Raw genomic sequence first — 72,089 nt, forward strand, 5'->3', positions numbered from 1 at the left:
TTAGCAGTGTACCAACACACCTGTGCCAAAATAACAGACATTTTGCACCGGTGCAATTCAATTTTGAAAGCTATTTGCACTGGGGCATGTTTTGCTCTGTGGGAAAAAATGCATTCTCGTGATGCATATTTGCACCGAGGTTATGTTTGTAATAATAACAGCGACTGGTAAAGCACACAAAAGCGGACGAAAGAAATCCAGCATGCGGCGCTGTATGAAAAAAGTCATGATATTAAAGGCAGAGGGGCAAGCACACTGGTGATCTGGTTGGTGTCATATGTGATCAACTCTTTATGGCGAGGGGGTGGGGCGTGGCTGAGTGACAGGCAACATCAGGCAGAGGGGGTGGGCAGTGGGCACCTTCCGGGGTTTAGGCAGTGCCTGCTTTTCAGAAACACCGTTAAGTACTTGTAGTTAGTATCTTTTACTTGCTGGATGCTAAATTGGTAAGCTGCCTTTTGCATGGAGGCGTGTGTGCGATTTATACTGCGCAAACCTAGCCGGCAAGGTCAGGAGGTCAGTGGCAGTATGCGGTGGAGGTAGAGTAGGGGGTTGGTTTGGATAGGGGCTGCGGGGACACTGTGGAAGGGGAGCTATCTATGTATGCATTTATTTATTTATTTATGCATTTATATAACGCACACAAGCCCGCAGGCCTCAGGGCGCTGCAATCCAGTTACATGTGTCCTGTTAGCTAGGGAAGTTGTTAGTACAAGATTAGACAGTGGTACATAAGTATTTCAACATTTAAAACGAGTGGAGAAATGAGCGGTTGGGAGAGATACTCTTGTGGTCTCAGCACCCTAATGCACCCGTGTCAGGAATCTGTGATCGACGTCATGGCCACAGATTCGAATCTTGGCAGATTCATTCAGAGTTGCAATCCTTGTAAGGACAATAAAGTCAGTACCATTGAGTTGGGTAACATTAAACACCTTTATTTTTCAGCGCAAGATGACCCCATCAGATGCGCGTTACAGATGCAGGGTAGGGCCTAGAGGGCCATCCTTAAGGGTAATACAGAACTCAGCAGCAAGGCTGGCTCACTCTTAGGATCTGCTTCGCCAGCTGCACTGGATTCCTATTGGGAGCCGGATCCAGTTTAAAGTCATTGGGAGTCATTACGAGTTTGGAGGTAGCCATGGCTGCCTCCAAACCCAGATCCGGGTCCGGTGTCATTGAATGGGGACTTACTGGGACATTCCGACCTATGCGGACCCGGTAAGTCCCCATTCAGTAAACCATTCCCCATTCCCAGTTGAGCACCCATATGGCTCAATGGGAATGTGGAAGGCACTAATAACGGCCCGCAAATTGCAGGCCCGTTATTAACACTAAGGTCCCTTAACGGGTCCCGCAAAGAACGGCTGGTCAGACCAGCCGTTCCTGCTGGGACCTGCTAAGGGACCTCAGAATGACCTCAGAATATGGCGGTAGGGCTTAACGGCACCGCCATCCTTAACGGTGCCGTTAAGCCCCTACCGCCATACTCGTAATGACCCCCATTGTGTCGGGTGCCTATCGCCATCCATAATACTGGTGCCGAAAATCTGTGCTCGAAGCGCACCCTTTACAAGCCCACCAGAACCCTTCGCTCCTTCTCACAAGTTTGGCTTAAAATTCCGAATCATAGGGCAAGAGTGGGGGGGGCATCCTTCTCAGTTCCAGCTCCCACTTTATTGAACTCTTCCGGTGGACCTTCGAGACACTATTGATCACCTTCAGTTTCGTAGGAACCTGAAAACACAGATTTTCTGTGCTTCAGGGTCCCTGGCCAGCTCTCTTCACCCTATCTATATATTTATTTATTTATGCATTTAAAGCAGCGCACGAAGCCCTGGGACATCTAGGTGCTAGTTACAGACAAGAGAAGAGAAAAAAGAAAGACAGGTGAACAGGGTTGATGGTAACGATAAGGTTAGGTGAAGAGGTGGCTTTTCAGTTTTTTTCTGAAGGATTGGTAGAAGGGTTCGGCCCGCATATGGGGGGTGGGGGTTACTTCAGAGGGTAGCAGCCCGGACTGGGAAGCTGGTCCCCCCAGCTTTTTTTCGGTGGAATCTGGGAATCTCCAGGCAGTGTCTGTAGGATGATCACTGTGGTCTTGAAGGGGCCTGTCTTTTGAGCTTCTTGACGCGATGTGATGGGGCACGGCTGGCTAAACATTTGGTACGTGTAGGAAAGAGTTTTGAATGTTATTCTTTCCCTGATGGAGAGCCAGCAGGGGGCTTTTCTTGTTTTGGTGATGTGATCATGCAGGGACGGCATTGTTTTGCACCCCTTGCAGCTTATTCAAGTTTTTCTCTGAGGTGCCACACAGTAGAGAGTTGCAATAGTCCAATTTGGACCCAATGAGTGCTTGGGTGATGTTGGTTTGGTGTTCGGATGAGAGGAAGGGTTTACTGGCATTGATCAGCTTGGTGGCGTAGGCAAATGTCAATGCAATGTGGTTCACTTGCCTGGACATGTTGAGGGGGGTATCAAGGTAATCCCCATGAGTTCTAACTGTTCATGTGACGGGGATGTTACGGCCATCAATCGTGCAAAACACTGAAGGATTTGTCGAGTTTGGCGATGGAGGCTGGGGCGCCAATGATTCTGTCTTTTCATCGTTCAGGCAAAGGCAATGCTGTTATCACCCTGATGCTTTCGGGCCCCAGTTTGTGCTCTACAAGTCATTTTACGATACAATGCAATGTAGACAACCAATCTAATCTGCGTGTTGCTCTGTAGTGTTGGTTCCATAGCTGTTGCAGAGTTTTTTGTGTCGCACATCTTCAGGTAGATGGTCAATCTTTCAGTGTTCGCTGGCAAAAAAGTTTTGGCTCTGGGCACACAGGTCTTGGGAGGAAAGAGGATAGGAATTTCTCAACCCACCAATTCAGGACGCAGATCGGTGACAGCTTCTCCTTACTTCTCGTAAAGCTGGTTAAAAGTGGATTTTCCATATGCTTATAACTTTCACGTTGTTTGATCAAATTGCACACAAAAACTCCAAGAAAAAGACATCAGCCAGCCGTGAATTCTTTTAGAATAAAACACTTAGCACTTTCTTGAGCACTATTCACTTTGTTAGTTTGTATATGTCAGTTTTTATGTATTTGTTTTTAAACATTACATTTTCTATTAAATATTACCCATTTTAACAGCATTATTTATGAAGTCAGGTTGTATTTTCCGTGAACTTCAACTTGCTACTGTTTGAACTGTTCTTGCAACTGTGATAACCTTAACACTATCCAAAGAATTACTTGCATAAACCGATCATAGGTGTGGGAGCCTTGTTGTTTTTGTTCTTATTCAAGATATGTCAGGTTTGCTCTCTTGGAACCTTTAGCTTCACCTGACTTCCCTCTAATTATTGCTGAATTGCCATGGCCACACCAGATGGATGCTCCAAGTGGACAACTGGGCCCTCCACTAACTCTGCTCTATCTCAACAAATTCACTCAAATACAGCCTAGGCTTATGATCTAAGCCATGAAACCATCACTAGACCTGGAGACTCCTGAAGTGTAGCCAAAACTACTGCATATTATCACACATGCGTGTTGATTAAATATTCAGATAAATATGTAATACACAATAATCACGGTCCACAAGGTTGCACTCTTCTTTTTTTAATTTTCAATTTTCAAAGTCAGTGTGCAGAGACCCTTGCCACCGATGCATTTCGGACCTGTGTCCTTCTGCAGGGCGGGGTCTGTGGATACATGACTTCATACACATTCATGGGTCTTCTTCCCCAGGTACATAATTATGATAACAGTCTGGATCTCAGATTATAATCTAACCCACTCACACACGTCAACTGAAAAGCCAATCGAAATAGGTGTGTGAAAAATGTGGCAATCTCTCACAGCACGCTGTCCTGAAACCCTGCATTACATTTCGACAATTTCACCAAATTGACAAAATAAAACAAATCGAATCCGTGCATTTGCAGGAAATGAATTTCTCAAAAATTGTTTTTGAAGCTTTAAAACCCACAAAACAGTAAGTAAAAAGTCAGTAAATTGACTGTTTTTGGAGACTTTAAAAGCAAAGTAAGTGAGATGTTTTCACTTAGATTAGCTTTCGTCTTTTTCTAGCAAAATAAGTGGACCACTCAAGTAAATACATTTAAACTAGAGGTTTCCACTTATTTTTCTCAAGAAGAATATGCAAACATTCATTTTTCTGGATTTGTTTCAGCAGTTTCATCAGAGGTGTGTTCATAAAACAATTCATAATTTGTAATTTCATGGAGTGAAAACTATGCATTTTAGACAATTAAGCCAGCAGAATGTCCATGTTCGGACATGCCTTCTTCCAAAATACAGCAAACAACAGGACATTCCACCTGTACAATCAGCTTACAATGCATCCCAGCACTAGAAGTGCACAGGGCTCTCCTTTGGACTCAAATGCCTCTATACGCTTGACACAGAATTCCTAGAAACAGACCCATATGCAGCGCTCAGAGTCCTCCACTGCTATCTTGCATGTTCGCTCTCTCCCCACTAACCTAACCCACCCACTCGTTGTCCGGTCCATCAGGGTGCACTGATGTGCCAAAGATATCCCAACATCTTGACATATTAGTGAGGCTCGTGCTTGTGCGGAGCTAGTTGTGGACGGATTGGAACTGCTTTACGGGGACCTGATTAGCCTTTTCTGGTTCATAATTTAGTAAATAGCTAGTTGAAATAAATGCATTTGAGTTCCCCACGAACCACCAGTTAATGGGGCTCATTACAAGTTGGGCTGTGCGGGTTACCGTATACCGCCACATTACTGCACCGCCCAACTATAACTTCAGAAGAAAGTTGGAGGATTTACCTCCAGCTATGAGCTGGAGGTAAATCCGCTAGCTTTCTGCCACATTTTGGCAGAATTACCACAGCAGAATTACTGCTGTGGTAATTCTGCCAAAAATCCTGCATGGACACCAATGAAATCCAATTAATGGGGATGAACACCATCTCCTGCCACTTGTAATCCTGCTGTAACCGCCGGACCAAGTGGCAGTGACCGTAATACTGTTTTGGTGGTATCTCAGCAGATTTGCCTCCAAAATACCACCAAACCTTTAATGAACCCCAATGCCCCAAAGCAAGTACTTCCTTACTCATGCATTCTACAAAGAAATATGTTGTTGGCACTTTGTATCTCGCATCTCTACAGAACCTTAGTCTGCGTGTCCAATTTATGTAAAAGAAGACATCCCTCATTAAATAATAATTTTATGCACAGAGATACAATACACATAATATGTGTCTACCCAATAGTCCTACTTCTATGAACTAGATTATACAACTTCATCTGTGCCTGTTCTAACCCTAATCTCTCTATGTATGACTAAATCCATGCATCCAACAAAAATGCTGTTAAAACACATTTCAATCCATTATATCAATGGGCCCTCGAACCATTAATACATTTTCGTGTTTGAAGTGTTTATGTCTGATTCTACAGATGTCCTTGTACAGTAGCTTCTCACTTAGGCCTCTTCATACCAGGGTTTCATTAACCTGACCCAACATGTGTCTATCAATAACATGAAATGAGAGCAGAGACATTCTTCAGGGGTTTGTGTTCTATGCCAGGAACCTTTGGGACAGATTCTGAAAAATGTTGGCACAAGTGATGAGATTCCCTAACGCATCCCATCACTTGTGCCAAAAAAGTTGCAGCCCAATTCACAAAGGTTATCTGAATGTGTTAATATTACATGTGCAAATTCAGATGCCACTTTTCTCTCCATCTGCACGTTGCCAAAATAAGGGGACATTTCTGTGCATTTCAATGCACATCCCAAATCCACATATTGAATGCACTTCAAATTGTGACATTCTCCTTCGCTTGCTCATTACAGTGCTGGAAGCCAGTGATACATCGGAGTTAGGAGCGTGCTCTGACACTAATGCATGCAAGGGGGCTGGCTAGTGCATCATTTTCTCTACAGCTCGGCCCCTCGGAAATGTGCATTTTCAGCGCTTTTTTCATTCGCGTTTATTTTTAAGAATCTGCCTCCTGATGTTTTCAGGGTTTCTAAAGTGCAAATACAATATGAACTGATCATCTCTCTTTTGTTGATACTATGGAGACAGCGAAAAAAAACATGCAATACCCTCTAATAAGTAAGTTTACGCTGGATTCCCTTCTTTCCCGTATTTTCGCTCAACATTATGGTGGACATTTGTAATGAAATCGTGCCATGGACTGCAAAATACTTCTTGGTTGGTTGATTTTCCTAGTTGAAAGTTGGCCATTCTGACTGATCAGGGACACCTGAAAAATGTTCAAATGGTGCCATTGTGATCCATGGATTTTCGTCAGGTTCTGGGGATCCCAGGCTAACATACTCTGAAACAAGGGCTCATTTCAGGCACAAGAGGCGCCTCCTTCACCTAAGCAAGGTAAACTGGCAAAGTGGAGGGGTGGGGAAAGACCCCCAAATTACAGGCAAGAGGAACTGGTTTAGAGGGAAATCCCTGCGCCCAAGAAACAGAAAAGTCAATAAAGTGAAAAAAACACTGTTTATTAGTAGATTTCCCAAACAGGGATAAACATGGACATCCCAGGATTTCCAGTGCTCTCTCGCTGGTTACAGGCTTGTCAAAATCTTTTAATGGGTTGTGGCGTCAGAAATGACACATTGTACTACAAAACCCTAAAGCAGGCTGGGGCTGGTTAGTGGGGTAAACTACATAACGTATCTAAATGGGGTTAGTGCTGTGATTGGCTATACTTTATCTGGCGGCTCCGTCTGCGACCACCGCCTTAATGTTGCAAGTAATGGCATGTCAGGTTAGTGAATTGTAAGTGGTTAGTGCAACAAAGGGTGAACTGGCACAAATGGTCAGTAGAGATTGGTCAGTGAGGGTCTTCTCAGCCTTGATACCTATGACTGTTACCAGCCCATGAGCAACAATTCAAGGTGGTTAGTACAGCCTCAAAGGCTTTGTCTGTACCAATGAGGACGCCATCTCCCATCCTTCAGGCCTTGAGCTTAGTGCATTTGGCTTCCAACCTAATATTATTTTGTATCATCTGTCCTGAGCTCGCGGGGAACTAAGGTATCTGGCTTGAATGAATAGGCTTTGTCTCTCAGTCTCAGGTCACATGTCCAGAGACCACTGGCTTGATTTTCCTGCTGCACATTTGCAAGTATTTCTAGCATTTATATATGCAGTTGTCTAATCTAACCAGACTGTTTCTAATGTCTGCCTGTGTCTGTATCCTTGAGTGCCAATGTGAAAATCCACCTCCCTTGATAGCCTTGGCTAAATAATGTACACTGGTTGCATGAACAGTCTGGTCTGCGCTTTCTTGCTAAATCAGCGAGTCAGGCCACTCTCTGTGTGTTCGGACCATCTCATCGCCATCGATTTACTTCAACGTGGCTGCATCTTCCATTTTGATTTTTATGGCTACTTATTTTAACTACATTCAGCATCAAGCAAGCTTCATGTCTTATTCTTGTGTATCTTGTATTTCGGCCTAGCAAGAGAGTATATTTCCTCTATCTAAGTGGGTCAAAAGCATGTTCTTTGTGTCTAAGAAAAGTCTTAATCTAGGTGTCTGTTGTGGCGTGGCTTTGTGCAGGGATGCATGTAAGCTCTTCATGTCTAAAGAATCTATGTCTTGGTCGTGACGTCATCTGCTCTCTGCACAGTCTCAGTCAGTTCACTTGCTCATTCTTCATCAAGTTTATCTCCTCCACAACGTCATCAGGATAGGGTTTGAATGGTTGTCTGAGTGAATAGCGTTTCTCGCATCTTAGATATGGTAGTGAAGGGGAGCAGGGGGCCGGGAATGATACACACCTTTTATTTCTGTAATGACAGGATGAGGGAGGGACCAGAGCAAGGAGGGCCACATTCATATGTCCCTCTTCAATCCTCCCTCTGGTCAAGCAATCAACCACACTTTCACAAAGGTCCTCCGTTCTGATATATTTCTGTGGAGTCCAAACCTGTGTCACCCCCGTCAGACCGCCATGGTACTTCACATGTTCGTCCACACTCCAGGTCATAAATAAGCACTCTCCATCTGGTTTGCACCACACCCATTATCCCACATAGTTTCAGGGATCTGGGGGATAACAAAATGTGTTGCCTGGAGGAAAACGGGAATCCTGCTTCAGGTGTGACAGCAGCACTTCAAGAGTTTGCATTTGTTCGTGTGTTTTTGCCTCTACATTTAATAATATGTTCATCCCTATTGTCTTCTTGGTAGTAGTCTTGTATTGTGCTATAGCTACTCTGATGACACAGAATGCAGACACAGAATGCAAATAGTACTAATACTAGGGCTGCTATCAGTACTTTTAGTGCGTTGGCCATCCATGACAGAATCCAAGAAAAGATATACGGCAGCCAATCATCATTGTCCCCTGCTGTGTTTGTTATTTCTTCCATCTTGGCTTGCAGGTCTGACAACTGAATTATGGCCTCTATGTCCCATTATCGTCATTGTGGGCAGGTGGGAATGTGCAGCAGGACGGTCCAACCTTTGTGCAAATGCTGCCCTCCTTAGCTGTGAGGAGATCTAAGACATATCTGTTTTGAAGGGTCATGTGTCTGACAGCTCTGAGCTCTTCCTTTACAGCATTGAACCTTAAAACTGTCGAATTGATTGTTTGCAACATCTACCCCCTAGTACAACCAACCAATGGAAAGGACATCTCAGTCCTGCTGAACAGTCTATGTTCCTGTGTATTGCATCAAAGGCTTCTTCCATTCTGGTCAAAATATAATCTCCTCTCTTCACTGATCTTCTCTTCCTCTGAAGTGCATCCATCCTGGGGAATCCTTCTTTTTTGATGTCCTTCTGAGGCACTACCAATGCTGGTGTATTCAACTGCACTAGTGAGCATATCCCTCCCCAGATTGGTGGTAGTTGCATGTACACCTTGGAACAACATGCCCAATAGTGTTCCATTAGTACTGTCGTGCCAACCTTCATAGCAGGTATCTTCGAAGTACATTTGCATCCTCTGTTCACTTACTGGACCATCATTCTGAAAACACAGTGAAGCATTCATGAGTGGTATTATTGGCAAAGAGCCTGCTTCGTTTTCGACCCACGCGCGCAGTTTAGCACTCAGCGCCCATTCCTTTAGTCATTCGTCTTTCACCTTCTGTACCACTTCTACTGGAACTGTCAGTATGTGTGTGCTTTGCACCCCATAATACCCTTTACCCATTCATTTCCTGTGAATGATTGTCCATACACCAACAGTTACGTTTTTTCCAGCATCCTCTCATTCCCACTACTTCCTTCTTTCCTTTTTTCAGGCCCTGTAAATCATTTTGTGTTACTACCCTAGCTTCCCCTCTGTTTGGGCCATCCAATATATATTGTATCACTTTATGTGAGCTCCAATATTCTTCTATCATAGTTTGAGTCTTTATATAACTGTCCTCATAGGGAAACATCTTTTATGACATCCAACGCAGTGTGGCCCATTTTCCTTGAAACTGTACCCTTGTGTTGCAGAGCAGTAAGTGCATGAGGCATTGTGCTCTGGTTGCTGTAATTTCTGTTGCTACACATGTTCTGGAGGTGCTCATGGCATAGGAGATGAGAGAGCACACATAACAGCTCTCACTTGTGGTCTCTCTCCCCACTTCTGTGATTTTCTGGTACCACATGTTATTCGTTACATGAGCCAAATTTGCCCTGTAAGCATTTGCATGTTCACAATTGATATCAGTGCTTAAGACTCTCAGGCTTAAGACTTTTTACTTCTTGGGCAGTGCCAAGAGGTTAATGAGATAGAGACAGTAGAATGCAAAGAAAATCAATACCAATACAATAGCTCTTGCAGCTGTGTCCATGTGTTGCATATATGCACGCCCTTGGCATTGTCCATAATCCACACCCTTTCGTATCATCATTGTTGTAAATGATCAGCCTCTAATGTGGAAAAATGTTCCTAATATTGCAGTAAACAGTCAATCAAAATTGAATTGAACTTTAGGTTTACTAAGCAAGGCAATGTTAGGGACTTCTCTTCTTTTAAGTATCGGACAGCTTCTTTGCAATGTAAATTAGGAAAACATAAATAAAGAGTTTTTCTGTCACCTTTGGGTCTGTGTCCCTGTAAATTCCAAGAGTGCATTTCTATGGCATTGTACTAGAATAAATGGTAGAAAGTAAGTTCATGCAGATCCATTGGTTGCCTATGGTATAGAAAAGAGTGCCTTACCTAGTTTTCTGTGCTCCTGTCCGGTTCTACTTCTGGAACGTGTCTGAATTTGTCGTTCCTCTTCTTCTTCCTGTGCTGCACCATCTACATCTTGGGCAAGGGGGTTCTCACCTCTGCAGGGCTTGACATCTCCCAGGTAATTCCGAGCTTTCTTCCCTAACAATATTACATCTTTATCAATGTCTTTCTCTGCAGTAAATGGGCCATCAAACCGTGGCTTGTGCCAGTTCCTATTAAAGTTCCGAATGAAGACCAGATCCCCCAGGTATAGGGTGGGTTTTTTAGCAGTTCTTGTGGGTTTACTGATGTGTCGTCTTCACCATTCTTCTTTGAGCCCTGCTGCCATGTCTTTAGCTCCTGAGAGAAAAAAAGAAGCACTAGCCCTCAACAAAGCAAGAGCCTCATACATTTCATAGACCCAAAATAGTGGCAGCATGCTGGGTATCTGCCAGCGCTCTAGTGGGAGGAGCAAGTGGAGGCACATGCATTGTCTTGTCACCACCACAGGGCAAGATAAATGGTACTCACAAGCAGGCTGATTGTGCAATGTGAACAGGCCTATGGATAGGCAGTGAAGCCATCTCCTTTTCAGAGCCATTTTTACTTACGCATTTTTTTCTTTGTGCAGGTCGTTGAGGCGTTCACATATCCCATTCACCTGTGGTTGATACATGCAGGAAAACCTGTGCTTAATCGCCAATAAGATCATGATATGCTCAAACACTTTGTTAATGAAGTGCAGTCCATTATCGGACTGAAGGACTTACACCCTTCATCGTGGCAATATCTTTCTGACAAGGAATTTCGCTACACAGGCATCATCGGGATGGGTGCATGGACCAGCTTCGATCCATCAAGAAAATTGGCATATGACCTCAGGCATGTACCTCTAGCCGTTGCAATTTTGAACCATGTCCCCGTAATCTATATGTAAATGTAGGAAGGGCCCATTGGGCCAGAGTACTGGTGCTTTCACTATTTGCAAAGTGCGTCCTGCTGTGAAATGTTGTCAAATGATGCAATCATACATGGTGGCTGCAACATGCTCTGCCAAGTTGGACCCAAACCGGTTTTCTGCTATGTGTGCTGCAAGACTCTCTTTACTTGTGTGGGATGGGTAATGCAGCTGTGTTAAAGATGTCTGCAGTAATGTGAGGGACATGACCGGCTCTCCGGTGCGCTCTTGTCACCACATTGCATTGGTCAGGGATGCTGAACACCCCATCCTTATCCACAATTCTTTCTCTTCTAGTGGTGCTTGTCCCTGTAATTCCATTATTTGGGTAATTGGCAATGAGTTAAACTCTTCTTGCATTACCATGGTATACGCTCGTGTGTGTCTATTGGGAGGAGTTTCAAACTTACAAACTGAGTTTATCTTTGGAAAATATGCTGCTCTTCTTGCATCCACATTTGCGGCTTTGTTGCCATGGGAAACCATGTCCCTCCCCCTCAAGTGGGCTTGGCTTTTCGCTACTGCGATGGTTGATGGGAGTTGTAGTGCATCTATGAGTCTGTCCAAAAGGGACGTGTGCTGCACTGGAATGCCGTCAGCGTGTAGGAAGCCCCTCCTCTTCTATCATGACAGTTCTCCATTTACAGTTTACATCACATAAGTGGAGTCAGAGTACATTGTACTCTCCTCATCCTCATGTATTTCTAGTACTATTATGAGTGCTACCAAATTCTGATGCTTGCACTGAGATATGTGTTGGTAACTTAGTGCTTGCCACTACGTCACATGTCCTGTTCTGTCTCAGTTTTAACACTACTGTGCCAGTATGTAATTCCTCTGAGGTCTGGTCAATCATTGAGTACCCGTAAATTAAGAGCACTTCCCTTCCCCTGTTGGCATTTCCCTGACTCTTGGGATGTCATAATAGTATTCTGTGTATGAAGTGCAGCTATGTACGTAGTCCCCCTCCTCTACTAGTTCTGCTATGAATGTCGCTGGGTTCACAACTCTGCATTTTACTACTTTTATTGCTGGGTTTGAGATAATCACCTCATATCCAGATGCTCTCTGTGTGGTCAGTGTGCTATGGGGTTTCTGCAGAATGGCAAATAGGGCATGCTCCACGTAAAGCATGGTACTATAGCTTATGGTAATACTTGCCTATCTATCGATTTCAAAGGTAGCTGCAGCCAATGCTTGTTCGCAAGGATAATAACCTCCCATTACTGGGTCCAGAAGCCCACTGTAGTAGGCTATCGGTTTGTGCCCCAAATAGGTTTTCTGTGTGAGTACTGCTCTCACCACTACTCCATTTGAGTGTGAGAATAATGTACAATTCTACACTGTAATCAGGAATTCCAAAAACTGGGGCTGTGCATATTGCTTTTTTCAATTCATGAAATGCTTATGTCATTTTACCTGTCCATATTAGCTTGCCATCCCCCCTCTGTAAGTCTGTTTAAAAGGTGTCTGGTGAATGTGCTATAGTTAAACACCCATGCCCTGCAAAAGTTTAAAAGAAGAATTGATGCATGTCCCTGACAGTCTTTGGCTGTGGCGTTTTCATGATCGCATCTGCCTTTTCAGGTGTTACCTTCCTTCCTGTGGGATTAACTGCCCAATGTATAAAACCTCTTCCTGCCAGTATTGTATTTTTGACTTGCCACCTATTATCCCTTTTCTGCCAAGAATGTCATCAACTGTATTGAGTCTTTTCAACACTGCTCCTCAGTTCCTGCTACATACCAGAATATGGTCCATGTATTTAATCACTGTCCTCTATACATGTACATTCCCCAAATCCATTTGAAGGACCCTATTGAATATGGAAGGAGATTCAAAGTACCCCTGTAGTAGCCTTGTATGTTTACACTTTTTATTTTGATATAAAAACAAGGTCAAGTTTTGTGATTCCTCATGAAGGGGAATCGAGAAGAATGCATTCTTCAAGTCTATTACCGTGAAATGGGTGGCTTCTGGTGGGACTAAGGGACCAAGAGACACTCTGCTTTGACAATATTGTTCAGAGGGTGCAAATCCTGTATAAAATGCCACAACGCTCAGGTCCCCTTCTTCACTGGGTACACAGCCTTGTTACATTGAGACTCTGATGGTACTATGCAAGGATATAAGGTAAACCAGTGATCTGCACTCACCATAAATTTAGATTGTCCAAACTAACCCCCTGATTAGGTTAATACAATAACAGCCAACATTAAGTGTGCCTTTACATAGGTAATATATTCCTCTTTCTTCACAGATCTAGCAATCTGACAGTAATCAAACAAAATTAGTAAATCTCAAAAAGTTGGATTTTATTTTCACAGCCATAGCCAACAGTTGATTTGACCCATGGTCTTTTTCAAGACTGACATGTGAACTATATTTTCTCATACAGTATCAAGTCCAACTTAATACATATTATATACAAACAAAACAATATTTGTGCCAAAATGTATCTATACATACCAAGGTCAAGATTGGGAGACTGCCAAAAGAAAACAAACAAAAGACATGAGGAAGATTAAAATATAAGATATTATTGTTTGTATGTTTAATTGATTTATATAGCGTACCTAACCGTAAGGTATCTGGGCACATTACATTTTACATGGTTGCTTAACAACATTTGCATAATATTAGAGGATGATACTTTACAAGCAGTTAGTAACAGTTATTTACAACATAGACTCACTGAAGTGATGCAGGTTTACAATGCATTACAAAGAGTGGTATTACAGACTGATACAATTAGTGATTTACAAGAATATTAACCACCCGTAGACAGGGTATTTCGAGTTGCAGTACAGTTGGTAGCAAGAGGCTGTGTTATACGTGAGTGAGAATAGCCATGTTTTAATTTCTTTTCTGAACGTATAGAGAGAGTGGACTGCTCTTAAGGTTTCAAGCATTGATTTCCATTGCTGGGCTCCCCCAGCGCTCTTAAGTTTGAATTTGGGTAAGTTGAGGCATTTGGCATGCACGGTTCTGATAGGTCGTTCCGAAGTGTGTCTAGTGAATTTGCCCACTAGATATTTGGGGGCCATGTTAGCGAGACATTCATTGCATTCTTGGGATACTGAGCGCCATTCTTAAGGCGTTGCTTTGAAGTGTTTGTAGTTTGCAAGTATTGTCTGTGCTCGTTCCTAAATAAAGCTCATTACAGTAGTCTAATTTAGACAGAATAAGAGCTCTTGCTAGTGTAATGCAGCTATCCGAGGAGAGAAACGGTTTACAGACATTGATAAGTTTACATGAATAACTTGTGGCTGAGGCGGTGGCATTGACTTGTTCACTCAAGTTTAATGCAAATTCCAGATAAAAGCCTAGGGTCTTAACGTCTTTGGAGACTTTGATATTAATACCAGCAATGTCAAATGATTTGAAGTGGTGGCTAAGTTTGTTGAATTTGCCCCATGAACCGATGAGCAAAAGCTCTGTTTTATCGTCATTAAGACAGAGCTCATATGTAGCCATCCAAGTGTAGAGGAGGTCCCAAATATGGCCTGCACTCCAGCCACCCATGTCGAGATGCCAGAAGCATACTCGCCAAGAAATGTGACGTATAAGGAGCAAATGAACCAACAGGGAGCCACGGTGGGGCCCTGTCCAGTACCCATCACAAGGACATGTATACCTATTGAAGCGCCAATAACCAGACAACCGTGGGCTGCAAGGTATCCACTGAGACAACCATACCAGCAGCTGACACGAAACGAAGATTACTTACAGACTGTCCCCGAAGAGACCCACAGAGCCTTAATGGAAGACAATTGGTGACGATATAAGATCCCAGACGTTGCATACAGATAACCATAAAATGACAAGCAAAAGAAGGTACGCAAGGACGAACTGTAAAGAATAATGATGTGAAAGACGTATAAGAAGATACCATGTTGCAGCACAAAGAACGTATCCAGGATCGAATTGTGCAACTGACTGAATGCATGTAAATAGGCTCGGAATTCAAGAAGCTCAGTAAACAGTACTGCTTGCAATGCTTAGTAGAAGCTTAGAGCGGCATGCGCCAATTATATATCTACCTCAATGAAGCACGCTATACAAGTGCGACTCCATTTTGTGAAGCAGAACTAAGCCCAGGCTGCAAGGGGTTATCAAGGCCGAGATTCATATTCCAGCTAAAACCAGAAGGGAAAAGCGGAATCGAAACTCAGCAAGAAGTAGCTCATGGTTGGGAATTCGAGGTCAACTCCAGGGAGGGAGGATAGCAGCAACTCTGAAGAACCGAAACTTCAGAGTATGACTGCCAGCCAGTGAAGCTCGAGATAAGGAGGCCCCAGGCAGGTGGCTAGGCTGAACAAAGAATCAAATATACAAAAAGATGGAAAATGAAGCAGATTCACAGTGAACAGACGCGTGACTAGCCAAGGGCAAAGAGGTACCAATGTCTGATGTCACCTAGAACCCGAGGATGCCATAACTTTCCTGATAAGAAGCTACAGTTTCGATGCCATCCTCAGCCAACTAATTGACACATAGCCCTAAAGCACCGATTGATGGAAGGGAGGCAGGGTGAATCTTGGGGCACTCCGCATATGGGTGTCAATTCTGCATGCTGCTAATTAAAGTGGAGATTTATGCCTAGGGGTGTAACCCACCCAATCACAATGGACCAAATAATCTAGGATCCTATAGTTGGTAGTGCCAATTGGATGTCGTAGTCGTAGTGACGTCTATCATGAGTGATGTAGAGGGATGGGCAGAGACGCCCGCCCGATAAGAGTTATCCAAACCGCACACACTGTTACCATATATAGATATAGCACCTATACTTAAGTTACCTTTTCCAACCAATAGAATTGCATGTCAAATTTATGAGTTTTACACGTCAATGATGACACGAATTTGCTATAAAATTTACTGTCAGCATGAAGAAGTTGGGAGTTGAAGCGAGACAGGCGATCGCATCATTGATGATTACCATTTGTTTCCCCGTTTTTGTACTAGCTATCAGGCCCTCAGTACAATACAGCGAATACCAGCCCTTTTCATGGTGTGCATTGAGTGGGGCTATACATCGGAATATTCGCTCTTTTTATACAGTTTTGTAACATGATGTTCAGCCCCTCTGTACGTTAATAATTCCCAATCTTGGGTTTGTGCCGAGTTAACCTCTGACTCGCCCAGCTATATGCATATGGATCACCTTCAGTTTACATGTTCAACAAGTCACAAAAGCAACAGTATATTCTTGGATCTAACATAAGCCTTAGTACATATTTTAATACAATGCAGTCCAGCAAGTGTTCACGTATAGTATTTACACAACATTGTGTTTAATATATGTTCACGGATTAGTATCGTTGGTACAGGTAATCCTCTATCCACAGGTCAACGAAGGACAAGGTCTCATTACATGACCCTAACATTTGGCCTTCGGGCAGCTTAAGCATGAACTCATATGTGGAGGTCAAGACGACCATGCTACAAGCAGAACAACACTGTCCACCATCTTAGAACACAGGGTGACTTTGGAGTGAGAATCAAAATGGCGGATGAACCTAACATGGCGACTAAAACTGATCTAAGATCAGGACCTTGCAACGTGGATTTCCTCACAGAGCGACTGGGCTTAGGCCAATATATATGATCAAGAGCATATAATATGATTTCTCGTTCTACAAACCCTCCTTTTGGCCTAAGCCAAGCGCTAAACTACTTCTAGTCACTTTACGAACAACTCCACGTCTCAAAGTCCATACACCCTGAATCACTATCGGAGATATCAATTGCCATTAGGTCAGTTACTAGGATTTCTTTCAGCACATATTCATTGGAGCTTTTATCTGGGGCGTATACCTTGCGTCCTAATGTACCTATCGCCTGTGCGCAACATCCTCCTAAGATCGAACATATACCAGGAAGACATTGTATACAACAGCAAAGAAACAGCAGAATTCCTAAAATGATCAGCAAGACCGAAAGTAGCTTTCAGCCCCAAGACCGCAAGAAGTCCCAGAACCAGGCACTAAGATCCCAGTTTCCCTCGGGAACATGCACTTCTGAACTTAAGACATGCAGATTCTGTATTGCCTTGAAGATATTTGGGGAGGAAGTTGGCACGAAAACACAGCAAGCGGACCCCACTAATTTACATACCACTCCACGTTCAGCCAGGATGACATCCAATGCCATCCGGTTCTGAAGTGCTACTAACCTCATTGCTTTTCTGTTCTAAAATCATATCATAGAGTATGTCAGTGGTCCGGTTGATGGTTCTCTCCAGTACTCTCGCTAGTCTCCTGATATCCTCAGAGTTCATTATTTGTCCTCAAAATGGCACAAAGGATTTCGTTACATCTCCCATAACAACTGTGCTAAAGTGTCACCATCCTCGTCCGACCATGGACGAGCCTTTGAAACTTCTACGGTACTGGCTATGAACACCCCGGGTAACAGGATCCCTAAATAACAAGTTCCCTTCCAATCCCTGGGTAACCATGGAAATGCTACATTACCGCAAACAAAGTAGACAGGTTCGCCTACATACAAAGGTCTGTCCTCCCCAGTCAAATTTACAACGTTGGCGCAACCTTTAAAATCACCCATTGACTGAGTACCTTTCCTCTGTATGCAGAAAGAAACTGAATCAGGGCTATGGTTAACAGTGTAAGAAGGAAGCGTGGCATCCTTATTGCCTATAGGAGCCATCTTGAAAGAGATAAAAGATTGAAAAGGACGGGACAGTTTATCAGAAGGCCTAATAGAAGCAACATTAGGCTTACTCCTATTTGCAAAGAGCGAGCATCCTAAGGGAGTCAGAACACTTTTTTCAAACTGATTCAAATTAGTCCCATCAAAGTTCCCTGAGATGCTATTGTTCCAGCAACCAAAGAATAGTGCTCTAAGAGAAGCATAGCATGCAGTTGTCAAAGGTAGAGGATGAATATTCCAACCTAGTCCCTTGTCCCCGTGTTGCGGTAAATGCAAGCAGACCCAACAATTAGATTTGTTGAAGATGGCATGTGTAGCATTCATGATGAGTAATAGTTTATTATTATGATATCTCTGTCTGTGCTGAGAGTCTCTAGGGGATAGAGTGTGCAGATGCACGAAAGGAGTAGAAACAGTAGGTACATTTTCAGTCGGCAACAAATTCTCAAGCGGATGTACTTCTTCTAGATACCAGAAGCCTAAAACAATGACTATGATAAACCCAATTAACATTATCACAAAACAGCAGTACGTTTTCAGGGCCAAAAAGGCAAGCCCTTGACGACTTTCTTCTCTGAGCACCCAGCCGAACCGTGCCATAAATCTATTTCCTTGGATGCAGATCGTACCTTGTGATCCCTGGTACTGATTGATCCGTAAACAACGTGTCGTCACTTCCCACTGGAAGCGGCGAATGAGCGGAAGCAAGGTCAGAGGCACAACCGGGGATCGCCTCCAGAAACAAAATGGTCGGAGAGTGTGGGGATGTAATGGCTGTTTCCCCAGACCTCACAGGATCAGGGAGAATCCCCGACACACTTTCAGTGCTATTTACTGCTTTGGGATCATTGGTTACAGTACTGATGAGGGGTTCTGCTTCTTCTGTATCGTATGGCACTGGGTGTGGAATCTTCTTGGTATGTGTCGCATGGATCCAATTTTTCCAGCCTGCCACCCGCACCACAGTCCATGTGACCAGCAGGACTTGGAAGGGGCCCTGCCAACGAGGTGGGAGGCAAGAAGATCGCTCAAAGGATTTTACGAGGACCCAATCCCCAGGGCGTATGCTGTGACCGGGGGCCCCCGTATCGTACAGGTAAAGCCTCTGGCACCTGGTGATAAATCAAATGCAAGTTTTTAGTCAACTGGCTACAGTAATCTGAAAGAAGTACATTTTCAACATTTCGCAAAGAACGACATTTCTGAACATTCCAGATATTAGCAGGTCTCCCCATAACCACCTCAAAGGGAGAGAGCCCAGTCTTAGTTTTAGGGGTTGTCCGCATTGATAATAACATGATCGGTAAGGCGTCCGGCCATTTTAGTTTGGTGCCGGCACACGTCTTAGCGAGGTTGTTTTTGATGATGCCATTGTGTCTTTCCACTAATCCGGCACTCTGAGCGTGTCTGGCCGAATGGAACCGTTTATCGATCTCCAATCCCGCACATATCTGCAGAATTACAGTAGCGATAAAATGTGGACCATTGTCCGACCAGATGACTCTTGGTAGCCCGAATCTCGGGAAGTACTCTCTTAACATAGTCTTTGCAGTTGTCATGGCTGTAGCGTCTTTAACAGGAAAACCCTCAACCCATTTGCTAAAAGCACAGATGACGACTAACACGTACTTTAGATCAGTACACCGTTCCATCTCAATAAAATCAAAGAGGATAAGCTTAAAGGGGACAGAAGGTGGACCAAAACTACCCCTGTTGATGTGCCCTTTCCCACATTATGCTGCAAACAGATCATACATTCCTGAACAAAGCTTTCAGCTACTTTAGAGATTTTATCATTTACCTATACTTTTTCCAACATTTTTGTGATTTTACGAGCACATATGTGTGTGGGACCATGAGCCATAACAACCATCATCATAATGTATGCGTCGGGAAGTAGCCACTTCCCTTCAACTCTGTCCACCCAACACCCATCATCATCAAGTTTCCCCAAGCCCTCAGCCCATTTCTAAGACTCTTCTAATGTTGCATCAGCTTGGATATCCCTTACGGAATCAATACCCTCATCCATAGTACAGGCATTTGTGGCTTCCCTTGAAGTATACATGTCTGAAGAGAGATCAGTGGAAATCTGTTTAGCTATCTGATCAGCAAAAGGTTCCATTTTCCTACATCATCTACAATCTTCTGATGCGCTGCGCATTTTACGATAGCTAGCTGAGTAGGGAGTGCAAGCGCTGAGAGTAGCCGTACTATCAAGGAGCCCTGCTGGATTTTTGTACCATGTGAAGTCAAGAACCCTCTTTCTGACAGCTCACGAACATCTTGGCAAAGCACATGCTACAGGATCAAGGGCAGATGAAAGGTAACCGCACAGACTATTCTTCCCTCCATGTTCCTGTGTTAATACAGCCAAAGCACATCCATCACATTCATGCACAAACAACACAAAGGCCTTTTCATAATTTGGTGTGCCCAAAACCGGTGCCGAGCACAATGCAGTCTTGAGCAAATAAAATGCACGCTTGTGCTCCATGTTCCATGGCAGTGGTGAAGAAATGCCCTTCTACATCAGAGCCAACATCGGCTTAATCACTAGTGAAAAGTTGGGGATCCACTGCCTACAGTAAGAAGCCATTCCTTTTCAAGGCTCTAACTTCTTTCTGTGTATTTGGGACAGACATGCTAGAAATGAGTTTTAACTGTTCAGGCGTCATCCTTCTTCCATCCTTTGACAGGAGATAGCCTAAATAGGCGACCTCCTGACAACAATATTGACATTTTTGAATTGAAGCTTTATGTCCATGTTTAGCCTGGTGAATAACAACAACACAGTGCCCTCCTTACTAGTGCTCTCTGAGTCAGCAGCTAAAAGCAAGTCATCAACATATTGAAGCAGTGTACAAATAGAGGGCAACTCAAGGGTGTCGAGCTGCTCTTTCAAAGCCCTACTATAGATGCCAGGACTTTCCGTGTAACCTTGCGGTGCACGACTGAAGGTAAACGAACGTCCCCCTAAGGTGAATGTGAACAGGTATCTACTGTCCTTGTGTATAGGAATACTAAAGAAAGCATTATTTACATCCACAACACTAAAATAAGTAGCTGAAGCCGGGATCATGGTTAATATCATCGTCACATAAGGCACAATTGGAAATTGTGGGGCGACAATCTTATTGATGGCACGCAGATCAATTATGAAACAAAAAGGAATTGCATTATCGCCTTTTTTGTACAGGGGCAAAATCAGACTATTGCACAAACTACCTGCAATTTCCTCAATCACCCCTCGATGCACAAAATCGGAGACGATGCATTTCAAAGCTTGCTCACCATCGACTGAAATCTTATACTGTGGAATACGCTTTACTCCATGTTTCAAGACAATTTTAACAGACTCAATTTGCAAAACACTGTCATCATTGTCATCAATTGCCCACAAACACTCCGGAACATCAGTAAATTCCGGCGGCAAAGGCCTGGTCAAGAATTGAGAGACAGAATGTTGCTTTGGTGAAATCGTCAAACGCACTCCATCAGAAGAACAATGAATTACCGCATTGAATTCCTTCAACAGATTCAACCCCAACAAATTCTCTCCACAATTTGAAGTCAAAAGGAATGGACAATGGTCCGTAAAGGGACACAAAGAAATATGTACCGGTGAAGAAACCGGACAAACAACTGGTGTGCCAGAAAACCCTACAGAAACATTGGTTTGCCCTGACATTGGAATGCTTGGAACCCGAGAATGATCAATGGAACACTTCTGTGCCCCTGTATCTATCAAGAATAGATGTTTCCTATTTCCCACCATCATTTCAACGTAGGGACCTTTCTGATTAACGGGAATAGGCGTTGGTTCCAAACCCTGCTTCGGGCAATCCTGGCAAAACAGAATGTCTTCAAAAGGAAGTTCTTCAGAGAGGTAAGCGGCAGAAAGATGGTCAAACATGTTTCTAGTATCCACACCTGATGCCTGATTGTCCTGCGAAAAAGGTTGCTGTGAATCCTGTGAGAACTAACCTCTGCCAGGGCCCCCTACACTCGGGCAACCTCTGGATCGTCTACCCATATTTCCAAACGTGTTATTTGACCTCTGTCAGAGGATCGGGCATTGTGCACGCCAATGACCGTCTTGCCTACAATAGGCACACTGGTTAATGTTTACAGGACCCAAGGGCGTATAACCTTATGGAACATACTGACCTCTAAATTGTGAACTACCCCCTCTAGGGCATCTAACAATTTGCTGTAATAATACTTTTGTCTTCAAATCACCTTTCTTTTTTTCGACTCTTTCTTTTTCATGATTGACACAATTCTCGTAGTACTGAGCCATATGCAGTACTTCTAATTGAGACTTTGCTTGCCAAGCGCTCTCAAAAGACATCATTTGCGACTGGATGTCAGGCAGCAATCCACGCACAAATTTGTCTACAAATAATCTTTTCCCAGACTCTGTGCCTAAGTCTTGTCTGCTGAAATCTGAAAATACCTGTTCGAACCGATTAAAGAACTCGGTAGCACCCTCAGACTTCCCTTGAAAACAGGCAGTAAGCTTGTCCCAAATAATTCTCTTTTCGGGAATTATAGTTTTCAATTTCACAACTATTCTGTCAGGTAAAGTTAGTATCACCTGAGGCGGCCTTTCGCCAGCCGGCCTGTCTCCATCAAGTCTAATTATGTTAGTCTATGTGTCTCCTAGCCCGGCTACATCGTCTATAGTTCTAACCTGTTTCCACAAGTCAACAGGCAGAAGCACAGGAAATAACAGATCAAATCACTTAGCGTGAATACTGAGGATTGCAAACCAGACTCTATTTCTTTGTAGAACCCTGTCAGGTTCTTCCTAATGTTGGGGATAGATTGTCTAATCTAATGGTGTTCACTTCCTGTCTCGGGAACGGGGCACGAACAAACTGTGACACATAGTGTGCAGGAATTTCATAGGCCTGCGCACCCATTCCGACATCTGCTGGAACCACGACTTTTGGGACAGGTGTCGGAGGAAACTCTCTCATAGGCAACTGAGAAGTTGGCAACTCCGAACGCTTACTAAGCAACAGAGCCAAATCGAGCGCTAAAGCAGCCGAAGAAGTGTCAAACGAAAAAGCTCTCTTGTAAATACTCATAACTCTGCGGGACAACACATCTTTCTTTTTAAACACTCATCCTGTAGGTATTCTACCATTACCTGTATCACTTTCCTCTGCATTTCTGGCGTGAACTGACTTTACGTGTCATATACTTCAACAGGAGTTATCGATGCATCTGAAATCCATCTAATCGCGTCTTTCGTGCAAATTCGCGTTTCCTCAGATATCGATTTACGACAAGGAAGGAACCGTTTCTGCACATACATCATGTCCAAACTATCTCCATCTTCGTCTTCATTCTGTAATCTTTCCAAATCCTTTCTGTAATCAAGTACTCTCTCAACATGCTCTTGCACTTTCTATGTAGTATCTCTAGAGAACGCTAAAGTGTTCAGATCCCTCAACCCTTGTGGGAGATCTGTATCGTTTAACCTGTCCCACATTACACACAAATGAATTCCTAATCTCTCAATAAAAACATTTTTTTCAGGAAAATTGTCCATATTAGAAAGTGTGGCAAAAACATTAGCTTGATCCCCCCTCTCCATGCAATGCCTAGCCCATGCAGTCAACTCACGTCTTCTCTGGCGGTAGAGTATTGCGAGTGACAACCCTCGATCTCACTCCCCGATCTACTACAAGCGGTGTAGAACACTCAGAAGAGGGAGAGTAGGCATATTCTGAACATCAGGTCCAGCAGGCAAAAGCGGAGGAGCAGATAGAGGAGCAGCGACAAAAGGAGGACCAACAACTGGAGGAAGAGGAGTAGCTAGAGGAACAATAGGAGGAGAAATCGGAGAAGGAGGAGCAGGAGGAGGCAAAGCAGCAGGAAGAGGAACATACGGAGGTGCCGCAGTGGCACCAGACCTTCATTCATTCAACAATTTATCAATAAGTTCATCAGAAACATGAAAGTCTTTAGAAGGATAGATTTTCTGTATACCAAACGAGAAAGCCCTATCCATATTCCTAGCTGACTCAGACTGTTTATTTTGGTCATATAACAATGCTTTTTCGGCATTCGTCTTATGACGGCGCGCATGCTTTTCTCTACTCTTAAGCTGCTGTAAAGCTTCTTTCTTCCAATTCTGTAATACATCAAATGATGCAGGTCTAGCCTTTTTCTTTAATAATATAGATTCCAAATACTCAATACAAGGGATTTCAAAACTTCCATTGATTGGCCACTGAAGTTCGGAAGCATGTCTAGTTTGTCTGTGCCAAATATCATTAAATACTATACTACCAATGGCGTGCTTACAGTACATAATACACGCCGGCGACCCCTCCATTGGCGCCGGTCGGCCAAATTCCAAAGATTGTCTGTCACTGCGGAATAACGCCCTGAAACAGGCAGACAATTTCCCAGGCATATCAGAATACTGGTGTTACCTGGTCAGTAATTGAACTCGCGAGTGCAATGCACCAAAATAAATTATCAGGATACTTAAGAATTCGGTCACGACTCACCTGATTAAATCCTAATCGGATTTCAAAGTTTTCTAACAAAGTTTACCTCGTGTTTGGTGATTTCAGCAAATCTGCCCGCTTCGATATGCAGACCCTTGTCAAGATGCCGACTCGACTGCATGCTCACCATCCAGGGATCGGGCCGTGCAACGCTGCTGAGGTGTCGCTTCTCATTCAGGAAAGGGGCCCCCTTTACACTGTCCGATCCCGGTCCAATAGCCACGTCAACCTTCAACGAGCTGGCATCAATCTTGAGGGTCCCTATTCGGGCACTATCTGTGAAAGCAAAAAGAGAATATCGAGGCTGAATACCCCAAAAGGAAATACACCAAACACAGGTTCAAAAGATACACAGATCTTTATTCTACAACTGAACAGTTTTCAAAGAACAAAGCAACAGATAGCTATCAGGCCCTCAGTACAACACAGCGAATACCAGCCCTGTTCGATGTGTGCAGTGAGTGGGGCTGTACATCAGAATATTCACTCTTTTTATACAGTTTTGTAACATGATGTTCAGCCCCTCTGTACGTTAATAATTCCCAATCTAGGGTTCGTGCCAAGTTCACCTCTGACTCGCCCAGCTATATGCATATGGATCACCTTCAGTTTACATGTTCAACAAGTCACAATAGCAACAGTATATTCTTGGATCTATCATAAGCCTTAGTACATATTTTAATACAATGAAGTTCAACAAGTGTTCACGTTTAATATTTACACAACATTGTGTTTAATATATGTTCACAGATTAGTATTGTTGGTAAAGGTAATCCTCTATCCACAGGTAATGAAGGACAAGGTCTCATTACATGACCCTAACATTTGGCCTGCGGGCAGTTTAAGCATTAACTCATATGTGGGGCTCAAGATGACCATGCTACAAGCAGAACAACACTGTCCACCATCTTAGAACACAGGGTGACTTTGGAGTGAGAATCAAAATGGCGGATTAACCTAAAATGGTGCCTAAAACTGATCTAAGGTCAGGACCTTGCAACACAGATTTCCTCACAGAGCGATTGGGCTTAGGCCAATATATACGATCAAGAGGGTATAATATGATTTCCCGTTCGACACCCTAACCTCCTCAAGGTGCAGCTATCTTGTCTTACAGGTACTAGAGGGTGAGTTCTGACCTGTGGGCCCGTCAGAGGATGCTCTGCCCTCCTGTACACTTGGTAGCATGAAGATGGTTCGACCATCAACTATTGATTGATTAATACTAAGACACCCATAGACGGATGGCACGAAGCAACTCTAGGCCTTCGGCAGTATCACGAGTCCTTTGCCATTCGGCTGAGTAGACTGAGAAGCTTCCCATGGACAATGATAGAAGTAAGTCCATCAAATCTGCAGTAGGTCTGAAGGAACCTGCCTTTCCAAGCATAACCCTTCTCATTCCCACAGGCAGTGGATCAGACGAAAAGACCGCAAGAGGCGGGAAAAAGGAGGGGCGGTGATCCCGAAGTTCCAGAGAGGAAAAGATGCAAGCAGGGAGTGAAACAATAAACTCATTACTTTGGCAAATGTCTTGTAGGCATTAGAACAAGTAAGGGAAAGTAGAGAAGACTATATATAAGGGGTTAATGACTCAAGTATAAGGGATAAAAAGGAAGGTTACCGAGAGGACACCCTAGAGGAAAAAGTAAGGTTAACAGGAGGACACTGGAGAGGAAACAGTAGGGTTACCGGGAGGACACCCGAGAGAAAAAGTAGGTTATCGGGAGGGCACCCAAGAGAAAAAAGTAAGAGGATTTGCCTTGTTCCTGCGCTTTAATACAGCGCTCAGAAGAAACGTGAACTCAGAGCCCACATAATGGGGGACGATTAGACTACGGTGACGATTAAAGATGGCACTAAAGGGGTTCGTTTAAACCCCATGTCGGGGTATTGATTAGAAGGCAGGAATATGTGTGTCCAGCTGGTGTCCATCTAGTCTGTCAAATGGCTGTCATACGTGTCCTGTTATATGTCAAACGTAAAGAACTGTATCATTGGTTGTTTGAAATGAAGTTTGGGCTTTACGCGATTCCGTATCTAAGAGGGAATCGCCAATGAATTGATATTCTTGAATAAAGTGATGATATAGAATTTTGGCAGGAAAGATTGGATTGGAGTTTGTTTATTTGGTGCTCGCTCATGCTGTTGGATGTGTGAAAATGGCATAAAATAGTATTGGTAACGAAAGTTAAGAATGGAGGAGGTTACCCCACTTGCCCATGTGTGCAAGCAATTACCCAAGCACGCACTCAAGCTTAAGATGTATAGTGCGGAGTGGGTTAAGGGTACCGCCCACAAAATGTTTATGCCGTGGCCACAGAATGGGTCTTTATCTAAAGCCGTACTGAAGTGGGAGAATGGAAGACCAGGCTCCCGTCCTTTACCTCTCGCGCTTGGCCTAAAGGGTCACGACCCAGACACCCGCCACGAGAAGAGTTTGTCCATTTACCAGACGACCAGATACCCTGGTACAGGAACATACGGATGTGTCCATCTGCCTGCCCAGCAGCCCGCACTAGCCATGCCGACACCTGCGGCACGGACCAACTAGACTAAAACCTACACGTCGTTAGAGATGCCATGACGACCTAGCCAACGGTTAGCACATCTGTACAAATATACACACTGGACACTCCCGCACCAATCTACACGAAGAATATACCCAGTGCTATGACGCAGGCGACAGACATACTCACGGACGTGCATCTTTATTATTTTCTATATAGGCTTTCAAAATGCAGCAACGCAAGACGCGTCGAGAACTCATCTAAAAAGCTTGCTCACGCTTCTCCTAACACCAGTTGCCACAATGAGAGATATAATGAAGACACGATACTGGTCATGAAACTATTTGGTACTGTAACCTAAAAAGCACCTGTGCACCAGACGGACCCACTTATACACCAGGCCTAAGTAGGCCGCAAGCAAGAGCTTCCATGGACGTTAAAAGAACAAGAGCCAGATTGCTGATCCTGCAGAATGAGCCCGGCGAAGCAACCAGCCAAGGTCGCAATGTTGCAAACCCACATTCCAAAAGCCAATCATCAAGGGCACGATGTTGCAACCTCGCACGCCGCGCACCAACGTTAAAGTCACACCTGCAAATTAAACCAGACACACAGTGGAAAAACAATATTAATTGTGCAGAATTATGCCTCAAACACGGTCTCACCTCACGTGACCAAGCCGAACCTGACATGATGCCAAGCCCAGGAGAAAGAAAGCGTCTGGATCTCTCGTTACAAGACATAAGCAGATACAATTAAAAAGGCTCAATGGACATCTGCGACAGTGGGAGCAGTCAGCCCTCCAGCTATGAATAAATCCTCACATTGTCTGCACGTACCCATAGTGAAACATTGTTGCAAATGACAGGTACACCGAGAGCTGGGAACAGCGATGGTCCCAGGCTGGGAAGCTCGCGGGCGCACCAATCAGAACATGGGGCTCCTATCACTGACGCCATTAGCTTTGACCAATCATCAGGGGTCTCCATGTAACAATTCTCATGTAGCTAATCGTAGGGACAACCCAGATATATCACCTGACTAACCCTCGACCACTAACATTGTTCTCTATACGTGTGCTATACTAACCCTACCACTCGAGTAACCAATTAAGAGTGGCGATAGGTTTTTTACTAACTTTTCAATGTGACGCAAGTAGCGCGTCATATCAAGGTAAAAAGGGCCTGCGAGCCCTACGATTGGGTGTGTGTCAGGACGGACGCGTACGCTCCTTGACCCATCCCTGCCGTTTTTGTCTAATAAACAGCAGAGTCACCTTGCTTCTTGCGTGTGTCTCATACTCTGTCTCATCTGGGATATACGGGAGGAGTTGGGGCCTCCCTGCCCGGAGGTCTGCGGACGGCCCGGCCGACCCCGGCAGAATTTCCCCCCGACAAGTTGGAGGCCCTGCTGAGATCTGTTTAAGATCGACTTTTTATTTTAACTTTTTCCAGGCACTCCCGTTGCGAGGAGGCCCGGCGGCGCGGCCCCCTCTGCCGTTGCCCCCTCCTGAGGACTACAGGACCATCGCGGAGCTGCGAGAAGACCGGACAGCGCAATCCGGATATTGGCCCTCGGGAGCCGGTTGAGAAGTATCCCGCCCGCGGTTGGCGAGTGTCCAGACGTGGTCCAGACGAGGGGAGGTGGCGAGCCGCTTGGAGGGGTGCACGCAGTCGAGCGGCCCTGCATCGAGAGAACTTGGTGAGCATGACACGCACAACAAGCAATGCGAAATTGTGAGGGAGGGGGGAGGAAGTAAATAAGGGAGGAGGGAGGTGTTGCACAGGTGCGCGGCGAAGGTTTAACTACTTAGTGTTGGCAATGGAATGAATGGTAGTGAAACGAGTGCGAGAGCAGTCGGCTACGTCACGCGAAAGAGGGGGGCGGAGCACGAAAACATCACGTGCGGCCGCTCGTAGACACTGATTGGCCTAGGTTGCGACTACGTGTAAGGATGGGTGTGTGTGGTTTCCTACGATTTGGCATTTATTGATCAATGAGTAGATGAGGATCCCTATTGTTCGAGCAAGAAACTCGATAGGTAGATGACGTTTCCCTGTAGGCGGTGGCTAGCTAGTTGCCCAATACGGAAGATAATTGGCTGGTTAAGCCCTCCTGTTGAGGGGCGTATCACACGCGAGGCGACGCAGCGTGCGCAGTCCGATTATATTATTGATTTGATTACCTTGTTCCAGGAGTGACAGGAAGACAGCTGTAGGGTTAACGGGGGTAGATTGCAAGTGTATTTTGAACTTAAAGAATATATGAAGAATTTACCAGTAGCTCGAAGAGATCGGTGACGTCACCAGTAGGGCTTTAATAGGATATCACGAGCACAAGGCACATTGGTTTTGAGAGTGGTGGGGAAGAGAAATATGGTAAGGGAGCGGACACGGAGATAAACGGTAAACGAGTGGATCGGGGAAAGGAGAAGGGGGGAGGGGCGTGGCTGTGCACGGAGAACGCCGGCCACGGCAAGGGTAAAAGGGGGAGGAGAACGTGGAAACAGGACGACTGTATAAGAGCATTGTAAGGGGTACGCAGCCGCAGGGGGCTGCGTGCGCTTCGGCCGCAGGGGGCCGTAAGGGTGTTGTATAAAGAAAGAAAGACAGAAGGGAATATACAAATGTAAAACCCCATATATATTTTTTTATTATTGTATAATTTTGTCAAAGGATTGTCGTAAGTCCCCAAACTTACGGGGCCAGGTAAACAATATAAGGTTGTATATTGTAAACGGCTAGTGAGATAAACTGCTACCAGATAGGGGAAGGGTAACAAGTGGGGCGCTACTATGTCATACGGGACAGGGTGGGGAGGGTGGGGGAACACCCTCACTACCCCACTACAACACATATGCACCACACTGCCACCCCATAGGGAGAAACTAATTAAGTACAGCATAGAATGGACCCAGGGGACGGATAACAAAATGCTAACACCATGGCCGCCTAATGGTAGCTTCGATCCATATGCCCAACATTCACTGCTAAACCATCTGCACAATACATACAAGGGGAAGAAGTTGGCAAACCATGTGGAGGTGTTTAACTTATGGAGGATGTTCCAGGGGTCCCGACCAGGACCAAATGGAATGTTCACTATGGGGGAAACACCGGAAGAAAAAGAGATTAAGGAGGAAGGAGAGGATGGGAAAAAGGGGAGTGAAAGCACAAAGAACACGGGGAACGGAGGAGAGGGAGGAGAAAAGAATAATAAATCAGATGACATAAAAAAGGAACCAAGCAACGAGATACCCATAACACAGGGAGTGAAAACAGAGGGAGGGGGGTTGTACCCTTTAAGAGAATTAGGCGAAATAGAAAGAGGACAGTTAAGGGCGGCTGAAGGATACTCCAACCCGGCATACAGCCCTCCACCATATGTGGCTCATAGGAAGATGCCAGTGGGGGAGGGGAGGATTGGAGAAGAACAGACTGTAGAGATAGGAAATGATGAGTGGGTAGCTGCACAGATATTATTAAAATTACGAGGTTCACTAACTGGGGAAGAGAGGGAGGTAGTAAAGAAAACAGACGAGGATAGTGCCAGAGAGAGTGAAATGAGGGGGGAAGAGCTATTACGGCAAAAGGAAGACATTTTGGAGGAACGATTAGCAAAGCTAAGGGATGAGCAGAATGAATTGATCAAACAGCTCGAGAGGGAGGAAAGAGAGAGAGCAAGGAAAAGGAAAGAAGGTAAGAACGAAGTGGAAAAATTAAGGGAACGGAATGAGGAGCAAAGGAGAGAAGCTGAAAGGGTAAAAGCAGCAGCAGATAGGGTATCAAGAGTAGTGCTGCGAGAGAAGAAGAGGGAAGAAGAAGAAAAAGAAACAGAAATGGCAATATGGAAGAGGAGGTTACTATCAGAGACAGCTAAGAAATATGAAGAAGGGAAGGTAATAGAGAGTATAGTAGAAAGAGAAAGGGTGAAATGGGAAAGGAAGAAAGAGGATGAAAGAATATTGGAACAGATGAGCAATGAAGTGATGGAGGAATTGAAAAGGAAAAGGGAGGAAAATAGTAGGGAGATGGAGGAGAGAAGTGAAGGAGGAAGAGAAGATAGGAGTAGGGAGAGTGAAAGATGGGGGGATGTATATAGAAGCAGAGAAGTAGCGACAACATCAGCACTAGGGGGAGCAGTTGGTAACGGAGAAAAAGGAGAGTTAGACCTAATAGACTTACAAACAGTAACAATAAAAGGGAAAAAGACAGAGTGGGGGATGCCGTTTATGAATGATTTTTGTAGTGAGGAGGAAGAAGGAGTGGAGAGGGAAGGAAGAAAAAGTGAAAGGGAAAGCTTAGATAAGCTATACCTCACCCGAACCAACATAGACTCGCCATGGATCAGTAGGAGAACAGAGGAGCTGGAGAGAAGTGAGGAGGGAGAGCAAGGACTAGCGGAAAGACAAACACATAAAACCACACCATCCCCATCCCCATCACGCCCTCCCCCATTGCACCCTACATGCTCAACCGCCTCACGCTCGCTGCGCAAAATAAAACTCGCGCCCTTCATAGACGAACTGACACCCTATGCATGTCGGCTTAGAGTCCTCCCTAGTCGCAGGCAGGGCAGACGAATACACATGCCCACATTAAACACAGGAAATGATGAAAGGAGGGGAAAGGATGGAGAAGAAGGAGTTAAGAGCAGGGGTAATAAGGACGAAATTGAAGATGTAAAAGAAACGGAAGAGGAGGACGGGTGTGAGGACTCGATAGTATGGAACATAAAGGGTGAAACGAGACACAACTTAATGCCACTTTTGGAGAGAGGAGGGGTTAGACCACAGTATGTCCCTTGGAAGCATACAGATAAAGAAAATATAAAATGTAGGCTTCCATCATTAAGTGGAGGTGCGGGTAAGTGGATATATGAAATGGAAAAACACACCGCAGGACAGAAACTAGCAGTAGGAGATGTAAAGGGCCTGTTAATATCAATATTGGGGGATAGAGCGGATGACATATGGAAGAGAGCGGGATTTAATGGGGTAACAATAACAAACACATCGCATGATGGGGCACCATTCGCAAACTGCAGACATGCACTATGGCAGGGACTGAGGGTACAGTACCCAGACACATCAGACATAGGAGCAATTACTTCCCGTAAGATGCGTGAGAATGAGGATCCTGTTGATTATATCCAGGAGATCCAAGAGAAGTGGCGCATGGAAACTAGAGAGCAATGGGATAAAACACCAGCAATATTCTATCATATACTAGTACAAGGGCTCCCAGAAGGAGTTCAGAAACAACTAAAGAAAGTAGTGGGAATGGAAGCAAAACCATGGCCAGAAATACAACTGACTATAGTACATCACTGCAGGACATGGCAAGGAAAAATGAAACAAAAGGAAGAGGACAGGAAAACAGAAGAGGCTAAACTAGTACAGAAAAAACTTACTAAATATACAATGGAAGGGGCACTAATAACTACGCCCACAACAATGGCCCAAAGCCCCACACAAGTAGTGGCTGCACAGGATCCCGCCCAAATACCACCTTCACAGACTATAACACAACAAGCTCCGCCACTGCAATTACACACACCCAACATGGGAGGAGGGTACCCAATGCAAGGAGCTGGGTATTATAATTATAACAGGGGGAGAGGAGGATTTATGAGAGGGAGAGGATACGGATATAACACCCAACAGCAGGTGGGAGGACTTAGAAATTCCTACCCCACAGGGCAACCAGTATACCAGGACAACACAGGGAGCTTCCCATGGCAGAGCAGGGAACCACCCGTGTGTTGGAGCTGTGGATTATTAGGACACATGTCACGCACGTGTAGGGTTAGGCCAGGAACACCAGCATGGAATGAACAGGGACAACCTAGGACCTCACAAGAACAGCAGGGCATACAACAACAGCAGACGTTGCAACAGGGAAGTGAACAACAACAACAAATAACACAACAACAGCCACAGACATGTTCACTGCCACAACAACAGGTAGCGATAACACAACAACCCCAAACACAACAAACACAATTGGGTAGGGTGACGGTGTTGGGACACAACCCTTACACAGGAAATGGCCAATCATTGTACCCTCAATAGGACAGCCCACAGACGGCCTTGGTGTGTCCCATCCTGTCAGTAACACCTAATAGTGCGGAGGAGCCACGCATAGAGGTAACGATAGGTGACAAAAAATTATCATTCCTTGTTGAACCCGGTCTTGCATAAGGGAAGGTAAATTTAAGATGTCAGGCGAAGCCATGAACACCCACGGATTCTCTAGGGCTAAAGGGTTGGTTCCCTTTACTGATAACATTCCCTTATCTATTGGAGATTATGATCTGTCAGTTCCACTTTTATATTACAGTGACTCACCAGTAAATATATTGGGGAGAGATATAATGAACAGGTTGAATATGACGATCTCCTTTACAGAGGACGGCATAATTTGCTCTACTCCAGGGATTAACATGCTCGCAGCACGACAGATTATGCAAGCATACTGCGGACAGACAGCGATTAGGGCGGAGCCAGTAGATGGCGAGCTATTTCAGTATGGAACAGATATGGCATTTGCATGGATGCCAGGGATAGAAGGGAAAATATGGAGGAGGCCAGCAGCCTATCTGTTCCGACCAGAAACACCTGTTAATGAACCAGAAGGAAAGGTGGTTTTAATGGACATTGAGAGCATTATTGCAACAGCTGATTATATTGCTGTGCACGCCCAAGATAAAGAAGGAAGAGCATGGAGGGCAGTGATAGCACTAGCAGAAGGATGTAGGTTAACCCAGGTGTCCGATGAGGAGCTGTTCTCAGAAGAAAAGGAGGAAGGTGAAATGGTGTTCATGATGAGTGTAGAAATATGGTTAAGAGTGGCTCACAAACAAGTAGCACAGAAAATTGCGATGGCACTTGAGGCACCCGCATGCACCCCAGTCCCCTTCTTTAAGGAGGATATGTCAAAAGTACCCAAATCATTGTGGACTATTAGCCCTTATGACGTGGGGTGCATAAAAAGCATAGGGGGAGTAAGGATAAAATTGAAAAAAGGTGCCATACTACCCAGAGTGAAACAGTACCCACTGTCAAAAGAGGCAGATGAGGGCATATATGAAACCATAACGGCCCTTATAAACAATGGCATATTGGTCCCCTCAGAATCACCATGCAACACGGCTGTGTACCCAGTGCGCAAGGCTAAAGGGGGGTCTTGGCGCTTCATACAGGATCTCAGGCCCTTGAACAACATAGTAGAAGCAGAATATCCCGTTACAGCAAACCCGGCTACAATATTGTGTGGCATTCCAGCGGAAGCATCACGATTTACAGTGATCGACCTTAAAAATGCTTTTTTCTCAATACCATTACACCCAGACTCACAAGATCTGACAAGCTTCACTTACCGAAATACAAAGTGGAAACATACCAGATTGCCACAGGGGTATTGCGAATCACCCTCAATTTTCAATAGAGTAATACAGATGGATTTGGGTAACATTGAAGTGGAAAGCACAGTGTTACAGTATGTGGATGACATAATAATTTGCAGTACAAACGAAAGTAAATGCAGAGAGGACTCCTTAAAGATGTTGACAATATTGGCTGAAAAAGGGTACAAGGTAGACATGGAAAAGATACAATACTGTCAAGAACAGGTACTTTACATTGGCCAACTCATATGCCAACATGGAAGAAAGATTGCACCACAAAGAGCACAGGCCATTTCAAGCACTCCAATGCCACAAACTGTGAGGGAACTGCAGCAATTCCTGGGGCTGTGTAACTACTGTAGAGCATGGGTATTTGATTACAGTTCATACATAGGACCCCTGCTTGAGGGTTTAAGGGAAGCTAATAAAGGGGAGAAAAAGTTGGGGTGGACTATGGAAATGAAAGGGGCCTTTGATGAATTGAAAGATGCGATATCAACTGCTCCAGTACTGGCATCCCCAGACTATGAGAGACGATTTTTTATATTTTCACATTGCGACTCAGCAGTAATGAAAGCAGTATTGGCCCAAAAAACAAGCATGGGCTATAAACCAGTAGCATTTTACAGCGGTCACTTGGACCCTGTGATGTTAGGTCACTTCCCTTGCGAACAAGGTCTCGCTGCAGCTGCTTTTGCAGTGGAAAAAGCATCAGCAATAACCATGGGGTATCCAACTACAGTGTTTGTGGAACATGCACTATTTGCAATATTGAATAAACCTAATCCACCCTAACCACGCAGAGGGCATCAGGTTATGAGATCATCCTGTCTAGAGCTGAACTAGCAATTGTTAGATGTAGCACGGTTAACCCTGCAAGGTTCCTAGCAGAAGTAATTGAGGAGGGAGATTATGCCCATGATTGTACACAAATAACTGAAATATACTCATGTACTAGAAAAGTTGAAGAAAACGCACTAGAGGGAGGTGAGCTTTTGTTTATTGATGGGTCATCAACTATTGATCAAGGAGATGGGATACGGAGAACTGGGGCAGCAGTGGTAAAAATGATGGAGGGACCGGTGTGTGTGGCTATGAAATGTGTACAATTACCACAGCATTACTCCGCTCAAGCCGCGGAACTGGTTGCACTAATATTGGCATTGAAGGAAAGCTTTGACAAACGAGTAACCATATACTCCGACAGTGCATATGTTACATCCACTGTCCACTCAGGGCTGTCGAAATGGAGAAGAAGAGGGTTTAGGAGAGCTGATGGCACTCCAGTGCAACATGCCCTCTTATTGGCTGAACTAATTGAAGTAATAAATGACCCCCAAGAATTAGCACTAGTAAAATGCACCGCACACACCAATGGTGAAGACCACGTCTCAAAAGGAAATGCAGCAGCAGACGCACATGCAAAATATGCTGCATACTTTGGTGAGATATGGAACCCCCCAGAATCACAGAGAGGGAGAGGGAGGGGAATGGCTAAGGAGATGTTGATAAGAGAAGGGTACACCCATCTCCCAGCCACGCAGATTATGGAGCTACAAGCGGCTGCACCAATGGCCGAAAAAGAAATATGGGTAAAAAGAGGATGTACAATGTCACCAACCGACGCACTATGGTGCCAGGGTGGCACTGGAAAGGTTGTAATACCATTGGCACTTTTGAACACTGCCCTGAGCCAATTACATCACCCAGCCCACACAGGCAAGGAAGTAATTGCAGCACGAATTAGAGAAGATTGGTTCTGCCCCGAGTTAAATTCTCATGTGTCGAATTTTATCAGCAATTGTCTCACATGTCAACAGTTTACGGCCGGTCATACCCTAAAAGTAATAAGAGGTACTATACCCCGGCCAGAGGGACCTTTTCGGCATCTTCATATTGACTATGTTGATATGATCAACATATGTCAAGGTAATAGGTATATGATTGTAGTAGTATGCCCATTCTCTAGGTGGATTGAAGCAGGGCCCTGTTCACACCCAGATGCATTTAGAGCAGCCAAATTCCTAGTGAGGGATGTCTTCCCCAGGTGGGGAGTGTGCGAGGTGTTAAGGTCAGACAATGGCCAACATTTCGCAAACGAAATGTTCCAGCATATCACATCCTTGCTGAACATAAAACACAAATTTGCATGTGCATACCACCCACAGGCCAACGGTGTATGTGAACGCCTGAATGGCCTATTAAAGGAGGCAATTGCAAAGATACAACAAAGAAAAGCTGGTTATATTGCCTTCCATTAGCCCTATTTGAACTGAGGAATAGGCCAGGGTCCGACCACCACCTCACCCCACACGAGGTGGTTACCGGACGTCAAATGCGCCTTCCCCTAACGCCAACGTCAAGAGCATTCACTGACCATGGAAGCACAGCGAGTGTTCTAGGTGATGAAATGTACCAATATGTGTCTTCTTTGATTACTAGTGTTGTGTTTGTGTCTCAACAGCTCGAGCGCACACGGGGCGGGTCTAACAGCAATCCACAAGAAGGCTCGAATACAGAAGTGGAAAAGGAAAACCTGTGTAAACTTGCTAAAGGTGACCACGTGCTACTTCGCAATTTCAACAGGAAATGGAATAATGAACGATTTACTGGCCCCCATCTGGTAGAGGAGGTATCAACAAGAGCAGTAAAGCTAAAGGACAAGCGTGCCTGGAACCACCTACATGATGTAAAGATCTACAAACTACAGACCCGCCCCAGCGCCACCGACAGGTCCATTGGGAGAACAACAACAACATCACCAACGGCGGAAGAGAGTTCTACCACAGCCAACGACCCAATTTTTCCCATACCCTGTCACTCCCCAGCTTCCCCGGAGACAATAATTGACGAAGAAAGGGGTGATCCCCATACTGCCCACCCCATGGTCACACGCTCAAAGAGTAAAAATACTTCCGCCAGCTGAGCCCAAACCCCCTGCCATTGACCCCCAAATATAGTAATACCCGAACTGAAGGACATTGCCTGCACAAGTACGAACTGAAGGACATTGTCTGCACAAGTACACATGTAAACACGTGAATGTTCTCTTTTCTCTTCTCTCGCACATACAGGAACTGCGTATTATTGTATTGTTAAGAAAATAGAAATGTTCTCTTTTCTCTTCTCTCGCACATACAGGAACTGCGTATTATTGTATTGTTAAGAAAATAGATAAATAACAAATTCACTGCCCAGGAGTAGATGGTACTCCCAGACGATAACTACCCGGAAGGCGGGAAAAAGGAGGGGCGGGAAAAAGGAGGGGCGGTGATCCCGAAGTTCCAGAGAGGAAAAGATGCAAGCAGGGAGTGAAACAATAAACTCATTACTTTGGCAAATGTCTTGTAGGCATTAGAACAAGTAAGGGAAAGTAGAGAAGACTATATATAAGGGGTTAATGACTCAAGTATAAGGGATAAAAAGGAAGGTTACCGAGAGGACACCCTAGAGGAAAAAGTAAGGTTAACAGGAGGACACTGGAGAGGAAACAGTAGGGTTACCGGGAGGACACCCGAGAGAAAAAGTAGGTTATCGGGAGGGCACCCAAGAGAAAAAAGTAAGAGGATTTGCCTTGTTCCTGCTCTTTAATACAGCGCTCAGAAGAAACGTGAACTCAGAGCCCACATAATGGGGGAAGATTAGACTACGGTGACGATTAAAGATGGCACTAAAGGGGTTCGTTTAAACCCCATGTCGGGGTATTGATTAGAAGGCAGGAATATGTGTGTCCAGCTGGTGTCCATCTAGTCTGTCAAATGTCTGTCATACGTGTCCTGTTATATGTCAAACGTAAAGAACTGTATCATTGGTTGTTTGAAATGAAGTTTGGGCTTTACGCGATTCCGTATCTAAGAGGGAATCGCCAATGAATTGATATTCTTGAATAAAGTGATGATATAGAATTTTGGCAGGAAAGATTGGATTGGAGTTTGTTTATTTGGTGCTCGCTCATGCTGTTGGATGTGTGAAAATGGCATAAAATAGTATTGGTAACGAAAGTTAAGAATGGAGGAGGTTACCCCACTTGCCCATGTGTGCAAGCAATTACCCAAGCACGCACTCAAGCTTAAGATGTATAGTGCGGAGTGAGTTAAGGGTACCGCCCACAAAATGTTTATGCCGTGGCCACAGAATGGGTCTTTATCTAAAGCCGTACTGAAGTGGGAGAATGGAAGACCAGGCTCCCGTCCTTTACCTCTCGCGCTTGGCCTAAAGGGTCACGACCCAGACACCCGCCACAAGAAGAGTTTGTCCATTTACCAGACGACCAGATACCCTGGTACAGGAACATACGGATGTGTCCATCTGCCTGCCCAGCAGCCCGCACTAGCCATGCCGACACCTGTGGCACGGACCAACTAGACTAAAACCTACACGTCGTTAGAGATGCCATGACGACCTAGCCAACGGTTAGCACACCTGTACAAATATACACACTGGACACTCCCGCACCAATCTACACGAAGAATATACCCAGTGCTATGACGCAGGCGACAGACATACTCACGGATGTGCATCTTTATTATTTTCTATATAGGCTTTCAAAATGCAGCAACGCAAGACGCGTCGAGAACTCATCTAAAAAGCTTGCTCACGCTTCTCCTAACACCAGTTGCCACAATGAGAGATATAATGAAGACACGATACTGGTCATGAAACTATATGGTACTGTAACCTAAAAAGCACCTGTGCACCAGACGGACCCACTTATACACCAGGCCTAAGTAGGCCGCAAGCAAGAGCTTCCATGGACGTTAAAAGAACAAGAGCCAGATTGCTGATCCTGCAGAATGAGCCCGGCGAAGCAACCAGCCAAGGTCGCAATGTTGCAAACCCACATTCCAAAAGCCAATCATCAAGGGCACGATGTTGCAACCTCGCACGCCGCGCACCAACGTTAAAGTCACACCTGCAAATTAAACCAGACACACAGTGGAAAAACAATATTAATTGTGCAGAATTATGCCTCAAACACGGTCTCACCTCACGTGACCAAGCCGAACCTGACATGATGCCAAGCCCAGGAGAAAGAAAGCGTCTGGATCTCTCGTTACAAGACATAAGCAGATACAATTAAAAAGGCTCAATGGACATCTGCGACAGTGGGAGCAGTCAGCCCTCCAGCTATGAATAAATCCTCACATTGTCTGCACGTACCCATAGTGAAACATTGTTGCAAATGACAGGTACACCGAGAGCTGGGAACAGCGATGGTCCCAGGCTGGGAAGCTCGCGGGCGCACCAATCAGAACATGGGGCTCCTATCACTGACGCCATTAGCTTTGACCAATCATCAGGGGTCTCCATGTAACAATTCTCATGTAGCTAATCGTAGGGACAACCCAGATATATCACCTGACTAACCCTCGACCACTAACATTGTTCTCTATAAGTGTGCTATACTAACCCTACCACTCGAGTAACCAATTAAGAGTGGCGATAGGTTTTTTACTAACTTTTCAATGTGACGCAAGTAGCGCGTCATATCAAGGTAAAAAGGGCCTGCGAGCCCTACGATTGGGTGTGTGTCAGGACGGACGCGTACGCTCCTTGACCCATCCCTGCCGTTTTTGTCTAATAAACAGCAGAGTCACCTTGCTTCTTGCGTGTGTCTCATACTCTGTCTCATCTGGGATATACGGGAGGAGTTGGGGCCTCCCTGCCCGGAGGTCTGCGGACGGCCCGGCCGACCCCGGCAGAATTTCCCCCCCGACAAGTTGGAGGCACTGCTGAGATCTGTTTAAGATCGACTTTTTATTTTAACTTTTTCCAGGCACTCCCGTTGCGAGGAGGCCCGGCGGCGCGGCCCCCTCTGCCGTTGCCCCCTTCTGAGGACTACAGGACCATCGCGGAGCTGCGAGAAGACCGGACAGCGCAATCCGGATATTGGCCCTCGGGAGCCGGTTGAGAAGTATCCCGCCCGCGGTTGGCGAGTGTCCAGACGTGGTCCAGACGAGGGGAGGTGGCGAGCCGCTTGGAGGGGTGCACGCAGTCGAGCGGCCCTGCATCGAGAGAACTTGGTGAGCATGACACGCACAACAAGCAATGCGAAATTGTGAGGGAGGGGGGAGGAAGTAAATAAGGGAGGAGGGAGGTGTTGCACAGGTGCGCGGCGAAGGTTTAACAACTTAGTGTTGGCAATGGAATGAATGGTAGTGAAACGAGTGCGAGAGCAGTCGGCTACGTCACGCGAAAGAGGGGGGCGGAGCACGAAAACATCACGTGCGGCCGCTCGTAGACACTGATTGGCCTAGGTTGCGACTACGTGTAAGGATGGGTGTGTGTGGTTTCCTACGATTTGGCATTTATTGATCAATGAGTAGATGAGGATCCCTATTGTTCGAGCAAGAAACTCGATAGGTAGATGACGTTTCCCTGTAGGCGGTGGCTAGCTAGTTGCCCAATACGGAAGATAATTGGCTGGTTAAGCCCTCCTGTTGAGGGGCGTATCACACGCGAGGCGACGCAGCGTGCGCAGTCCGATTATATTATTGATTTGATTACCTTGTTCCAGGAGTGACAGGAAGACAGCTGTAGGGTTAACGGGGGTAGATTGCAAGTGTATTTTGAACTTAAAGAATATATGAAGAATTTACCAGTAGCTCGAAGAGATCGGTGACGTCACCAGTAGGGCTTTAATAGGATATCACGAGCACAAGGCACATTGGTTTTGAGAGTGGTGGGGAAGAGAAATATGGTAAGGGAGCGGACACGGAGATAAACGGTAAACGAGTGGATCGGGGAAAGGAGAAGGGGGGAGGGGCGTGGCTGCGCACGGAGAACGCCGGCCACGGCAAGTGTAAAAGGGGGAGGAGAACGTGGAAACAGGACGACTGTATAAGAGCGTTGTAAGGGGTACGCAGCCGCAGGGGGCTGCGTGCGCTTCGGCCGCAGGGGGCCGTAAGGGTGTTGTATAAAGAAAGAAAGACAGAAGGGAATATACAAATGTAAAACCCCATATATATTTTTTTATTATTGTATAATTTTGTCAAAGGATTGTCGTAAGTCCCCAAACTTACGGGGCCAGGTAAACAATATAAGGTTGTATATTGTAAACGGCTAGTGAGATAAACTGCTACCAGATAGGGGAAGGGTAACAAGTGGGGCGCTACTATGTCATACGGGACAGGGTCGGGAGGGTGGGGGAACACCCTCACTACCCCACTACAACACATATGCACCACACTGCCACCCCATAGGGAGAAACTAATTAAGTACAGCATAGAATGGACCCAGGGGACGGATAACAAAATGCTAACACCATGGCCGCCTAATGGTAGCTTCGATCCATATGCCCAACATTCACTGCTAAACCATCTGCACAATACATACAAGGGGAAGAAGTTGGCAAACCATGTGGAGGTGTTTAACTTATGGAGGATGTTCCAGGGGTCCCGACCAGGACCAAATGGAATATTCACTATGGGGGAAACACCGGAAGAAAAAGAGATTAAGGAGGAAGGAGAGGATGGGAAAAAGGGGAGTGAAAGCACAAAGAACACGGGGAACGGAGGAGAGGGAGGAGAAAAGAATAATAAATCAGATGACATAAAAAAGGAACCAAGCAACGAGATACCCATAACACAGGGAGTGAAAACAGAGGGAGGGGGGTTGTACCCTTTAAGAGAATTAGGCGAAATAGAAAGAGGACAGTTAAGGGCGGCTGAAGGATACTCCATGCCGGCATACAGCCCTCCACCATATGTGGCTCATAGGAAGATGCCAGTGGGGGAGGGGAGGATTGGAGAAGAACAGACTGTAGAGATAGGAAATGATGAGTGGGTAGCTGCACAGATATTATTAAAATTACGAGGTTCACTAACTGGGGAAGAGAGGGAGGTAGTAAAGAAAACAGACGAGGATAGTGCCAGAGAGAGTGAAATGAGGGGGGAAGAGCTATTACGGCAAAAGGAAGACATTTTGGAGGAACGATTAGCAAAGCTAAGGGATGAGCAGAATGAATTGATCAAACAGCTCGAGAGGGAGGAAAGAGAGAGAGCAAGGAAAAGGAAAGAAGGTAAGAACGAAGTGGAAAAACTAAGGGAACGGAATGAGGAGCAAAGGAGAGAAGCTGAAAGGGTAAAAGCAGCAGCAGATAGGGTATCAAGAGTAGTGCTGCGAGAGAAGAAGAGGGAAGAAGAAGAAAAAGAAACAGAAATGGCAATATGGAAGAGGAGGTTACTATCAGAGACAGCTAAGAAATATGAAGAAGGGAAGGTAATAGAGAGTATAGTAGAAAGAGAAAGGGTGAAATGGGAAAGGAAGAAAGAGGATGAAAGAATATTGGAACAGATGAGCAATGAAGTGATGGAGGAATTGAAAAGGAAAAGGGAGGAAAATAGTAGGGAGATGGAGGAGAGAAGTGAAGGAGGAAGAGAAGATAGGAGTAGGGAGAGTGAAAGATGGGGGGATGTATATAGAAGCAGAGAAGTAGCGACAACATCAGCACTAGGGGGAGCAGTTGGTAACGGAGAAAAAGGAGAGTTAGACCTAATAGACTTACAAACAGTAACAATAAAAGGGAAAAAGACAGAGTGGGGGATGCCGTTTATGAATGATTTTTGTAGTGAGGAGGAAGAAGGAGTGGAGAGGGAAGGAAGAAAAAGTGAAAGGGAAAGCTTAGATAAGCTATACCTCACCCGAACCAACATAGACTCGCCATGGATCAGTAGGAGAACAGAGGAGCTGGAGAGAAGTGAGGAGGGAGAGCAAGGACTAGCGGAAAGACAAACACATAAAACCACACCATCCCCATCCCCATCACGCCCTCCCCCATTGCACCCTACATGCTCAACCGCCTCACGCTCGCTGCGCAAAATAAAACTCGCGCCCTTCATAGACGAACTGACACCCTATGCATGTCGGCTTAGAGTCCTCCCTAGTCGCAGGCAGGACAGACGAATACACATGCCCACATTAAACACAGGAAATGATGAAAGGAGGGGAAAGGATGGAGAAGAAGGAGTTAAGAGCAGGGGTAATAAGGACGAAATTGAAGATGTAAAAGAAACGGAAGAGGAGGACGGGTGTGAGGACTCGATAGTATGGAACATAAAGGGTGAAACGAGACACAACTTAATGCCACTTTTGGAGAGAGGAGGGGTTAGACCACAGTATGTCCCTTGGAAGCATACAGATAAAGAAAATATAAAATGTAGGCTTCCATCATTAAGTGGAGGTGCGGGTAAGTGGATATATGAAATGGAAAAACACACCGCAGGACAGAAACTAGCAGTAGGAGATGTAAAGGGCCTGTTAATATCAATATTGGGGGATAGAGCGGATGACATATGGAAGAGAGTGGGATTTCATGGGGTAACAATAACAAACACATCGCATGATGGGGCACCATTCGCAAACTGCAGACATGCACTATGGCAGGGACTGAGGGTACAGTACCCAGACACATCAGACATAGGAGCAATTACTTCCCGTAAGATGCGTGAGAATGAGGATCCTGTTGATTATATCCAGGAGATCCAAGAGAAGTGGCGCATGGAAACTAGAGAGCAATGGGATAAAACACCAGCAATATTCTATCATATACTAGTACAAGGGCTCCCAGAAGGAGTTCAGAAACAACTAAAGAAAGTAGTGGGAATGGAAGCAAAACCATGGCCAGAAATACAACTGACTATAGTACATCACTGCAGGACATGGCAAGGAAAAATGAAACAAAAGGAAGAGGACAGGAAAACAGAAGAGGCTAAACTAGTACAGAAAAAACTTACTAAATATACAATGGAAGGGGCACTAATAACTACGCCCACAACAATGGCCCAAAGCCCCACACAAGTAGTGGCTGCACAGGATCCCGCCCAAATACCACCTTCACAGACTATAACACAACAAGCTCCGCCACTGCAATTACACACACCCAACATGGGAGGAGGGTACCCAATGCAAGGAGCTGGGTATTATAATTATAACAGGGGGAGAGGAGGATTTATGAGAGGGAGAGGATACGGATATAACACCCAACAGCAGGTGGGAGGACTTAGAAATTCCTACCCCACAGGGCAACCAGTATACCAGGACAACACAGGGAGCTTCCCATGGCAGAGCAGGGAACCACCCGTGTGTTGGAGCTGTGGATTATTAGGACACATGTCACGCACGTGTAGGGTTAGGCCAGGAACACCAGCATGGAATGAACAGGGACAACCTAGGACCTCACAAGAACAGCAGGGCATACAACAACAGCAGACGTTGCAACAGGGAAGTGAACAACAACAACAAATAACACAACAACAGCCACAGACATATTCACTGCCACAACAACAGGTAGCGATAACACAACAACCCCAAACACAACAAACACAATTGGGTAGGGTGACGGTGTTGGGACACAACCCTTACACAGGAAATGGCCAATCATTGTACCCTCAATAGGACAGCCCACAGACGGCCTTGGTGTGTCCCATCCTGTCAGTAACACCTAATAGTGCGGAGGAGCCACGCATAGAGGTAACGATAGGTGACAAAAAATTGTCATTCCTTGTTGAACCCGGTCTTGCATAAGGGAAGGTAAATTTAAGATGTCAGGCGAAGCCATGAACACCCACGGATTCTCTAGGGCTAAAGGGTTGGTTCCCTTTACTGATAACATTCCCTTATCTATTGGAGATTATGATCTGTCAGTTCCACATTTATATTATAGTGACTCACCAGTAAATATATTGGGGAGAGATATAATGAACAGGTTGAATATGACGATCTCCTTTACAGAGGACGGCATAATTTGCTCTACTCCAGGGATTAACATGCTCGCAGCACGACAGATTATGCAAGCATACTGCGGACAGACAGCGATTAGGGCGGAGCCAGTAGATGGCGAGCTATTTCAGTATGGAACAGATATGGCATTTGCATGGATGCCAGGGATAGAAGGGAAAATATGGAGGAGGCCAGCAGCCTATCTGTTCCGACCAGAAACACCTGTTAATGAACCAGAAGGAAAGGTGGTTTTAATGGACATTGAGAGCATTATTGCAACAGCTGATTATATTGCTGTGCACGCCCAAGATAAAGAAGGAAGAGCATGGAGGGCAGTGATAGCACTAGCAGAAGGATGTAGGTTAACCCAGGTGTCCGATGAGGAGCTGTTCTCAGAAGAAAAGGAGGAAGGTGAAATGGTGTTCATGATGAGTGTAGAAATATCGTTAAGAGTGGCTCACAAACAAGTAGCACAGAAAATTGCGATGGCACTTGAGGCACCCGCATGCACCCCAGTCCCCTTCTTTAAGGAGGATATGTCAAAAGTACCCAAACCATTGTGGACTATTAGCCCTTATGACGTGGGGTGCATAAAAAGCATAGGGGGAGTAAGGATAAAATTGAAAAAAGGTGCCATACTACCCAGAGTGAAACAGTACCCACTGTCAAAAGAGGCAGATGAGGGCATATATGAAACCATAACGGCCCTTATAAACAATGGCATATTGGTCCCCTCAGAATCACCATGCAACACGGCTGTGTACCCAGTGCGCAAGGCTAAAGGGGGGTCTTGGCGCTTCATACAGGATCTCAGGCCCTTGAACAACATAGTAGAAGCAGAATATCCCGTTACAGCAAACCCGGCTACAATATTGTGTGGCATTCCAGCGGAAGCATCACGATTTACAGTGATCGACCTTAAAAATGCTTTTTTCTCAATACCATTACACCCAGACTCACAAGATCTGACAAGCTTCACTTACCGAAATACAAAGTGGAAACATACCAGATTGCCACAGGGGTATTGCGAATCACCCTCAATTTTCAATAGAGTAATACAGATGGATTTGGGTAACATTGAAGTGGAAAGCACAGTGTTACAGTATGTGGATGACATAATAATTTGCAGTACAAACGAAAGTAAATGCAGAGAGGACTCCTTAAAGATGTTGACAATATTGGCTGAAAAAGGGTACAAGGTAGACATGGAAAAGATACAATACTGTCAAGAACAGGTACTTTACATTGGCCAACTCATATGCCAACATGGAAGAAAGATTGCACCACAAAGAGCACAGGCCATTTCAAGCACTCCAATGCCACAAACTGTGAGGGAACTGCAGCAATTCCTGGGGCTGTGTAACTACTGTAGAGCATGGGTATTTGATTACAGTTCATACATAGGACCCCTGCTTGAGGGTTTAAGGGAAGCTAATAAAGGGGAGAAAAAGTTGGGGTGGACTATGGAAATGAAAGGGGCCTTTGATGAATTGAAAGATGCGATATCAACTGCTCCAGTACTGGCATCCCCAGACTATGAGAGACGATTTTTTATATTTTCACATTGCGACTCAGCAGTAATGAAAGCAGTATTGGCCCAAAAAACAAGCATGGGCTATATACCAGTAGCATTTTACAGCGGTCACTTGGACCCTGTGATGTTAGGTCACTTCCCTTGCGAACAAGGTCTCGCTGCAGCTGCTTTTGCAGTGGAAAAAGCATCAGCAATAACCATGGGGTGTCCAACTACAGTGTTTGTGGAACATGCACTATTTGCAATATTGAATAAACCTAATCCACCCTAACCACGCAGAGGGCATCAGGTTATGAGATCATCCTGTCTAGAGCTGAACTAGCAATTGTTAGATGTAGCACGGTTAACCCTGCAAGGTTCCTAGCAGAAGTAATTGAGGAGGGAGATTATGCCCATGACTGTACACAAATAACTGAAATATACTCATGTACTAGAAAAGTTGAAGAAAACGCACTAGAGCGAGGTGAGCTTTTGTTTATTGATGGGTCATCAACTATTGATCAAGGAGATGGGATACGGAGAACTGGGGCAGCAGTGGTAAAAATGATGGAGGGACCGGTGTGTGTGGCTATGAAATGTGTACAATTACCACAGCATTACTCCGCTCAAGCCGCGGAACTGGTTGCACTAATATTGGCATTGAAGGAAAGCTTTGACAAACGAGTAACCATATACTCCGACAGTGCATATGTTACATCCACTGTCCACTCAGGGCTGTCGAAATGGAGAAGAAGAGGGTTTAGGAGAGCTGATGGCACTCCAGTGCAACATGCCCTCTTATTGGCTGAACTAATTGAAGTAATAAATGACCCCCAAGAATTAGCACTAGTAAAATGCACCGCACACACCAATGGTGAAGACCACGTCTCAAAAGGAAATGCAGCAGCAGACGCACATGCGAAATATGCTGCATACTTTGGTGAGATATGGAACCCCCCAGAATCACAGAGAGGGAGAGGGAGGGGAATGGCTAAGGAGATGTTGATAAGAGAAGGGTACACCCATCTCCCAGCCACGCAGATTATGGAGCTACAAGCGGCTGCACCAATGGCCGAAAAAGAAATATGGGTAAAAAGAGGATGTACAATGTCACCAACCGACGCACTATGGTGCCAGGGTGGCACTGGAAAGGTTGTAATACCATTGGCACTTTTGAACACTGCCCTGAGCCAATTACATCACCCAGCCCACACAGGCAAGGAAGTAATTGCAGCACGAATTAGAGAAGATTGGTTCTGCCCCGAGTTAAATTCTCATGTGTCGAATTTTATCAGCAATTGTCTCACATGTCAACAGTTTACGGCCGGTCATACCCTAAAAGTAATAAGAGGTACTATACCCCGGCCAGAGGGACCTTTTCGGCATCTTCATATTGACTATGTTGATATGATCAACATATGTCAAGGTAATAGGTATATGATTGTAGTAGTATGCCCATTCTCTAGGTGGATTGAAGCAGGGCCCTGTTCACACCCAGATGCATTTAGAGCAGCCAAATTCCTAGTGAGGGATGTCTTCCCCAGGTGGGGAGTGTGCGAGGTGTTAAGGTCAGACAATGGCCAACATTTCGCAAACGAAATGTTCCAGCATATCACATCCTTGCTGAACATAAAACACAAATTTGCATGTGCATACCACCCACAGGCCAACGGTGTATGTGAACGCCTGAATGGCCTATTAAAGGAGGCAATTGCAAAGATACAACAAAGAAAAGCTGGTTATATTGCCTTCCATTAGCCCTATTTGAACTGAGGAATAGGCCAGGGTCCGACCACCACCTCACCCCACACGAGGTGGTTACCGGACGTCAAATGCGCCTTCCCCTAACGCCAACGTCAAGAGCATTCACTGACCATGGAAGCACAGTGAGTGTTCTAGGTGATGAAATGTACCAATATGTGTCTTCTTTGATTACTAGTGTTGTGTTTGTGTCTCAACAGCTCGAGCGCACACGGGGCGGGTCTAACAGCAATCCACAAGAAGGCTCGAATACAGAAGTGGAAAAGGAAAACCTGTGTAAACTTGCTAAAGGTGACCACGTGCTACTTCGCAATTTCAACAGGAAATGGAATAATGAACGATTTACTGGCCCCCATCTGGTAGAGGAGGTATCAACAAGAGCAGTAAAGCTAAAGGACAAGCGTGCCTGGAACCACCTACATGATGTAAAGATCTACAAACTACAGACCCGCCCCAGCGCCACCGACAGGTCCATTGGGAGAACAACAACAACATCACCAACGGCGGAAGAGAGTTCTACCACAGCCAACGACCCAATTTTTCCCATACCCTGTCACTCCCCAGCTTCCCCGGAGACAATAATTGACGAAGAAAGGGGTGATCCCCATACTGCCCACCCCATGGTCACACGCTCAAAGAGTAAAAATACTTCCGCCAGCTGAGCCCAAACCCCCTGCCATTGACCCCCAAATATAGTAATACCCGAACTGAAGGACATTGCCTGCACAAGTACGAACTGAAGGACATTGTCTGCACAAGTACACATGTAAACACGTGAATGTTCTCTTTTCTCTTCTCTCGCACATACAGGAACTGCGTATTATTGTATTGTTAAGAAAATAGAAATGTTCTCTTTTCTCTTCTCTCGCACATACAGGAACTGCGTATTATTGTATTGTTAAGAAAATAGATAAATAACAAATTCACTGCCCAGGAGTAGATGGTACTCCCAGACGATAACTACCCGGAAGAATTGTCACACCAATTTGTATACGAAATAAAAAGGCCAATGTACCTGAAAAGGAGAAGGGTACGTGTGTACTACACAGCATTCCTCTTGGCCATAGAATATTCAATGCCCCACCTCCACCCATACTTGCCGGTCCTAAGAGATAGATCACTTAGAGTAGCGTGGGAACAGCTCTTCGTCTGGGCACTGAATGACTATTTGATAGGGAGAGCTTAAAGTAAAACAATAACTAACATTTAATAACCAGCATTTTGAGAATTTTCAGGCGGGCAACTTTAACGTCGCAAGAATACGCTGCCAGGACTGCAGCAAGGTAAGAGCAAAATGCCGGTGAAATTAGCATATGTAATTAAAGTAATAGGGATTTTGATGATCACCGGGTTCTTGGCTGCCTCTGTATGGCAGTACAGCTATGCTATTAATTTTATTGCTGCACCCAAACCTAATACACCCCGTCCCCTGCTGCAACAGGTGTTACGTCAGGTGATAGTAGTAAAATTGCACCCAAGCAAAATAGAGTTAAAAGCAGCACATACTCAGACAATAAAGGTATTGATAATTATATACAAGATTCAGCACACGTCTCAAACAACATATGGTACCAACACATGACCCGCATTGGTAAGCAGACAACAGAGGACAGCTGCTACGTTTGCTCATTAATACCATATGCCATGAGTGCTTCTCGAACATTTGTTGCCACAGAAATAGATGAAAAGACAGCACGGTGCATAATATACTTGGCACTGTTCCAAACGAAAGGAAGATTTCAAGGGACAGTGGTGCATATGACATGGAAAACACGAGACTCATACCCATATGAAAACAACTTCCTCAAGACCTATTTGAGTTACCACAAGAGCAGTTTACATGCTGAAGGATTCAGATACATAACAAGTGGTCCTGCAAAAGGAGAAACAAAGAAAGTAACACTGCAGTATCTACAATGTGATTGGCACGCCACTGAAGTTCCGGGTAAACAAGGATGTTGGGAGAGGCCACTGGTGACGATAACCGGGAAGGTGTACCTGGACAACAACTGGGAGATAGGAGTGATTGGCAGTAACATGGTAACAAAAGAAACTATCTCAACTATCGAGGCACACAACCACCGATGTTGGACGACGTGGATAAAGTACGTACCAATGCTCACGTGGGTGGAGACGGATGAAGACCCAATAACAATACTGCCGCTGACTGCGCCCAAGGTGTGCTACCAGCATAAAGGAGAGGTGGACGTAGGATATAACACCAACTGTGCAAGCGTGATGGAGTTACCTGAGGGGGGAGCAGGAACAGCAGTAATAATGGACCATTATTGGGCCTGTGGAGAAAAGGCATATCATACACTGCCTCCCCTGTGGAATGGTGTGTGCACAATGGTGCACGTCAATGTACCATCACTAGTGGTACCCAAGAAGCATGTCAATGTGGCGAACTTTCCCAAAATGGATGAAGGGGACAAGAGAAAAAAGAGATCTGCACCACTTCAGGAGGAGCAAAGGAACAGGACCAACAGCAATGATACTGTCCTAAATAGAAGGAAAAGACAAGGAGAACCTCTGACAGGAAATTACCTGTGGGGAAGGTCGGAAACGGCACTCACTTCAATACCGCCAGAACACAGACTATTCAGCAGAGCAGCAATGTTCTTCTCCTCAATAATACATCCGGGACTGCAGGCTTACGCAAATGCAAAATGGCTCCAGATAACTAGATGGGAACTAATGATGACCATCAATCTACAGTAAATGGATTCAACGCAATAAAAGAGGAGCTGCGAGCTATAAGGATGGTAGCACTCCAGAACAGATATGTATTGGACCTTCTCACAGCCATGGAAGGAGGAGTTTGTGCAAAGATAGGACAATCATGCTGCACGTTCATTCCTGCCAACGATGCTGACAATGGTACACTGACAGAAGCAGTTTCACAATTGGCCCAGATGCACTCCAAAATGATGGATGAAAGTAACGGTGTAAACAAGGATAAGAGCTGGTTTTCACTATTATGGTCATGGATGCCATCATGGCTGTCAGATGGACTGAAAATTATAGTTGGTTGTACTATTTTGGCTGGAGCTACACTGATCATAATAAGATTTTGGAAGGCCCGGAAGGCATGTACCACTGACGAGTTGCTTGAAATGGTGGGTATGCACCCCTTGATGCCAGCAGATGACGGCCAACACACAAGCGTAGTAATACAGGAGAGGGAGAAGTTGCGCAACCAGATCATCACCAACCATCTAGACCCACCATCGGTGAAGATCGAGAACCCAAGAAACCCCAGGAGCTACATAGGGAAATGGGTATACTGTACTCCTGGAGGAACCTGTGAATATATGTATTGGTCATTTGAAGATCATGTGAACCACTATGGACATTTAGGAGGAATAACTAAGATATGGAGAGTAAGAGGAGACAACGAAAAGGATATGTTTGTGGTCGACAAGTCGACCAGAGGGGGGACTGAAGTGGGAGAATGGAAGACCAGGCTCCCGTCCTTTACCTCTCGCGCGTGGCCTAAAGGGTCACGACCCAGACACCCGCCACGAGAAGAGTTTGTCCATTTACCAGACGACCAGATACCCTGGTACAGGAACATACGGATGTGTCCACCTGCCTGCCCAGCAGCCCGCACTAGCCATGCCGACACCTGCGGCACGGACCAACTAGACTAAAACCTACACGTCGTTAGAGATGCCATGACGACCTAGCCAACGGTTAGCACACCTGTACAAATATACACACTGGACACTCCCGCACCAATCTACACGAAGAATATACCCAGTGCTATGACGCAGGCGACAGACATACTCACGGACGTGCATCTTTATTATTTTCTATATAGGCTTTCAAAATGCAGCAACGCAAGACGCGTCATGAACTCATCTAAAAAGCTTGCTCACGCTTCTCCTAACACCAGTTGCCACAATGAGAGATATAATGAAGACACGATACTGGTCATGAAACTATTTGGTACTGTAACCTAAAAAGCACCTGTGCACCAGACGGACCCACTTATACACCAGGCCTAAGTAGGCCGCAAGCAAGAGCTTCCATGGACGTTAAAAGAACAAGAGCCAGATTGCTGATCCTGCAGAATGAGCCCGGCGAAGCAACCAGCCAAGGTCGCAATGTTGCAAACCCACATTCCAAAAGCCAATCATCAAGGGCACGATGTTGCAACCTCGCACGCCGCGCACCAACGTTAAAGTCACACCTGCAAATTAAACCAGACACACAGTGGAAAAACAATATTAATTGTGCAGAATTATGCCTCAAACACGGTCTCACCTCACGTGACCAAGCCGAACCTGACATGATGCCAAGCCCAGGAGAAAGAAAGCGTCTGGATCTCTCGTTACAAGACATAAGCAGATACAATTAAAAAGGCTCAATGGACATCTGCGACAGTGGGAGCAGTCAGCCCTCCAGCTATGAATAAATCCTCACATTGTCTGCACGTACCCATAGTGAAACATTGTTGCAAATGACAGGTACACCGAGAGCTGGGAACAGCGATGGTCCCAGGCTGGGAAGCTCGCGGGCGCACCAATCAGAACATGGGGCTCCTAACACTGACGCCATTAGCTTTGACCAATCATCAGGGGTCTCCATGTAACAATTCTCATGTAGCTAATCATAGGGACAACCCAGATATATCACCTGACTAACCCTCGACCACTAACATTGTTCTCTATACGTGTGCTATACTAACCCTACCACTCGAGTAACCAATTAAGAGTGGCGATAGGTTTTTTACTAACTTTTCAATGTGACGCAAGTAGCGCGTCATATCAAGGTAAAAAGGGCCTGCGAGCCCTACGATTGTGTGTGTGTCAGGACGGACGCGTACGCTCCTTGACCCATCCCTGCCGTTTTTGTCTAATAAACAGCAGAGTCACCTTGCTTCTTGCGTGTGTCTCATACTCTGTCTCATCTGGGATATACGGGAGGAGTTGGGGCCTCCCTGCCCAGAGGTCTGCGGACGGCCCGGCCGACCCCGGCAGAATTTCCCCCCCGACAGTCTTACAACATATGATGACTTATCTGCATGCCACATACACAGGCAAGAAACTAGAGAAACTTGTTGCTGTTCTAGAACTGTGGAAAATGTTTGAACAGCCAAAGGATGAAGAGCCTCCTGCAGATTGGATACTAAACGTATGCACAGAGGGGGGCGAGATGCTTAATGCACCACCAGCCCCACCTGAGCCAGAGATTGAGGGGAGTAAGTCAGAGGGACTCTACCCATTAAGAGAGCTTAAAGCAGCTACGGGGTACAGCAACCCTGCATATGAGTCACCTACGTACAGTAGTGACAAAATCAAGGAGAAGGAGCAGGAAATTAATCTTTTCTCCGCAGTCCCGAGGGACCAGGAGAGATGTGATGAGGAAAGGAAAGATGAGGCACAGATTAGTGCATCCCTCGTTAAGGAGAGAGAGCGAAAGAAATGGAAGAGAAGCGAAGGCAGAACTGATGAGATAGCATTTGCAAAAGACGAATGGATGGGAGGACAGATATTGTTGAAACATGATGGTAAAGGAAGTGATAGTATAAGACCGAGAGAGAAGTCTGATGAGGCACAGAGAAGGGAAAAGGAGAAGGAAAAGGAAATGAGGGACGAGAGAATAAAAAAGAAAGATAGGCTGAGGCGAGAACAGCTATATCGTGAAGAGCAAGGAAAACCACTCAGTCGCAAACAATGTGTAGCCTATGCACAGTACAGACAAAATATGCAAAGGTTGGAAGAAGAGCAAAGAGTATGTGAAAAGAGAATAAGGAGACGGGAAGATGAGGAAGTTAGAAGGGCAAATGAACATAGAAATGAGAGAAGAAGAGAAGAAGATAAGACAAGAGAAGAAGCGAGGAAGAGCAAGGAAGTCGATGGTGATCTAGAACGCAAAGGTAGACAGAGGGCACAGGATCATGAAAATATGGAGCAGGGAGTTTAAAAACCCAAACCTGTTGTAGAATGGGAAGACATCGAAGAATTCTTCCCTGCAAATGAGTCAATATCAGGCACGAATGGGGCAAACACAAGATGACTTCGACACCAGAAGCATCCGGGAAACGATTGATAAAACATACGATGAAATGGGGGTGGAACATATTTCCCAAGGGGGAAGGGAAGATGAGCGCTTGGAAAGCACTCAGCTGTATGACACTGAGGATGTCACCCAAAGTAGTGGGAGTAGGGGACTGTCCCTGGATAGGCTAGAAATTAGTAAGAATTAAGAAGACGTGAGGAGTTGCGTGAACTGGGAACAATCATCATCTGACTCCGGTGGGGAAACGGAGGACGAGAAACACGAAGAAGGGAGACAATGCGGGAAGCGGCTCCCAAGGGACAAATGTGTACGATGGTCAGACACTAGCGAGAATGCACCTCGAGTATCGGGTTCGCCGCACAGCCTGGCCGACATGAGGGAATACCCTGCGGTCAGAGGGGGGAGCCAGCACCTGCCTATGTAGACAGATTGAGGACATTGTCAGGTAGACAGTGATGCGGGAATGCTACCCCAGAGATAGACAGGAGAGCTATGGGGAAAGAGAAGGAAGACTGCGCATTTCAGTTCCCGCTGCTAGAAAAAGGCATCACAAGACCACAATATATCCCATGGCCACACATGGATCGAGAGAACTTGAAAAACAAGCTTCCAATGCTGACTTCGGGAGCCGGGAAATGGATACACGAGTTAGAAAAAAATGACAGGGGGTGTCACGTTGGCATACAGACAATGTATGGAAGCGGGCTGGGTACCCTGGGGTAACCATAACTAACACCACCCATGACAGAGCACCATTTAATAATGGTAGAGCAGCAGTGTGGGAAGCACTACGAGTGCTGTACCCAGACACTCCGATATGGGAGCTACAATGACTCGATAAATGAAAGAGTCAGAGGATCCCTTGATTTATATCCAGAATTTTCAAGACACATGGGTGCTCGAAACGCATGAATCTTGGACGAAATCTATCCCTGTATTCTACCATATATTGTGCCAAGTGTTGCCAAAACCGGTGCACAAACAGCTCAATAAATTTGTAGAAGCTAAACCATGGGCCGAAATACAGTTGACAATTGCATACTACTGTAGAATGTTGCAAGAAAAGAACCAACAAAAAGGAGGCAACTCGTAAAGGTGAGGAAGCAAAGCTGGTGCAGAAGAAACTCTCTCAAAGTATGCTCTCGAGGGAGCCATGCTGACAAACCCAGCTGAGCCAAGCGCGCAACAAGTGACTAACCCATTACAGAATAACCAGGGTAGCGCGGGTTTTTACCAGAGGGGTAAGGGATTTAGAGGAAGAGGATGGCAGAGTAACCAGGGAGGATTTCAAAGTAATCAGGGAGTTTTTCAGAATAATCAGATGGCTTTCAGAATGCGCAGATGGGCAGTCCTGCTACGCCAGATGGACAGATGGCCCGACCACCGCCAGTGTGTTGGCTGTGTGGAATGACAGGACATGTGGCGCATGTGTGTAGAAGCCAAGGCATGTGGCAAAATGGCCAAGGGATGGGGACAGGCATGGTGAATCAGCCTGCCGTCCTACAAAGAGACGGTGCACAGAATCACGCAGTGCAGCAGCAGGAGCCAGGCTTGCAGCAAGGTACGCCGCAAGGGGTTCAACCCTTGAATATGAGGAATTTGCCACAGGGGCAATCCCAACAGGCACCGCCACAAATGTCGCAGGGCACTAATTCCAGAGGGGGAGTCAACCCTGGAAATCGGGGAAATCCACAAGTATACAGTGGACCAAAGCTATTTATACAATAGGACATCTCACTCTAATATGCTCTATCCTATCAGTGACACCAGACCCTAACAGGGAACCTAGGGTAAATGTCATCATACGGGGGAAAGAATATTCCTTCTTAGTTGACACGGGTGCAACACGCTCTTGCATACGAGAAGGCAAGGTTCCTTGTCCGGCCAGGCCATAGGCACTCAGAGTTTTACAGGAGCTCACAGTAGGGTTTCCTTTATGGACAATCTCCCAGTCTCTGTGGGGGAACATGAGATGAATGTGCCCTTGTTATATTCATGCCAGACCCCAGTAAACATTTTGGGTTGAGATTTAATGACAAAGTTGAATATGACTATATCATTCACAGAAGAGAGCACAGTATGCTCCACTCCAGGAATGCATTATTCTAACGTATGCGAAATGGTCAGAGCGTACTCCGGACATATAGCCATGAGAGCTATACCATTAGAACCAGAAGTCTTCGCATATGGCGTGCATGTGCTTATGGCGGGATTGCCAGGCCTCGCAGATAGAACTATGAGAACCCCTGATGAGCTTCTATTCAGACCAAGAATACCTATGCATGAAGAAGAGGGACAAGTATTTCACGTATCGATACATATTGCAGCAGTAGAAGGGAAGCTAGTAATGGTCGAAGGATACGATGATGAAGGCAGACAATGGTGTGCAACCATCGCCATTGAAGAAGGGTACCGAGTGACTGACGTCACCGATGATGATCTGTTCGAAGAACACCCTGACTCAGAAGAGACAAGGGTGGAAGTAAGTCTCATATTTTGGGTCAAAATGATCAAACGAGAAGTGCCACAGAGAATGATGTTGACACTGATCCGCCCCACATACTTGATGACGATATGGCCCAGGTGCCTGTCTCAGTATGGACTACAGGACCCTATGACATAGGCCTCCTGAAAGGAGCAGGAGAAGTGAAAATTAAATTGAAACCAGGAGCAATTTTACCAAGGGCACAACAATATCCCATGTCCAGAGAAGCGGATGAAGGGATTGCGAAGACAATTTCCGTCAATGATGGAGCAGGGCATCCTTGTGACGTCAGAATCACCCTGCAATACAGTGATTTACCCCATCAAGGAATCAAAGGGAGGGTCATGGCGTTTAATCCAAAATTTAAGAGCATTAAACGATATTGTTGAAGCCGAGTTCCCTATAGTCCCTAATCCAACTACAATCTTGTGTAACATACCGATCGAGGCAAAATACTTCACGGTGATTGATTTGAAAAATGCTTTTTCTCAATCCCGCTGCACCACGACTCACAAGATATGACGCCCTTCACGTTCAGACAAATGCGCCTAAAAAGTACTAGGTTGCCACAGGGGTACTGTGAGTCCCCATCCATTTTCAACTGAGTCTTGCAAATGGATCTGAGCAACATTACAGTAGACAGTGTTGTTTTGCAGTATGTGGATGACATTCTGATCTGCAGCACCACTGAAAAACAATGCAGGCGCATTCTATCCAGCTTCTGACTGTATTGGCTGAGAAAGGATATAAGGTTGACAAAGAAAAGTTGCAATATTGTCAACAAGAGGTGATGTACATAGGCCAGCTAATCTCGCATGAGGGGAAAAGGGTCACCACAGAAAGGGCTGAAGCTATCATGAACACGGCTAAACCGCTCACGATAAAACAAATGCAGAGCTTCCTAGGCCTGTGCAACTAGGTTCGGGAATGGGTCTTCGATTACAGCTCATATACCAAGCCCTTATTCCAGGCCCTGAAGAAGGCCTGAGCGACAAAAGAAAAAATTAAATGTACTGAAGCAATGGAAGAGGGGTTCGCAGAACTAAAGAGAGCAATTTGCACAGCTCCAGTTCCCGGGATTCCTAATTATGCAGAGGAATTCTACCTGTTCTCGCACACGAATGGCAATATTATGACGGCAGTACTCGCTCAAAAAACCTCATTGGGGTACATGCCCCTGGCGTATTACAGTTGGAATCTGGATCCAGTAAAGAGAGGCTAGTTGCCATGCGAACAAAGCTTAGCTGCCGCAGCGTTCGCCATAGAGAAGGCGACAACTATTGTAATGGGATGCTCCATGATGTTATATGTTGAACACTCATTATTTGCCATTTTAGAGAAACCAAAGGGCACATTGACATCTCAAATGGTCTCTGCCTATAAGTTGATCATATCAAATCCATCGATCAAAATAGTTCGATGTAAAACAGTGAATCCAGCCGCGTTCATAGCTGAACCAGTCACTGAAGGTGAGCCGATACATGACTGTGCAAACTACGAAGAATTCTATGATGAAATCCCCAGGGTGAAGGAAAATGCCCTGGCGGGAGGTGAGATCGTTTTCATTGACGGATTTTCGAGAATCGACCAAGAAGACGGACAAAGATATATGGGCGTTGCTGTAATAAAACACATAGCGATCGCAGAATTCCAAGTACTCGTTAGTGCACGAATACCATCTCATTATTCAGCACAGGGTGCAGAATTATTGGCGTTGATACTCGCCATTGAGAAACATGCAGACCAGGAAGTAACGGTGTACAGTGACTCCACCTATGTGACGTCCACAGTGCATGCAGGATTAGCACGCTGGAAGAGGAGGGGCTACCTCTGAGCAGACGGCATGCCAGTGCAGCACGCAGCCTTATTGGACAGACTGATCAAGGCACTACAGCTCCCAGGGGCATAGCGGTCGTGAAATGCGCCGCTCATACTCACGGGACAGATTTCGTGTCACGTGGAAATCACGCAGCAGACACGAAGCCAAGCATATGGCATCTAAAAATAAGACAATCATGGAAGTAGAAGTGGCACGCACCCATGAGCGTATGATGATAGCTCGAGCCACACCAGAGGCTTATAGTAATATGGGGCAAACTCAATTGATGGAGCTACAAAGGGAGGCACCACAGGACAAAAAGAACCTGTGGAAACGACAAGGGTGTTCTTTGAACCCCTCAGACGGATTGTGGGGGCAAGACAGCACTGGTAAACCAGTAATGCCTGCAGCCCTACTAAAGATATCACTAAAACAATTACACTACCCGTTTCATATGACAAAAGAAAATCTAGCCGCAACGCTCGCAGAAGACTGGTTTATGCCGAATTTAGCAGACCAGGTTGCAATTTTTATAGTGAACTGCATAATTTGCCAGCAGTTCACAGCTGGGAACACATTAAAAGTAGTGAGAGGAGTCATCCCCCGGCCAAATTGGCCATTTCAGCACTTGCATGTTGATTATGTCGACATGATTCAAGTATGTAACGGGAACAGGTACTTAATTGTAGTGGTGTGTCCATTCCCTAGATAGATAGAAGCAGGTCCATGTACAGACACCCAGACTCGACCTGTGCTGCTAAATTCCTGGTGAGGGAAGTATTCCCTAGATAAGGCGGGTGTGTGAGGTGATGAGATCAGATAATGGGCTCATTTTGTAAATACCGTTTTTGATTGAGATTAGCTTGTTGCTTGATATAAAGCACAAGTTCTCATCTGCGTATCATCCAGAGGGACATGATATATGCGAGAGGCTCAACGGCTTGTTAAGGGAAAGGATAGCCAAGTTGAAGCTTACTCTAAAAACCGGATGGCTGTACTGTCTACCACTGGCATTGTATGCACTTCGGAACCAGCCAGGCTCTGACCATCATCTCACGCCACATGAGATAGTCACAGGAAGGAGAATGAGGACCCCCCTTATCCCTCGAGCTAGATGTGATGCCCAGTCTACCCAAGAGGTCCGGGGAACTGAGTTGTCGGAATATCTGAACTGCATGACATCAAGCCTCGCTGTCATTTCAGACCAACTGCAGCGGCGACGAAAAGGGTGCAGCACAACACCAGACCCAGAGGGAGATGCTGAAACAGACAAGGCTCAAAGGCCAGGTATGCCAATCATCTTCCCTGGTGATACAGTGCTAGTGAGAAATCACACAAAGAAAAGGTGGGACGAGCCGAGATTCAACTGCCCGTTCATCGTAGAGGACTGCACTCTCGCAGCCATGAAACTGCAAGGCAGGAGAGCTTGGATCTTCCTAAATGACATTAAACCTTGTACAGGTGAGATCCCCTTAGCTGCACCCCACCGCGAAGAACCTACAGACAACGATGAAGAACCTCAGCACGTGCAGACAAGAGCTATGACGAGGAAGATGGACGCATGAGCAGGAAAACCAAGACAAGGAACCCGGATGCAAGTTGTGGCTTAAAACTGGACAGTTCCTCCAAGCAAAGGGGGATAAGGACATAACAAACACTCTGCGCATTCTAGTTGCAGGGTAAAGAAGAGAATTGCACATCTAAGCCACAACACACTGATGATACGAACTTTTGAATCAAACCATATCCAAGCATTATTAGTAAATGAGACTTTGATGAACTAAGAGCAAAAGTTAAGAACATCACACAGTCACCTGAATCAACCAACAACCAGACTTTGTTTTGCAGAATGTATGACATCCCCCAACAGGAATATCACAAGGGATGTGCTGTCTTGTTTTCAGTTAATACTAGAGACATATCCATCGCTTGTAGGGAGAGTTACCAGCATCACAGACTTTGTCCAAAATCCTGCCAACAAGAAGGTGATCTGGCAACTACTGACTGTCATCGCGGAAGCCTTCTCGGTACTACCTGAGTACGGTATTATAGACACAGTTGCTTCCTCCACAGGTGATAATAGATTAACTCACGTATACGCTTTTCTTTTGCATCATAGAGGAGTGCCCAGGACTCATCGGGAGAACCACGGATACCCTAACATTCATCAGAGACCCAAGAAACAATGAATACCTGAACCAAGTGTGGATCAAGCTAAATTACGTGATTGCAATCCACGCCGCACGAAAGTCCAGAGACTGTTCTCGTCAAAAAAAAGGCCGGTGATCCAGAACCCAGCCAAGCAGGACAAATGTCCCTGTCACCCTAGGACAGCCACCTGGCGCATAATGTCCTGTTTCGTCTAGTCACTGACTATTCAGAAATGGTGGGGAGGCCTGCAGATGTTGATGTCATCACCTTCCTCAGAGACCCAGCTAATGTCGCTAATATGGGCACATTCCTCCACGGTATCATGCTCCAGGTAGAGCTGTCCAACGTTCAGCGACAATACCTGAGGAGATTCCAGTGAAACTTATTGCTGTGGAACAGATCGAGAAGACCAGGGAAGAGAACTTCACTGCTTGTTTATATTTTTATTTTTTCATTTTTATGGTTATTTGACTCCCATTTTGATTTGATTTTGAACGATACCATTTTTCGATTTTTTCCATTTTTCCATGTTTTCAATTTTTTCCAGGTTTTCCATGTTTTACCATTTATTCCATTCTTTCTATTGTTTCCAATTTTTCCATCTTTTTCGCATTTAAACAAGATTCCAGCATGTCTTCTGGACTAAGGCAAATTCGGGGGGTGGACTGGGAATTGACCTATTTTGAATATGCTCAACAGGTGTGACTCACCAAAGAGGCTAGTCTAATCTTTTTCCATAGTCTAGCAAGGGAACTACATCCCGCAACCAGAGACAATCGTCACCCTCGAGAGGGGGGACTCTTACGAAGCACAAGAAACTTTACGTCCAAGACCTCCTGAAAGACCTTAATGGAGTAAATGAAAAGAAGCGATCCTTATAGAACTTTAACTATTGATATGATTGAAATGGGGGCCCAGAACAGTAACCTAGTCCTCCCACAAGCGGAGGAGCACCCCCAATTTCCTGGAAGAAAATGCTGCAAATTGTCTTATTGAACGATAATGTGCATATGTATAGTTATTATTATAGTTTTTCTGTCATTAACAATCAGAACTGCATTCTTTATTGGTGCACAAAGCACTCCAATTTCAGTGCACCCACCAGATAATGTACGTACGAATCCCACGAAAGCACCCAGACCCTATATAGTCATTCCGGTTCCTAGAAAATCTGACGATAAATTAACAAACTAAAATTAAATGTAATTAGCAGTGATTCATACACATTTGAGGCAACAAATCAAGAGAATAGCTGGAGACAGGGTCAGCACGGAATGAATGAAAACATAGCACTGACAACTACACGCACCCACACACTATGCACACGAGCAAGGGCAAGTGTCAATGGCTACAGAACCTCAAATGATGGCAACAGAAAGTAAAAGACTGCATATCGAACAACCAGTTCCAGAAAATATTGGAAGTGACCAAGAGGAAGCAAGCGAAAGGCCAACTGAAAAAGATATAACCAAAGCACTCAAGAAGACAGAGTCTGCTACAAAACAATTCACTGCAAAGACACAAATACTGATAGACCATTTGTTCCCGTTTATAACTAAAGCGAAGAAACTGCATGAGGAACTGAAAAATAGAACCACAGTGACTATCTCAGCAAGCACATCAGTTCCTACGAGCGCCAGGCGCACGATGAGGCCACACATAGGACAGATGATACACAGTTAAAGGAGCCCTACGGGAGAATGCAAGAGGAGAAGAAGCGACACAGAAAACCTCTCCTAACACAGCGATACAGGTAATGAAGCCTGCTCCTCCAACAAGCATGCCTGAGAATCCTCCAGCAAGAAAAAGTCACATAGACGCATTTAGAGACGTAGTTATTGCTAACTACAAAAAGACATTAACAATCAAGAGAAACCCACATGAAGACAACAATGAACTAAACGATTACCTAGACAGCACAGCACATCTAGGAAATAACATTTAGTACCAACACATGAAAGAGGTTGGAAAAAGAAAAGCTGAAGGAGAATGCTATGTCTGCGCACTCCTACCGTACAGCATGGGAAAGTCCAAGATTTTTGTGGCTGTAGAAATTGATGTCACGACAGCACACTACTTGTCTCACGTAGCAATGTGCAACACCAGAGGACAATTCATGGGGAGAGATGCCTCGCTGATATGGGCAATAGAAGCAGCATACCCTGATGAAGACGACTATATCCAAGACATCAAGACAAGAAACAAAGCTCACACCAGGAATCACGTGATTAGGTATGCAAAGCCAGAAGCACAAGGAGCAGGAACAAGATGGGAGATAAACCCAAGACTGAACGTCCAAGGGAAAACTCCAAAAGAAGCGCAAATATGGAGAAATAGAGGCCAGATGCAGATTTGGGGAGCAGTGCTTTCCCCCAGATGGATGGGAAGCAGGAGTAGTGATATGCCGAGCATGGATGGCCCTTGGAGCCTGCAAGGATGCAATAGAAAACTCTCAAAAACTGTGCAAACCCCTATAGCCAAAATTGGTGAAGTTGCTAACATGGGTCGAAGATAGAGGGGCACCCCTGCATATAGTGCCACTGGAAAGCCCGAAATTATGCTTTAGGAATAATGGCACAAGGAAGATGGGAGAGAATCAGAGCTGCGGACGGATATTTGAAGCTCCAGGTATAACTCACGGAACCGCAGTAATTATGGATAATTACTGGGCGTGTGGATCCAAAGCATACATAAGGTTGCCGAAAAACTGGGGAGGCATATGCACCTTAGTGAATTTCCACGTTCCTTCACTAGTGATCCCGAAAAGTGACTTGAGCATTGACAGCTTCCTAAAGGCAGATGCTCATGCGAGAAAGAGGAGGTCTGTGGAACTGGTATCCCGAATAAATAGAGAGAATTACTTTTCTGCCAAATCAGAAGAAGCATTTCATGCAATCCCATACGGGCACAGGCTGTTTAGCCTCACCTCAACAGTATTCGCAACAATGCTCTTGCCGCACATCCAAATAGGAGTGAATGCTAAATGGTTGCAGATAACCAGATCTGAGTTATTGCAGACCATCAACACTACCATACAAGGATTCAATGCAATCAAAGAAGAACTGAGAGCAATCCGATTGATGCCCCTCCAGAACAGATATGTACTTGACATGATTACAGCAATGGATGGAGGTGTTTGCACAAAAATCAGAGAATCATGTTGCACGTTTATAACTTCACATGATGAAGAAATGTGAGAGAGGGTATGCCCAGATGTGGGTCCCTTGCTCGCTGCGCCATAGGGAACCAAGCTGCACCTCACGGAGGAGGCCCAACAAGGCCGAAACATGTCTGGGGTTGCTTGTGTATCCGTGCAGAGGCGACCTGGCCTAGCAGTTCGGGCTGGGCTGCTACCATTGGTGGCATTACCTGACTGATTTGCATATGGCTGGACCCCTTTTGCAATGGTGCAGATGGGCTAAAAAACGGTGGTGTGGAAGGTTGCCCAGAGCAATGCCAGTGGTTCAGATTCATTCAAAACCTTCCACCCATCACATTTATGGAACCTTAACAGAAGCCATAAGTATGCTGGCAGATCTGCAGAATCAGATGATCAAGGAAACTGACGAAGTGGATGACGACAGCTGGTTTGGAACACTTTTCCTATGGGTCCCACAATGGATGGCAGACTTATTCAAAATTCTGGAAGCCCTGTTAGTAATGGTACTACTAGGATTTTGTGTTATCAAGATAATTGTAACACAATGCCAGAAAACCATCAAGAAAGCCATTGGGTTGAAAATTATGGTCGATGTCGAACCAGGATGGAAGCCCAGAGACCTAACAGATGAAGAAATAACAAACTTCGTGAAGGCCAGCGAATTTGCGCCAGAAGGAACAAAGTTTGCATACCCCAGAAAACAAAGAAGGTATGAAGGGAAATGGATTTACTGCAGCCCAAATGGGCAATGCCAGCTAATGACCTGGAACAAAGACGAACATGTAAAAACAACAGGAGGTTTGAAAGGAGTAATAAAAATATGGACTCCAAAGATGCACACGTTCACACCATCATGTACAAACGCAGATGACGAAGAATTGGAAATGGAAGAACCAAGCAAGAATAATCTAAAGAAAGAAGAAAAAGTGGTTGATAAACCGACCAGAGGGGAGTGTGTAGAGGAGGTCCCAAATATGGCCTGCACTCCAGCCACCCATGTCGAGATGCCAGAAGCATACTCGCCAAGATATGTCACGTATAAGGAGCAAATGAACCAACAGGGAGCCACAGTGGCGCCCTGTACAGTTCCCATCAGAAGGACATGTATACCTATTGAAGCGCCAAAAACCAGACAATCGTGGGCTGCAAGGTATCCACTGAGACAACCATACCAGCAGCTGAAACGAAATGAAGATTACTTACAGACTGTCCCCGAAGAGACCCACAGAGCCTTAATGGAAGACAATTGGTGACGACATAAGAGCCCAGACGTGACGTACAGATAACCATAAAATGACGAGCAAAAGAAGGTACGCAAGGACGAACTGTAAAGAATAATGATGTGACAGACGTATAAGAAGATACCATGTTACAGCACAAAGAAAGTATCCAGGATCGAATTGTGCAACTGACTGATTGCATGTAAATAGGCTCGGAGCGCAAGAAGCTCAGTAAACGGTACTGCTTGCAATGCTTAGTAAAAGCTTAGAGCACGCTATACAAGTGTGACTCCATTTTGCGAAGCAGAACTAAGCCCAGGCTGTAAGGCCGAGATTCATATTCCAGCTAAAACCAGAAGGGGGAAAGCGGAATCGAAACTCAGCAAGAAGTAGCTCATGCTTGGGAATTCGAGGTCAACTCCAGGAAGGGAGGAGAGCATCAACTCTGAACAACCAAAACTTCATAGTATGGCTGCCAGCCAGTGAAGGTCGGATAAGGAGGCCCCAGGCAGGTGGCTAGGCTGAACAAAGAATCAAATATACAAAAAAGAAAGAAAATGAAGCAGATTGATGGTGAACAGACACGTGACTAGCCAAGGGCAATGAGGGATCAACGTCTGATGTCACCCAGAACCCGAGGATGCCATAACTTTTCCTGATAAGAAGCTACAGTTTCGAGGCCATCCTCAACCAACTAATTGACACATAGCCCTAAAGCACTGATTGATGGAAGGGAGGTAGAGTGAATCTTGGGGCACTCCGCATCTGAGTGTCAATTCTGCATGCTGCTAATTAAATGGAGATTTATGCCTAGGGGTGTGACCCACCCAATCACAATGGACCAAATAATCTAGGATCCTATAGTTTTTAGAGCCAATCAGATGTCGTAGTCGTAGTGTCGTTTATCACGAGTGATGTAGTGGGATGGGCGTAGACACCCGCCAGATAAGAGTTATCCAATCCGCACACACTGTTACCATATATAGATATAGCACCTATACTTAAGTTACCTTTTCCAACCAATAGAATTGCATGTCAAACTTATGCGTTTTACACGTCAATGATGACGCAAATTTGCTATAAAAGTTACTTTCAGCATGAAGAAGTTGGGAGTTGAAGCGAGACAGGTGTTCACATCATTGATGATTACCATTTGTTTCCCCGTTTTTTGTACTTGTCATTAAACAGACTTCCCTTTGCCAAACTATTGAGTTGTCTTTATTGAAGTGTGTCGGAGTAAGTGAATCCTGCACCCTAACCTCCTCAAGGTGCAGCTATCGTGTTCTACAGGTACTAGAGAGTGAGTTCTGACCTATGGGCCCGTCAGAGGATGCTCCGCCCTCCTGTACAGTGTCGTCCGCATAATTGGTGTAGGAAACAACCAGATTATCAAGATCATCAAATAGTGGCTCTGTGAAATATTATACATAGTAGGGGAGATGCAAGAGCCCTGAGGTACTCCACAAGTTGCTGGTACTGGATCTGCCGAACACGTAGGAGAGAACACTCTCATGGAATGCTTGTTTAAGAATGAATGGATCCAGTCCGTGGCTTCAGCTGAGAAATGCGCGGCTGAGGTCAGGTGGTTGCATAGCACTTTGTGATCCACCAAATCGAAAGCAGCGGACAAGTCTAAAAGGAGAAGGCTGACTAAATCTCCTTTGTCCTTAAGCTCATCAATTTGGTTTTTCAAGTCAATGAGTGCAGTTTCAGTACTGTGCCTCGTCTGAAGCCAGATTGTCAGAGTCTTAGCAAATTATTAGCTTCTAAATAGGCTTGAATCTGTAGCTAAGCTGCTTTGTCTAATACTTTCAGGAGAAAAGGTACTGTAGTTATCGGTCTATAGTTGGTGGGAATGCTAGGTTCTAGGTTATGTTTCTTTAAAAGAGGGAGAACCCAAGTATCTTTTAGATTTGTCGGGATAGTGCATGTGTTAAAGGAGGAGTTAATAAGAGTGGTCATGAAAGGCGCTAGATCCCTGGCAGCCTCTTTGATAATAGATGCTGGCAGGAGTCTCCTAGGCATCTAGACAGTTTAAGTGATGTTGTTATCTTCTCCACTTCCTGAATGGAGACAGAGGTACATTTGAACTGATTGACCCGTATGTTGGAGGCCTTAGGAGATTTCAGAGACTGTGAGTCATTGGGTAAGAGGCTAGCTTTTTTAGCTTTGATTTTTTTCTTGTAGTAGTGAGATTTTGTTACATAACATATCTTGGATATTAGTGCACCAAGTTTTGACTTTAATGCGTTGTCAGGTGGAGTATCAGGAGATTGAAGTTCTCTTAGGATGTTAAAGAGTTCCCTTTTATTTGAGTTAGCATTGTCAATTCTCTCGTTAAAGGTGTCTTTTTTAGCTTAGATGATCTCAAGTTTGTATCTAGTGGAAGTTTTCATAGGGTTTTTATTGTTCTGATCTGAGGGGTTGTTTTTCTACAGGGATTCTGCCAGCCTTTTTTTCATTTTGTGTAGATTTCAATTTGGGGGTAAATCACGAGTTCAGGTGAGCATGAGGTTTCACTTTGCATAATTTAGGGGAGCTATTTTATCTATAGCTTGGTTGAGAGTTGAGTTGTAAAGTTCTACTAGCTTTACTGGGTGTGTGCTGAGATTGGTAGGGTAGGTAATGGGATGGAGAAGCAGTAATAATTTGTTAATGGTTATAATACGCTTTCTTTTAGTTCAGGCTGCTGGGGCCATATGGGAGGTAGAGTTGAGTAGAGGGTTGTCTTGAATAGAGAAGGAGACAAGATGGTGGTCAGTCCATGCACAAGGTTCAATGGAGGAAATAAAGGTTTTGAAGTTTAGGTCAGCAAGCCAATCTAGGGTGCAAACTTTGATATGTGTAGGCGAGTCAATCCTATGAGTAAGACCTGTTCACCAAAGAGGACGCATTTGCATCATTGAGATCATTGAGGCCGAGGTTGAAGTCACTAAGTATTCAAATTTGCAAGCTAGGTTTCGTGTTGGTGGTGAGTGCGCCAGTTCTGTCTTCCTCAAAGGTAGATATGGCACCAGGTGGCCTGTAGAGGAGGTGCATGGTGATCGTATGGGATGCTGACAATGGTAGTTTTACTGACAAGGGCTCCCCAGATGGAAATGGAGGATGATGTGTAGTCCTTAGGCCCAGTGAAGTTTTAACGATAAAGGCAATGCCTCCTCCTCTCAATGCCTCCCTATCTGTTCTCAGGATAGAGTAATTCTCTGGAATTGCTAAGGGTAAGGTGGGCCCTGCTGCTGGGTGGAGCCAGGTTTCAGTTATGGCTAGAAAGTCTAACTATTTTTCCAGGATGATTTTGGCGATATCCGTAGCGTGGGCTACCTTCGATCTGGAGTTGATAAGTGCGCCTCTGGTCACTGGCAGGTTCTTATATTGATCGTCCAGGAGGAGAGATTATGTTTGAGGGTCAGGCGTAATAGGTGAAATTTAGGTTTAGTTCTAGTCTGTGAGGGTGTTCGTAGGTGCAGGTTCAATGGTTTGCTTACAGTGGGGTGTGGTAAGGAGGTATTATTGAATCTGGAGCCCAGCCTAGGGTTTCTAATGCTGATTGGACAAGGTTGATTGGGCATAGATTTGTAGGCAAATGTGTGAATCCATTGGGAAAGGGTCAATGTGCAGGTAGTGTTATTGTCAATAGTGCCCACTAGAGATAGCATACTCATGGTGGGGAGCAAAGGTGGCAGGAAGTATGTAGGTCTGATCTGATCTGATTGAGTTAGGGCCCAGGATCTGGTGAGTGGGCAGCAGACCATTTTGGCATACATATGGTTTAACTTCAAAAGAGCTGAATGGTTCACCTTAGAGGTGGCTATGGATCCCGCTAGCAGGGGAGAGCTAAGGGAACAAGTTAACTAAATGTTGATTAAATATCTTTTCTATATTGAGAAGATATATTTCATACCCTGTCTATGAACATCACCTGATGGTTACCAGTTATAAATCATGAAATCTGTAGATCTGGAGAAGAACCCAACAGCCAAAAAGTAATAAAATGGTTTATTTGAAAAATAAGCTCTTGCTACCCCCATTTATCTGTTACGCTCACCTGGCTCCCACAGAGGCGTCGATCTGGACTGGACTGCTGCGGCCTCCACCAATGTAGGGCCGAGATGATGGACTGGACTGGCCCACCTAGCTTCGTTTGCTTGGCCCGTAGGAATATTCTTCTGATGATTTGAAAAGATGAGCTCTCCATCCTGCATTGGGCGCAGGGGCGTGTAGATAACCAGTTGCTTCACTGGCTCGAAGGAATTGGTGAGTTCCAGGACAATATTGACTCCGATATTCCCGCAAGACGCCGTAAGTATGTAGTTCGTAAGAGTTCAAATGCCTGACTTTCACTCTTGTCCGATTCCTTGCAGGTTGCAGCTTGACCCAACAGAAGAGTTCCTCGTGGCAACCGGTAATGTTCTGGTAAGGATTTGTATTATCCAACACAGTTTGAAAAAATAATGTCCTATGTAACCTGTTGCTTTCTCCCTTATTCAGGCGCTGAGAGAAAGTATGAAGTCTCGGGGAATAATGCCTCCGGCGGTAAAATCAGGTAAGTCTTTTGTGGTGAGGAGGGTTCCCCTTGTTAGTCCCTTGTTTCACCTTGCTGTCCTTTTGTTTCCCCTTAGGGGCCGGGGTTCGGCTAGGATGCAGTGGAAGCTGTGCCGACCCGTGAAGAAGAATAGTTGTCCCTTTTGTCAACCTTTCTAGCTCGTAAATCCATTTCCAACCCCTGCAGTGAACAATGTCAATTTACATCTTAGATTCTCCTTGTAGTCATCCTGGACCCTTTTCTAATAGCAAAAATTGTGTCAGTCCTACACTTTTCTTGGATTTCCTTATGTCTTCCGTCATTGTCAATGTTCCCGTCATGCTGGCTCTCTTTCGCTACCAGTAATGATCTCAACCTGCATGTACAGCTTAACCTCGTCTGCACTATGTGATCAGCCTTTTGAGCGCATTGTGCACCATTCAGGTTCTAGCTTCCCTCTTTCCATTTCCTCCTCTTCCCCCCATAGTGTCTCCCGTTCTGGGCTCCCTCCCTCAGAGGGGCAGTTGGCACTCCTTCTCCCTTCTTCGTCATTGCTTTCCCCTTGTTCCTTGTCTGACCCCATTGTCCCTAAACTATCATCACTCTCTCTTTGTCCAATTCATCCCCAAAGTTCAGTCATTTCAGTATATATGTCCTAGGTGTCACCTCCACGCTCTAGCTAGAGAGTCGCTCCCCCCATCGGTGGGGATTCTGCTGGTCTTCTGCTTGCCTTTGGAGCAGCAGCACTATCCCTGCTGCTTTGGTATAATGTCCCGATCCTCCTCCGTATTCCTGCTACCTTTCTTCCTCCCACAGTCTGAAGCCCTCATCATGTCTTCCACTCCCTTAAAGCGCCTCTCCCTACTTTCCTCTTTCCCGCTCTTGCTGTTTATCCCCTTCCTCTTTCTCTCTGTGCTGTCGTTCTTTGATAATTCTCTCAATCTCTTTTTTCCCTCCCGATTTTACCTGCCTCTCTTTCTCCCCTTCAGCCTTTCTTTTTGCCCTCTGCTCAGCTTCCTTCCCCATACTCTTCCTCTTCATTTCTTCTAATTCCTTCTCTACTTTCTCTAACTTCATACTTATCTGTTCCTGTTCCTTCTTCTCCTTACTTAGTTATGGCCCCTACTTTCTGATTTGTTAGCTTAGCTCGACTAAGTGTGTCTTCACTACTGTACGCAGGAGGTTCATACACGGGGCTAGTGTGACCTGCCGTTGCTTTCAATTCTTTCAAGCGGTGAAATCCCAGTCATCCTGTCGCTCGGTCTGAGGAGGAGTTGAAGGAGGAAGAGCCGTGGGAACTTCGCCCCATATCATGCTGGTTAAGCATCTGCTCTCTCTTGGCTGGGTGCACCTCCTTTTCCTCAAATTTCTTCCATAGCTCCAATATCGCTAATCTGTTGCTCAATCTCTTTCCCTTGTACACAGTATGCAAATATGTAGTCATGTGTTGCAGCACAGATTTCCAAAGACTTCCTTCCCGGAGCCATGGCCTTCCCATTTTGCCCTCTGTATCACAAGTCCATTCCATGCTATTCTTGCATATCCTGTCCTTATATCTCGGAAGGGACTTGCACAAATGCCTGAGGGAGTGTCCCCCATGATGGCACGTCACTTTCTGAATGCCGATATTTACTTGATCTCAAAGCGGGATTTTTGTATGTTCCAAACAATGCCAATCATATTTTTACAGTTCTGGTCAACAATCAATGAACTTATTATAAAGCAGCTTCTGTAGTCTTCTTAGGCTTATTACAAGTTCTTTATTGTAGGTTACATAAGCTGTTATCTAGGAGAGACCACCGGGCCCCATTACCCGGGCTCAACTGACCAGGATGGGAACCAGAGGCTGGATTCACAGCCAAACATTCCGCATGCTCACACAGCGTTCCAAGCTAGGACACAGCAGCATTCCTGCAGTCATGCACTGGCAACAAGTAACATTATAACACATCTCCTCCCTTTCCAATGATGAGCCAAACAAGAGATGTCAAACACAACAAGACGTGTCATAATGGCAGGCATCTTTTAGAGAGATGCAACTCAAAAGAAATAACTGGGACGTTGTCCTTAAACATACTTCAGACTACGAATATCCTACTGAGGAAACTTCCTGCTTCACTTCAACCTCTATACAACTATTAATGCATCACTTCGCTACACATTCTTCAGACTTCGGCCTTCACACTATGCACAACTTGGGATGCTTCACTACCACGGGACAACCTCAGACTTCAAACTTTACTGCTAGGGGACGTCATCCCTACCCATGCTTCAAATGAGTCCACTTTTACCCTAAAAAGCCTCAAATGTGTTAGAACTAAGACATTTTAACTTCTCCACCTCACTTCCTGCACGCTTCTTCTCTCAAACACCTTCTCAACTTCTCGTGTAGTTCCCACGCACACACTGATACTTAAACTGTTACAATGCACACATGAGA

This window comes from Ambystoma mexicanum, chromosome 3q (assembly GCF_040938575.1).
Source record: "Ambystoma mexicanum isolate Mex_15411 chromosome 3q, UKY_AmexF1_1, whole genome shotgun sequence".
In the NCBI taxonomy this organism is placed as follows: Eukaryota; Metazoa; Chordata; class Amphibia; order Caudata; family Ambystomatidae; genus Ambystoma; species Ambystoma mexicanum.